The 72089-nt window shown below is 34.5% G+C and overlaps 3 protein-coding genes across 4 annotated transcripts; all 3 read left to right on the plus strand.

The window, feature by feature from the left end:
* The first annotated feature begins 25108 nt into the window (after positions 1 to 25108).
* On the plus strand, positions 25109 to 29895 carry LOC131651881 (uncharacterized). The gene is made up of 6 exons (XM_058921608.1): positions 25109 to 25614; positions 26264 to 27274; positions 27392 to 27592; positions 27681 to 27832; positions 27976 to 28086; positions 29086 to 29895. Exons 1-6 carry the CDS (start codon positions 25462 to 25464, stop codon positions 29144 to 29146), a joined length of 1689 nt encoding a protein of 562 aa, XP_058777591.1. The 5' UTR covers positions 25109 to 25461; the 3' UTR covers positions 29147 to 29895.
* Positions 29896 to 37659: 7764 nt separating this feature from the next.
* Positions 37660 to 43244, plus strand: LOC131651883 (beta-amylase 8). Its single transcript, XM_058921609.1, has 10 exons — positions 37660 to 38152; positions 38658 to 38882; positions 39179 to 39259; positions 39436 to 39639; positions 40107 to 40301; positions 40585 to 40749; positions 40880 to 41140; positions 42266 to 42478; positions 42590 to 42806; positions 43026 to 43244. Exons 1-10 carry the CDS (start codon positions 37787 to 37789, stop codon positions 43046 to 43048), a joined length of 1950 nt encoding a protein of 649 aa, XP_058777592.1. The 5' UTR covers positions 37660 to 37786; the 3' UTR covers positions 43049 to 43244.
* Positions 43245 to 49575: 6331 nt separating this feature from the next.
* On the plus strand, positions 49576 to 55124 carry LOC131651884 (uncharacterized). 2 transcript variants are annotated; one of them, XM_058921610.1, is made up of 13 exons: positions 49576 to 49897; positions 49985 to 50046; positions 50343 to 50420; positions 50531 to 50612; positions 50704 to 50774; positions 51006 to 51107; positions 51847 to 51936; positions 52833 to 52907; positions 53370 to 53402; positions 53609 to 53686; positions 54189 to 54284; positions 54465 to 54562; positions 54809 to 55124. In XM_058921610.1, the coding sequence occupies exons 1-13, from the start codon at positions 49837 to 49839 to the stop codon at positions 54828 to 54830; spliced, it is 948 nt and encodes a 315-aa protein (XP_058777593.1). In that variant the 5' UTR covers positions 49576 to 49836; the 3' UTR covers positions 54831 to 55124. The 2 variants fall into 2 exon arrangements, with proteins under 2 accessions (XP_058777593.1, XP_058777594.1); XM_058921611.1 differs by having other exon boundaries at positions 49582 to 49897; positions 54189 to 54266.
* The last annotated feature ends 16965 nt before the right edge of the window (positions 55125 to 72089 follow it).

Raw genomic sequence — 72089 nt, forward strand, 5'->3', positions numbered from 1 at the left:
GGTTGGAAGGTGTCCTTAGGCAACAAAGATTCCCTAATGATAAAAGTGGTCTTGGATACGCAAAGTCTAACAAACCAAGTACTAGTAAAACTATTTTTGTGAAGGCAAGTGAACAATTCAACAAATTGGATAAAGCACAAAAGGTTCATCATCATCCTAAAAGGTTTCCTAAAAAGAAACCATATGTTCCTAGATATAAAAGTAACTTTGTTCCTACTTGTTTTTATTGTGGTATTGTTGGCCATACACCTAATGCTTGCTATGTTAGAAACTTTAATGTGGCAAGTGGACATTATGTGCGGGTGTGGACCTCCGTTTTTTATCCCGGGCCATACCTCTGTTCTGGAGAGATACGTGAACTGACTCTTTTTTATCGCTTAATGCTTTCGCATTTTGAAAATTCACAGAGTCGCCACCGACCTTTTATTTTATCCAATTAAGGAAAGGTTTATAAAAGAAACAGAAAAAAGACCTTTAAGAAATTCTGGGTAAGGGGGTAGGTTATACAAAGGGAAGGTGTTAGCACCCTTTGTATCCATGGTTATCCATGGGCTCTTAAGTTTTCTTAGCTCACTTGTTTTTCGATCACTTTTCAATTGCTTTAGAATGCTCATATGTGGTTTCAAATACTTTTGTAAATTGAATTTTGTAATGATCCGTGTGTGGATGTATACAAAATGCTTGTTTATCTTTCGAAAGATGTTTTGAAAAGAACGTTAACTTTGTAATAATTCGTGTTTGGATGTATACAAAGTATTGTCTTTTTGGAAAGTTTTGTTTTGAAAAACAACAGTGTATGAGAATTTTGTTTGTTTTGATTTGAGCAAGCAAACTAGGAGGTCTACCCTGAGTTGTAAGGTCTTTATCCTATTTCCTTTAAAAATCTATCCTTTCACCGGATATAAACGCAAGGTTCGATTTTGTACTCAAAATAGTAGAATTTTGACTTTGATTTTGAAAAGAATGAGAAGGGTTTACCTTAAGAGGTGCAAGTGTGATTGTGATTGGATTCAAATATTTTATCTTTGAAGTTAGTGATCTAACGGTTCAATTTTATCTGTGACATACACGCAGTTTATATTTGCTGGAAATTAAAATGCGGAAATGTAAAGTGCGGAAAGTAAATCTACGCTATTACATCGATTGTGCAGGAAATGTAAACTAGCCTATTTACATGAATTTGACATCCTATACATTTATCTAGGAATTTAAATTGCAAGAAAAATAAAAGGCATGTTTTTGGATTTTTTTTTTTATGATTGATTTTAATTATAATTAATGCATGATTAATTAAATTAAAATGAAGGAAAAAGATGAAAATAGATTTAAACCTAGAAATTAAGTTTAAAATATGTACAAAATATTTGTCAATTAATTTTAAAACAAAACTAATTTTTTTTGGAATTTTTGAAATTGATTTGAAATTGATTAAGCTAATTAAAACATAATTATGCAAATAATTATACAAATAATTAAAACTTAGGGAGAAAATTATTCAAAATATGTACAAAATTAGTTTATAATATATAAACAATATTCTATATAAAGAACAATTTTTTTTATGATTTTTTGATTGGTTAGAATAATTAAAAAGCAAATATATAAATATATACTAATTAATTATGCAAAATATTGAAATTTTGAAGAAAAATAAAATATTTTTATTTCAGAAAATAATATATTATTTGAGAAGTCTAAAAATATTTTTTGCGTATTTTTTGGATTTTTAAAAACTATTTTTAATTAATTTAACAAAGAAATTAAAATAAAATAGAAAATAAAAGGATACTGATCAGATGTGGTTGATTGGAGAGTCCATGGTATGGACTGGCATGTCAGGTGCGTAGGATGAGTTGGCAAGTGGATCAGAAGGTGATTAAATTGAGACACATGGCAAAAGCGTGGGCTGCAAAGCACAGGATCAGAAGTTATTTTAAAAAAACACGCGCGCTCTCTGGCCAATAGGGAGGAGCCACGCATCATCTTCTTCATCAGAACCTCCCTTTTACACCTTGCGTTTGCAGGTGGTGTAAAAACTCCCACCTATTACACCTGCAAAAAATAGCGAATACAAGTAAAACGTGATATAAATCTGGCGAGATACCATGGTTGAATTCGTCTGGTCCATACGAATTCAATAGGACATGTTTGAACCTGTAATTTTGCCTAATTTGGAAAGCCCTAATTTTTAGATTATGAACCCTAAAATGGTAACTTCGTATGTAAGCGTCTAAAACTCAATTAAAGTTCCAGAAATGATCTACACACCACACCAAGTTCAAATATATGTCTACATCGTGCTAGATATGCTTGTGTTATGAGATACAAGTCAGTTTTAGTTTGGACAAATCGTGACCTGTGTAGCTCGATTCAGTGAGGTTTAAGACTTGCAATTGATTGGAATAGTTTCAGTGAAGCTCAGAGATGATGTTTGAATGCTTAGTTTGTATTGAAATTGACTGAAATTAAAAATTCGAATTTTGAATTTCTTTCAAAAAGTTCCAAGTGGTTACAAGTGTATTATGAGTAAGGCTTTGTTTCTGAACTTGTCTCCTTCTATTACTGAAGTATGGTAGCCTATATATAAGCCAAGAGCTGCTTGGAAGTGAAGCTAAGAAGCATTCATTAGCTTTGTGGAATCTTGACTTTTTCAACATGAGTAGCTTTGCATTTAAGCCACCATGGCTTGATTTTCCACCCTTCTTCTGTTTGTACTTGGCTTGGGGCAGAGTTGAATGATTCTCTTGATGAGTCATGCTTGGTTTGTAAGCTATTCTTTATCCATCCATTTTTCTTTTTTAATTTAATCTTATATGTGATAAAATTAAACCAAAAATGAATAAAAAATGGAGTGGGCCTTGTCTTGGTCGTGGGAGGCCCATAATAACATGGCAAACATGTTTGAACCATGAAAACTTGGCCCCATTTGGAAAAAATGCATTTTTGAGCAATGTTGGTTTTATGCATTTTCCAAAATTTAGCCAACTTCAACAAGGTGTAAATCCCTCAATTTTTGTCATATGAAGGAGATCTTGCACTTTTTGGAAACCTCAAAGAGTCCTCTAACCAATGCCTTTGGTCTCATGTCAAAATGATTTTTGATGCTCCTTGTGTGTCCTTTTGAAAAAAGTGTCTTTTTGCTGACTTTGAAAATGTTCTATAATGTCTTTGATCATATTTTTCAAATGGTGAATCCAATGACCATGGGATCAATGGCATTTGAAAGATAATTGAATTTACTTCAAAATGAGCTTTGGTTTGAATTTTTTGGATGAAGGATGAGAGAGTTATGACCAGTCAAAGTTGAGTTGACTTTTCAGGCAAAAACCCTAATTTTGAATCTTAGGGTTTTGTTGATTTTTGATCTTTCCTTGATGAATTATGATCATCCAATGATCAAATGATGAATCCTTTGACAAAATATGGATTTTGACAAAAAATTTCATTTTTGACTGTCTGTTGACTTTTTTGGTCAAACGGGTCGTCTGTTGATTGTTTGAGCTGCTGACGGTGCGTCTGAGTGAATTGAAGTTTGAAAATTTGTATGATGGTACTTTTAGATATATGGATGTGTATGAAATCCATTTGAGCTCTCAAAAACTTGTTTCTCCTGTAAAAACAAGAAAACCCTAGTCAGGGACTGTTTATGTAGGAGACAGTTAAGCGTACCTGATTTTTGTGCAGTGTTGAGTCTCTGCTAATCGCGTGATATTCAGAAGACTTCTAGAACAAAAATGTTGGAATTTTGAATTGTGAAAGATTGATTTGATTGATGGTACAAAACACTGAGAATTGTACTGCCAGCAGTTTGGCTGTCAACTGACTGTTCAGGTATTGACGTAGCAGTTAGAGTGAAAAATCAACAGTCAAAGTTAATTTTCTTTTTTGTTGTTTTTGTTTTTGTTTTATGTGAAAAATGAAAGTTTATTTACATGACTTGTTAAAAACATAGACATAATAAATAACTAATATACTGTTACCAGTACAGTCTGAGTTTCCTGATTTTGCGCCTGCAAAAAGATTTTAACTCTGTACCAATTGTGTCAGTACTATTTATCTGTAAATAAATAAATAGCATGTGTGAAGTAATAAACAGTATTTGGCGTTTGCGTAAGAATAAATTCAACTGCAAGCCAAATTACTGTATAAGAAAAATTCTAAAAACTAAGTATTTCATATGTCAGGATATTTGTTGAAATAAAAATCCATGATTATATGAGAATGTTAATTTTCAGATTGGAGTTTTCTTGAAAAAAGATGCGGGCAAATTTTGGGGTATAACAGTTGCCCCTATTCAATCTTCTTAAACCTGAAGAGATTGTCTGAAATCTGAAGGTAGAAGATGATTGAATATTTAGATGCCCCGAAAATTTGCACTTACCTTGATCAGAAGAGATGTTAGAAGTTGCATTGGAATGTCGTCTGCGAAATGTTGTTGGCAGATTGAAACATTACCTGAGATGGGCTTTCAGATGCCACTTTGTGAATGGGTTGATGGTTTGTTCATCAGAATGAATCCATTGATTATATCTTGATGAAGGATTTGAAAGTCTTTGTGTTGACTGTTTCGGAACCGTCCAAGATTACCGCTTTAAGTCTTGGAGGATAATCGTTATGGAACTTGTCCAAAGTTTTTCTGATTTAGCTTTTGGAAGTCGATCATTGGGAACCGTCTGAGGTATCAGCTTTAGATCTTTGATAGCAGATCGTTCTGGAACCGTCTAAGGTATCGCTTTAGATCTTTGATGCTAGATCGTTCTGGAACCGTCTGAGGTATCGCTTTAGATCTTTGATGCTAGATCGTTCTGGAACCGTCTGAGGTATCGCTTTAGATCTGCAATGTTAGATTGTTCTGGAACCGTCTGAGGTATCGCTTTAGATCTGCAATGTTAGATCGTTCTGGAACCGTCTGAGGTATCGCTTTAGATCTGCAATGTTAGATCGTTCTGGAACCGTCTGAGGTATCGCTTTAGATCTGCAATGTTAGATCGTTCTGGAACCGTCTGAGGTATCGCTTTAGATCTTTGATGCTAGATCGTTCTGGAACCGTCTGAGGTATCGCTTTAGATCTGCAATGTTAGATCGTTCTGGAACCGTCTGAGGTATCAACTTTAGATCTTTGATGCTAGATCGTTCTGGAACCGTCTGAGGTATCGCTTTAGATCTTTGACGCTAGATCGTTCTGGAACCGTCTGAGGTATCGCTTTAGATCTGCAATGTTAGATCGTTCTGGAACCGTCTGAGGTATCGCTTTAGATCTGCAATGTTAGATCGTTCTAGAACCGTCTGAGGTATCACTTTAGATCTGCAATGTTAGATCGTTCTGGAACCGTCTGAGGTATCAACTTTAGATCTGCGATGCCTATTTTTGAGTTGGTAAGTGATCAGAATGAATCTTCGGCTTAATTATATCTGAGAGAACCGTTCATGGAATTCAGGTGAACACTGCATGTGATTGAGAACATCTTTGTCGAAGATATTCGTCTGCCTGAAAAATCAAGTTAGTGATATGCAATGTTTATGATGCATGTAATGTGAGCTATTCTCGAGCTAAAGGAGAAATAGGCATGTTATGTTATGTATGAATATGCGTATGAAAATGTGCATGATGCATGATGTATGATGTATGAATATGATGTATGAATGTGATGTATGAATGTGAATATGTGATGTATGAATGTGAGATATATGAATATGAATGTGAATGTGTGATGTATGAATATGAATGTGAATGTGAATGTGTGATGTATGAATGTGAGATGTCAAGCTTCTATTTGGGAAAATAAATTTCCGCCAGTCATCTGGATATGACTATATTGTGATCGTTGATGATCTTTTGTCTTGTTTGAGTACCCTCGGCTGGGGAAATTCTTTGAGAACCACGGTACTCTGTTGAATGACCTTTGACTATCACTTGGGAATGAAAGGTAGCTGAAAGTTCTGATACCCTTTCAAATGGGAATGAGGAAGATGCATAATCCTCCGATGCACTATCTGACCAAGTCCGGGTGCGGGGAGCACACCTTCTGAAGATAGCAATCTGGAACCACCCTGCTGGGGTATAAGACTTCTTTTGAAGAGAAAATCTTTTTGAGGAATTCGCTGAGAAATGTGTTTCTCTTGGGGATTTTCTTCTGATGGAACGATGTCCAGATAATTGGGACATTTCCTGAATGCTATTCCTGTTTTTCCTGGTAAACATCAATCATATTCAAATGCACATGTTCATTCAAAATTATCATTGGGACGCTTACGTATTTAAAACAGAAAAAATGAAAATGGTGATTTTTGAGCCTAAGCTGCATTGATTTTTGAAAAAGAGCCATGATAGGCTGATTAGCACAGGGAGACAACAATCCTAGAAGTAGGAAATTGTCAGAAAGTTTTGGAAAATATTTATAAAGATAAATAGCTATGTGAAAATGATCCAGTCAAGTTTCAATTCTGCTATTGCCAATCTGTCTTCGAGTATCTCATCCCTCACTTGTTGGAAGAAAGTGATTGGACTGGTCGGTGTCTTTGAGGTGTTGAATCTTGACAGTGAGTAGGCAGCTGAACGGAACATAGTTGTATGCTTCATTCCCTAACTTTTTCCTAGGCTGCCTTTTCAGGTTTTCAGCCTACCGGGATAGTATTTGTTTAGTCTCTAATTTTTGCCTGGACCGCCCTTTCGGGTTTTCAATCCACCGAGACGCTCATTTTTTGCCTAAGTTGCCCTTTCAGGTTTTCAACTTAGCGAGCTGTTTTTTTCTTTTTAAGCGAAGTATTTTTTGACTATGTCAGCATTCACAGGGTGTGGGAAATCCTCGCCATCCATGGTGGTAAGCAACATGGCTCCGCCGGAGAATATTTTCTTGATTATGAATGGTCCCTCCTAGGTGGGAGTCCATTTGCCTCTGGGGTCACCTTGTGGTAAGATGATGCGTTTGACAACCAAGCCACCAGTTTGGTATGCTTGACTTTTGACTTTTTTGTTGAAGGCTTTGATCATACGCTTTTGGTATAGCTGACCATGACAAATAGCTGCGAGCCTTTTCTCATCAATCAAGTTTATCTGGTCCAACCGTGTTTGAATCCAATCGTCTTCGTCTAGATTGGCTTCTTTCATAATCCTTAGGGAAGGAATATGAATTTCAATTGGAAGAACTGCCTCCATACCATAGACTAAGGAGAATGGAGTTGCCCCTGTTGAAGTACGCGCAGATGTGCGATAACCATGAAGAGCAAAAGGTAACATCTCATGCCAGTCTTTGTAGGTTACTGTCATTTTTTGTATGATTTTCTTGATGTTCTTGTTGGCAGCTTCCACCGTGCCGTTCATCTTTGGTCGATATGGAGAAGAATTATGATGTTTGATCTTGAACTGTGTGCAAAGTTCAGTAATCATTCTGTTGTTTAGATTTGTGCCATTGTCCGTGATAATCCGTTCAGGGATGCCGTACCGACAAATGAGATTGTCTTTAATGAACCGGGCCACCACATTCTTGGTGACAGAAGCAAATGAAGCTGCTTCTACCCACTTTGTGAAGTAGTCAATAGCGACCAGGATAAAGCGATGTCCGTTGGAGGCAGTAGGTTTGATTTCTCCAATCATATCAATACCCCACATTGCAAAAGGCCAAGGAGCCGTCAGGACACTTAATGGAACTGGAGGTACATGTACTTTGTCAGCGTATATCTGGCATTTGTGACATGTTCGGGAGTGATGATGGCAGTCTGTTTCCATGGTAGACCAGTAATAACCTGCTCTCAGGATCTTTTTAGCCATTGTATGTCCACTGGAATGAGTACCGAAGGTACCATTGTGTATTTCTTCCATGATCTGTTCTGCTTCCTTCTTGTTTACACAACGAAGTAAAGTCGAGTCATGGTTGCGTTTGTATAAGGTTCCATTGCTTAGAAAGAATTTGGCAGCAAACCTCCTTAGAAACTTTCTGTCATTAATGGATGCCCCTTCAGGGTACTCCTGAGCTTCGAGGTATCTTTTTACTTCATGGAACCATGGTTTTTCCTCGGTTCCTTCGGTATCGATCTCATTGCAATAGGATGGTTCATCTTGCCTGTAAATGGTGATCATAGGCGCCTCGTTGTCCCACCTGACTTTGAACATGGATGACATGGTAGCTAAAGCATCAGCTAGTTGATTTTCCTCGCGTGGGATGTGTTCGAAAGTGATTTCTTCGAAGTAAAGAATCAAACTCAGCACATATTCTTTGTAAGGAATTAGATTCGGGTGCTTCGTGTCTCATTCCCCATTGACTTGGTAGATTACCAAGGCCGAGTCTCCGTAGACTTCCAGGAATTTGATTCTTAGATCGATTGCAGCTTTAAGACCCAGAATACATGCTTCGTATTCGGCTATATTGTTAGTGCAATTGAAGCATAACCTGGCAGTGAATGGTGTATGACCTCCTGCGGGGGAAATAATCACAGCTCCGATGCCATTGCCAAGTGCATTAGAAGCTCCGTCAAAAACCATAGTCCACCGGGATCCTGGCTTAGGTCCTTCTTCTGGTCCTGGTTGTTTGTAGTCATTGACTAGCATAATGTCTTCGTCTGGGAAGTCAAAGTTCAATGCTTGATAATCATCCACTGCTTGATGAGCCAGATGATTAGCTACCACACTTCCTTTGATTGCTTTTTGTGAAGTGTATTGAATATCATATTCTGTTAAGATCATTTGCCATCTCGCTATTCTTCCAGAGAGAGCAGGTTTTTCGAACACGTATTTGATGGGATCCATCTTGGAGATTAGGAAAGTGGTGTGATTTAGCATGTACTGTCTTAGCCGGCGAGCTGCCCAAGCTAAGGCACAACAAGTTTTTTCGAGTAGTGAGTATCTTGTTTCACAATCGGTAAACTTTTTGCTAAGATAGTAGATTGCGTGCTCCTTTCGGCCGGATTCGTCATGTTGTCGTAGTACACACCCCATTGAGTCTTCTAACACAGTTAGGTACATTATCAGAGGTCTGCCTTCCACGGGTGGCAACAAGATTGGAGGTTTTTGGAGATATTCTTTGATTTTGTCAAAGGCTAACTGACATTTGTCATTCCACCTTTCCACTTGATCTTTCTTCAACAGTTTGAAGATCGGCACACAAGTAGTAGTCATGTGGGCAATAAATCGGGCGATGTAATTTAGACGTCCCAAGAATCCTCTGACTTGTTTCTCAGTACGAGGTATAGGCATTTCTTGAATGGCTTTAACCTTGGCGGGATCAACCTCAATACCTTTGCTGCTGACGATGAAACCTAAGAGTTTGCCGGATCTTACTCCAAAGGTACACTTATTTGGGTTCAGTCGCAACTTGTATTTCTTGAGTCTGTCAAACAACTTGTGTAAATAACCCAGATGTTCTTCCTCGGTGTTGGATTTTGCAATCATGTTATCGACATACACCTCAATTTCTTGATGAATCATATCATGAAATAGCGCTACCATTGCACGTTGATAGGTTGCTCCTGCATTTTTCAGACCAAAGGGCATTACTTTGTAACAAAAGGTTCCCCAGGGTGTTGTGAAGGTTGTTTTTTCCATGTCTTCGGGTGCCATCTTGATTTGATTGTACCCTGAGAATCCGTCCATAAAGGAGAATACCTTGCATTGTGCGGTATTGTCAACCAGTACATCGATGTGTGGTAAAGGGAAATCATCTTTGGGGCTTGCCCGGTTCAGATCTCTGTAGTCCACGCACATTCTGACTTTCCCGTCTTTTTTAGGTACAGGCACGATGTTAGCTATCCAAGGAGGATAACTTACAACTTTTAGGAATCCGGCATTGAACTGTTTTTCAACCTCGTCTTTGATCTTTTTTGACATATCAGGCCTACTCCTTCGTAATTTCTGTTTGACTGGCATGCTACCTTCTTTGATTGGCAGGCGATGAACTACAATGTCCGTGTCAAGGCCTGGCATATCTTCATAGGACCAGGCGAATATCTCGGCGTAGTCTCGCAGCATTTGAATCAGTCTTTGCTTGATGCTGTGTTCTAAATCAGCCCCTATTTTGACTTCTTTCTTTTCTTCGTTGCTGCCCAAGTTGATGACCTCAATTGGCTCCTCGTGAGGCTGTATGGCCTTGTCTTCTTGTTCTAGCAGCCTTGCAAATTCTCTTGGCACTTCACAATCTTCCTCACTTTCGTCCTCAGTTTGGTAGATCGGACTTTCAAAGTCATGACGGGCAATAGCAGAATCGTTGTTGACTGGATCCAGAGTGTATGTGAATCTGCATGTTAGTTATGTGAGTGTGTGTGAAGAAAAAAACATAGCTATTTGAAAGCGAAGAAAGAAAGAAAAAGGATCATAAAATTTAAATATGCAAGCGTCCCATGATTTTATTGAATGCGCATGATCATCATATGATAAGCCCTTATAGAAGGACCAGTGTGCTAAGGCACACGGCTTTCAAGCTCATGGTTCGATTGTTCAGGAACCATTTTTATCTTTGCACAATATACACAAAGAAAACAGGAAATGGCATTTACTCCTGGTCAAAGGAGATCACATCCTTAGCTTTCCAGTTGTTCAATCCACTGTTGTGAGCAGGGAGTATCCAGCTGTTCCAGTTGCAGTTGTCTTCTTCATCTTCCACAGCATTGATTTCATTAGTGGGAAAATGAGCCGGTGATCCTTCGGGATAAGGGATATACTCTGCTGGATACGAGAGCCCAGGCTGAGATATCTCTGTTGGCTGAGCGAGATGCTCGATAAGGCCGTCCCATGAAGTCGGGATGATGCTTTGAATAGAGACTTGTGCATCCTGATGAGGAGTGTATTCTGACAGAAAGCAACCCTCGTTATTTGGTATTTCCCTGGCTTCTTCGAAAGCGAAATTGTCATCGTAATGTTCATCCCATCCAGTTGGGACAATGTCCTTCATAGCAATTTGTGAGCTTGGAGGAGCGGAATATTTCACCATATAGTCATATCTGCCGTTGGGTTCTCCTAGCGTGTCCCATACTTCTTTGGGTGTATTTTGATATTGCTCAGTGACGGGACTTGTGAAACTTTTGTCATTTTCAATTTGATCACCCCATCCAGTCGGGGTAATGTCTTCCATAGCAATATAAGAATTCTGAGGTGCGGCATACTGATAGTTATACCCGCCATTTGGTTCTCCCACAGCATCCCACATTCCAATGGAAATGGGTGGCATCTCATCTGGATATGGCTGAATGATATGGTTCAAGAACACTCCTTCATCTTCAATAGCGTTTACTTCTTGGCTGACGAAGTGTGACATTAATCCTCCAGAACGAGGACCTTGATCATTCTTTTGATTTTCACTATCATAGCCCAGGCCTAGCTTGTCAGACTTGTAGGGTATATCGGGAAGCTGTCCCCATACTGTGCAATCACCCTGTTCAATCATGGCTTTGGCATCTTTGAGAGAAGCCATAGTTGTAGTTGGAGTAGCAGGAATATGCTTGGTGGTAGAGACATCTGGGGAGACCACCTCAAATAATTGGCATGGAGTTTCGATGAATTCGTCCTCCAACTCAACATATTTGGAATTGCTTAGGTGACTAACCACATATTCCTCTTCGCCATAGACTGTGACAATCTTTCCTTTTACTGGATATTTTAACTTCTGATGCAGGGTAGAAGTTACAGCGTTTGCCCCGTGTATCCAAGGACGTCCAAGTAAACAGGAGTATGCTGGGTGAATTTCCATTACGTAAAAGATAGAATCAAAGATCTGAGAACCCACTCTGATTGGGAGATTCACTTTTCCGTATACCGTTCTGGTTGACCCGTCAAAGGCTCTTACCACAACATCACTTGGTTGTAACACAATTCCTTCGAAGTCAAGCTTTTCTAGTACTGTTTTCGGTAACACGTTCAAAGAAGAACCGTTATCTACTAGCACATGAGATAGAGTGGTGCCATTACATTCAATGGAGATATGTAGGGCTTTGTTGTGATTTTTTCCAACAGGGGTTAGATCCACATCAGAGAAACCGAGACCATTGCTCACGGTTAGATTGGCAACACAATTCTCAAATTGGTCTACTGAGACCTCTTGAGGCACATGCGCAACTTTAAGGAACTTCATTAGAGCTTTGGCATGGGCTTCTGAATATTTTAGCAGGGATAGCATTGAGATTTTTGAAGCGGTGTGCCCCAGTTGCTCAACAATATTGTAATCACTTTTGCAGATGATTTTCAATATTTCCTCCATTTCTTGCTTTGATGGATCCTCAGCAGTGATCTCCATCGGGGTTTGAACTTGTTCAACTTGTAGCTCTTTGCCTCGAGCGCTGACATTTTGATTAGGAACTGGGACTCGGACTGGACCAGCAGCAACATTTGGAGAAATTTCTGGTGAAAAGATTCTTCCACTTCTCGTGATCTTGTTGGTACCCACAATATTACCCACAGTTGGAGTAGTTAACTTTGCGGTTTCTTCAGTCGAGGTACTCTGCTTAACTCCATGAACGTAAACATTAGCGTCGTATCCCCATGGGACAGCTTTGTCTGAGGAGTATGGAAATGGAGTTGGACTAGCAATGACTACTGATGCCACTTTGAGTGTAGCAGAAATTTTAAATGGAGCCTTGGCAGAGATTTTGAATGGTAAGCTGGAGATCACTGAGGCATCCTCTATTCTCATCCCGTTTGCAAAGACTTCGCACAGCACGTCCATAGAAGGGAGTCTCTCAAACATAATGATACGGCGATCCATCCACTTTTGAATTCCCATCCTCAGATTTTCACAACCATTGGGCAGGCAGGAGCAGTAAAAGCAGTCGGGGTCACATCCTGGGAAGTAACCAGCTCGGATTAGCTTTCCTTTGACTTCGCAGAGTGGAGTTGATAATTCGTTCACATCATAGATGTAAACAGTGTCCAGGATAACGTTAACAGTTTTGTCATGCTTTGGCATAGGTGCAGTAATGACATTTGGAGTTTCTGGAGGATCGAACTCAATTTCACCAGCATCTATCATATCTTGTATTTTATTTTTCAGGGCCCAGCAGTGATCTGCGTCATGTCCTGGACAGTTTGAGTGATAGGCACATGTTGCATCAGGGCGATAATTTGGAGAGGAAGTGTTGACGTTCTTTGGAGGACCTCTTAAGGTGATCAGATCTGCTTTTAGCAAGTGCTGCAATGCCTGAGAGATTGGCATGTTGATTCTGGTGAAATTTCTTCTTGGTGCATCTGGTCGATGCGTATATTTTGGTTGTTGATCTTTTTGAGGTGCAGATGTGGAGATCAGAACTGCCCCTACAGATTGATGCTGCTCGCTTTTGCGACTTTTCTGAATTTGTGTTGCATTGACCTCATTTCTCCCGCTGATGGGCCTTTTTGTAGTACCAGAGGAGGAACCTATTTGAATTTTTCCATTTTGAATGCCACTTTCGACACGTTCTCCGGTCAGTATCAGGTCAGTGAAACCTGATGATGAGCTTCCCAGCAAATGGCTATAGAAAGGGCCAGCTAAAGTGCCCATGAACATGTCGACTAGTTCGCGATCAGATAAGGGTGGTTGAACCCTTCCAGCCATATCTCTCCACTTTTGTGCATATCCTTTGAAACTTTCTTTTGGTCCCATAGACATGCCTCTTAGTTGAGTACGGGTTGGTGCAAGATCAGCATTGTATTGGTACTGTTTGTAAAAAGCAGCAGCTAATTCTTCCCAAGTATGAACCTTGGTATTTTCCAGCTGGTAGTACCACTCGAGTTGTGTACCCGACAGACTTTCTTGGAAGAAGTGAATCCACAATTTGTTATCTGTTGTATGAGGTTGTATCTTCCTCACATAGGATCTCAGATGTAGCTTCGGGCAAGAAACTCCATCATATTTTGCAAAGACAGGAACTTTGAATTTTGGAGGGATAACAACATCCGAGATGAGCCCCAGATCATTGAAATCTAAGCCAGGTATTTTTTGTATCTCCATAGCTTTCATACGGTCTTCCAGCTGTTGGTATTTTTCATCATCCGGTTCGTCCCTAGAATGATCATCTTCTTCGTTTGAAGAGAGAGAGGGTTTAGCAGATCCCTGGTTGCTTTGATTGTCTTCTTGTTCATCATCACCGACTGTTTCAGGGATCGGTGGCTTTTTGAACTTTTTGACTGGGATTTTGATCTTCCTTTTCAGGTGACTCAAGCCTCCAGATCCTTTGGGCTTCTTTTTCTTCTTGATTATCAGGGCTTTCAGTTCTTGTTGCCCCTTTGCCAGTTCCAGAATTGCCACATGAACTTGGGCATTCTGTGCTTCGAGATTCTTGATGCTTGTCTCGGATTCCATCTCTTCTGACTGAAATAAACAGCGAGGAGATGAGAAATCCGTCATGAGAACCTGTTATGCAATGTGTATGACTGGATGCCATGTGTATGCAATGTATGAAATGTATATGCAATGTATATGAATGCAATGTATGAAATGTATATGCAATGCATGAAGTGAAATGTGTGTGCAATGTTTTCAAGGATCTTAGAGTTTAGATTTGTTAAAGAAGAAACAAACGTTAGTTAATCAATTTATTTCTTTTTTTTTCTTTTTTTCTTTGCCTCATTTGGGCTTACAAGACAGAAATAAAATAAATGATCCTTCAGGTCTCCCGTGGACGCTTTCTCTTTGCCCCCAGGAATGTGTTGATCTGCTGTTCTTCTTGGAGCTGTCCGGTGAGCTCCAATATCCTTCTCTCATAGTCCTGACAGTGTGCTTTGAAGGTGTCTCTTTCCTCTTTGAGTTGAACCCAAGATTTTTGCAACTCTTCTAGGTCAGTTGGCATGTCCGGGTGTAGAATAACTTGAGGTTCATATCCTTCGACCTCTGGTTCAATAGTCACAGGTAGAACAGCGGGATATGGCATAAGGAGTTTCTGAGCATGAGTGCGGACCCATCTGAGGTAAGGTTCCATAGGAATAGAATTCCATTGCCCCAAAGTTTTGCTTTCTATTCTATAGACACTGTCCCATGCATGTATGAACCTTTGTCGGTGTCTATGAGAATCATTCTCGTAATCAAACACAATGCCATGGATAATCATGTCATGAGGACCGTTGCTCCTTGCATATCCGAATTGGCGTAGAGCTAAAGAGGGATTGTAAGTGATGCCTCCTTTGATGCCAAGGAGTGGCACATTAGGGTACTCTCCACAATGATCAATGATGGTAATGTCTCTTTGAAAGAAGTTGTTCCACCGGATATCTGAATGAGACAAAGACATAATCCTGCGAGACCATTGCATTCTTTGTTCATTTCTCAACACTGATCGGGGAAGATGAAATGTAAACCACCTAGCCAGTAGTGGTATACAGCACATGAGAGTTCCTCGTTTATTCATGGTACGAGTGTGTAGAGAATGTAGAATGTCTCCCAGCAATGTTGGTACCGGGTTACGGATTAGAAAAAGGTTGATGATGTGTACACTTATGAACTGGTCGGGATTTGGGAATAAAACCAACCCATAGATCAAAAGGGCCATAACCTCCTCAAAAGCTGGATAACTTTTGTTTTCTAGCAGTAGTCGAGCCTTTTCCAATAAGAACTTGGTAAGCAAACCCTTAACTCCACTCTTTGTTTCCCAATTGGACTCGATTTCTGATTTTCGCAGATGTAAAGCAGCAGCAATGACTTCAGGCTTCGGAATCCTTTATAAACCAGTGAAAGGTAATTGATTTCGAACAGGCAATCCCATTAGTTTAGAGAATTCTTCCAAAGTGGGTACCAACTGGTAATCAGGAAAGGTAAAGCAATGATGTTCGGGGTCAAAGAACTGGAACAGGACCCGTATCATGTCTTCTTCAAATTTTGAGGTAACCAAATGGAGTAGGTGACCATGCCTTTCGGTGAATTGAACATTCCTGGGGAATTCTGACGCTAAGTCTTTTAGTTCAGATGGTACTGTTGAGATGTTGATTCGGATGTAATCTTTGGTGGCGGGAGCCATTACCTGCAAAAACAAAGGTAAACTCTTTGATCCTTGAAGTGTTTGGTTCAAAAATGATATGCTTATGATGCAAACATGTGGCACACAAAGACAAATCAAACAATAGCCTTAGGTTTAAAGGCTTGCATGGAGCTGATAGGTGGTACCCCCCCCCCCCCCACTGAAGTTGAGTTGGTTAAAACCTGTCCTAGAATAGTATTCGGGTTCTATGATCCTTGGAAGTAACATCTCAATGCGGCGCTCGAGCGGCCGATCAAAATATTCCTCGAGGATAACTAACTTCGATCAATTTCAAAGCTAGCCACTTAATAGGCCACAAGTCAAGTTCAACTAAAAAGGTTCTAAGACAAATTAGTGTTTAATGACATTTCGGAAGCCTAATATACTCCTTGATCGTTTTCAAGGGACATCAGTATAAACCAAAGTATCGCACTAACGATGACTACCAGATCAACCGTATCGGTACATGCCGTACAGTTTCCTTGGTCTATTGTCATATACTTAAGGTATCTCGAGATTCGGGTTAGAATCTTTCACACAAGCAAAATACCCAAACAAACCTTTGAAAAATAGAGCAATCAAGTCAAACAATTGAAAACATCGACCTATTCTCTTAAGGTAACCCCTTTTGAAAACATTTTGTTTTTTGAAAGTATCTCCCCAGCAGAGTCGCCAGTTCTGTGGACCTCCGTTTTTTATCCCGGGCCATACCTCTGTTCTGGAGAGATACGTGAACTGACTCTTTTTTATCGCTTAATGCTTTCGCATTTTGAAAATTCACAGAGTCGCCACCGACCTTTTATTTTATCCAATTAAGGAAAGGTTTATAAAAGAAACAGCAAAAAGACCTTTAAGAAATTCTGGGTAAGGGGGTAGATTATACAAAGGGAAGGTGTTAGCACCCTTTGTATCCATGGTTATCCATGGGCTCTTAAGTTTGCTTAGCTCACTTGTTTTTCGATCACTTTTCAATTGCTTTAGAATGCTCATATGTGGTTTCAAATACTTTTGTAAATTGAATTTTGTAATGATCCGTGTGTGGATGTATACAAAATGCTTGTTTATCTTTCGAAAGATGTTTTGAAAAGAACGTTAACTTTGTAATAATTCGTGTTTGGATGTATACAAAGTATTGTCTTTTTGGAAAGTTTTGTTTTGAAAAACAACAGTGTATGAGAATTTTGTTTGTTTTGATTTGAGCAAGCAAACTAGGAGGTCTACCCTGAGTTGTAAGGTCTTTATCCTATTTCCTTTAAAAATCTATCCTTTCACCGGATATAAACGCAAGGTTCGATTTTGTACTCAAAATAGTAGAATTTTGACTTTGATTTTGAAAAGAATGAGAAGGGTTTACCTTAAGAGGTGCAAGTGTGATTGTGATTGGATTCAGATATTTTATCTTTGAAGTTAGTGATCTAACGGTTCAATTTTATCTTTGACATACACGCAGTTTATATTTGCTGGAAATTAAAATGCGGAAATGTAAAGTGCGGAAAGTAAATCTACGCTATTACATCGATTGTGCAGGAAATGTAAACTAGCCTATTTACATGAATTTGACATCCTATACATTTATCTAGGAATTTAAATTGCAAGAAAAATAAAAGGCATGTTTTTGGATTTTTTTTTTTATGATTGATTTTAATTATAATTAATGCATGATTAATTAAATTAAAATGAAGGAAAAAGATGAAAATAGATTTAAACCTAGAAATTAAGTTTAAAATATGTACAAAATATTTGTCAATTAATTTTAAAACAAAACTATTTTTTTTTGGAATTTTTGAAATTGATTTGAAATTGATTAAGCTAATTAAAACATAATTATGCAAATAATTATACAAATAATTAAAACTTAGGGAGAAAATTATTCAAAATATGTACAAAATTAGTTTATAATATATAAACAATATTTTATATAAAGAACAATTTTTTTTATGATTTTTTGATTGGTTAGAATAATTAAAAATCAAATATATAAATATATACTAATTAATTATGCAAAATATTGAAATTTTGAAGAAAAATAAAATATTTTTATTTCAGAAAATAATATATTATTTTAGAAGTCTAAAAATATTTTTTGCGTATTTTTTGGATTTTTAAAAACTATTTTTAATTAATTTAACAAAGAAATTAAAATAAAATAGAAAATAAAAGGATACTGATCAGATGTGGTTGATTGGAGAGTCCATGGTATGGACTGGCGTGTCAGGTGCGTAGGATGAGTTGGCAAGTGGATCAGAAGGTGATTAAATTGAGACACATGGCAAAAGCGTGGGCTGCAAAGCACAGGATCAGAAGTTATTTTAAAAAAACACGCGCGCTCTCTGGCCAATAGGGAGGAGCCATGCATCATCTTCTTCATCAGAACCTCCCTTTTATACCTTGCGTTTGCAGGTGGTGTAAAAACTCCCACCTATTACACCTGCAAAAAATAGCGAATACAAGTAAAACGTGATATAAATCTGGCGAGATACCATGGTTGAATTCGTCTGGTCCATACGAATTCAATAGGACATGTTTGAACCTGTAATTTTGCCTAATTTGGAAAGCCCTAATTTTTAGATTATGAACCCTAAAATGGTAACTTCGTATGTAAGCGTCTAAAACTCAATTAAAGTTCCAGAAATGATCTACACACCACACCAAGTTCAAATATATGTCTACATCGTGCTAGATATGCTTGTGTTATGAGATACAAGTCAGTTTTAGTTTGGACAAATCGTGACCTGTGTAGCTCGATTCAGTGAGGTTTAAGACTTGCAATTGATTGGAATAGTTTCAGTGAAGCTCAGAGATGATGTTTGAATGCTTAGTTTGTATTGAAATTGACTGAAATTAAAAATTCGAATTTTGAATTTCTTTCAAAAAGTTCCAAGTGGTTACAAGTGTATTATGAGTAAGGCTTTGTTTCTGAACTTGTCTCCTTCTATTACTGAAGTATGGTAGCCTATATATAAGCCAAGAGCTGCTTGGAAGTGAAGCTAAGAAGCATTCATTAGCTTTGTGGAATCTTGACTTTTTCAACATGAGTAGCTTTGCATTTAAGCCACCATGGCTTGATTTTCCACCCTTCTTCTGTTTGTACTTGGCTTGGGGCAGAGTTGAATGATTCTCTTGATGAGTCATGCTTGGTTTGTAAGCTATTCTTTATCCATCCATTTTTCTTTTTTAATTTAATCTTATATGTGATAAAATTAAACCAAAAATGAATAAAAAATGGAGTGGGCCTTGTCTTGGTCGTGGGAGGCCCATAATAACATGGCAAACATGTTTGAACCATGAAACTTGGCCCCATTTGGAAAAAATGCATTTTTGAGCAATGTTGGTTTTATGCATTTTCCAAAATTTAGCCAACTTCAACAAGGTGTAAATCCCTCAATTTTTGTCATATGAAGGAGATATTGCACTTTTTGGAAACCTCAAAGAGTCCTCTAACCAATGCCTTTGGTCTCATGTCAAAATGATTTTTGATGCTCCTTGTGTGTCCTTTTGAAAAAAGTGTCTTTTTGCTGACTTTGAAAATGACTTGTAATGTCTTTGATCATATTTTTCAAATGGTGAATCCAACGACCATGGGATCAATGGAATTTGAAAGATAATTGAATTTCCTTCAAAATGAGCTTTGGTTTGAATTTTTTGGATGAAGGATGAGAGAGTTATGACCAGTCAAAGTTGAGTTGACTTTTCAGGCAAAAACCCTAATTTTGAATCTTAGGGTTTTGTTGATTTTTGATCTTTCCTTGATGAATTATGATCATCCAATGATCAAATGATGAATCCTTTGACAAAATATGGATTTTGACAAAAAATTTCATTTTTGACTGTCTGTTGACTATTTTGGTCAAACGGGTCGTCTGTTGACTGTTTGAGCTGCTGACGGTGCGTCTGAGTGAATTGAAGTTTGAAAATTTGTATGATGGTACTTTGAGATATATGGATGTGTATGAAATCCATTTGAGCTCTCAAAAACTTGTTTCTCCTGTAAAAACAAGAAAACCCTAGTCAGGGACTGTTTATGTAGGAGACAGTTAAGCGTACCTGATTTTTGTGCAGTGTTGAGTCTCTGCTAATCGCGTGATATTCAGAAGACTTCTAGAACAAAAATGTTGGAATTTTGAATTGTGAAAGATTGATTTGATTGATGGTACAAAACACTGAGAATTGTACTGCCAGCAGTTTGGCTGTCAACTGACTGTTCAGGTATTGACGTAGCAGTTAGAGTGAAAAATCAACAGTCAAAGTTAATTTTCTTTTTTGTTGTTTTTGTTTTTGTTTTATGTGAAAAATGAAAGTTTATTTACATGACTTGTTAAAAACATAGACATAATAAATAACTAATATATTGTTACCAGTACAGTCTGAGTTTCCTGATTCTGCGCCTGCAAAAAGATTTTAACTCTGTACCAATTGTGTCAGTACTATTTATCTGTAAATAAATAAATAGCATGTGTGAAGTAATAAATAGTATTTGGCGTTTGCGTAAGAATAAATTCAACTGCAAGCCAAATTACTGTATAAGAAAAATTCTAAAAACTAAGTATTTCATATGTCAAGATATTTGTTGAAATAAAAATCCATGATTATATGAGAATCTTAATTTTCAGATTGGAGTTTTCTTGAAAAAAGATGCGGGCAAATTTTGGGGTATAACAGTGGGTTAAGAAGGGAACTAACTATGATGGACCCAAAGCACATTGGGTACCAAATCAAACTTGATTTGTTTTGTAGGTTTGCTTCTGGACCACTTTAAATCTATGATGTTTTGATAAGTGGTGGTTCTAAGCAGTTGATGGGAGACATAAACTAACTTTCAAATCTAGTTATAAAGTCCAAGGGTGATTTCACATATGGAGAATACCTTAAAGGAAGAATTCTTGGCATTGACAAAGTTGGAGCACTAATTTTCATATCAATTGAAGATGTACTTTATGTTGAAAGACTAAAGCAAAATCTTCTAAGAAAAAGTCAACTTTGTGACAAAAGCTTCAAAATAATATCCACCAAAGATGAATGTTTGATGAAGTCACTCATGAGGTAAAACTCATAGGTAAAGAATTAATTGTGTTCATATTTTATTTTCAATAATTTATCTTTTTCCCATCCTTTTTGATAGTGACAAAGGGGGAGAAGATATTTGTGCGTATGTGTATGCTTGCTTGTCTCTAACATTTGCAGCCACAAAGAAGTAAAATTCTCTATAAATCAAGGGAAAGTTTTGATCAAGGGGGAGTTATCAAATTTAGGGGGAGCATTCACATAAGAACATTACACTTCATATTTCAAAGGTTGTCATCATCAAAAAGGGGGAGAATGTGAAGGCAAGCCTCTACAACACTATGTTTTGATGAAGACAACTATCATGAGTATACATCAATAAAGGATGAGCAAAAAGATCAAATTAGCTATGGATCAAGATTGCAACCTTCATGAAGATTAGCGTTGATTGATTGATCTTCATGTCATAATGGTACAAGCTAAATCCTTTTACATTGATATTTCTTAGTGCTCAAAAATCATATAAACTTTCATAAATATGCATGTCCAAACTTATATATGCATGGCATAAGTTTCCATATACCAAAAACATGCATTTTTACTCCTTATGCTGAGGTAACCGGTTACCCTGGTTTCAGTAACCGGTTACTGAAACTTTTCTCACTGTTTTTTGTATGGGTAACCGATTACCCTAGTTTCAGTAATCGGTTACTGAGTTGAAAAATTCAAAAATATGAACGTTGGGAGTGGGTAACCGATTACCCTGCTTTTGGTAACCGATTACCTGCTGAAACATTGCCTTGTTTCACTTTGCTTTATGTTCAAACGTGAATATCTTTTCAAACCTTAAACATTGCATTGTTTGATCATTTTATACTCTTTCTAAAGGGTGTAAATACCTATATAAATACCATAAACTTCAGATTTAAATCTCACCTCTTTCATTACAATTTACCACCTTTTTGATCATATATTTTCATACAAGTGTTTCATACTTGAACCTTCATTGAAACTTTTTCTACACATTGTTAGAAAAGTTTCTCATTCATACATAAACACTTGAGCACTATTATATCATTGTAAATTGTCTTGCTTGAAAGAGAAGATCAATCCTATAGATTGATATATGTTCATCAACTTTATCACTCAAATATTTTCCAGATTTATTTTGTAAATTCTTGTTGTCCAGGATTGTTGGAAACAAGTTAGTAGAAAGGAAAGGATTGTTTTCTTGTTCTACTTGGTTGGTTGTTCTTGTTGTCCAGGACTGTTGGAAGCAAGAAAATTCATTAAGGGAGGATTGTTCTCTTAATGTACTTAGTGAAAATCCAAGATGATTGTTCTTGGTGGTTTTGTTAGAAGATTGTAGGAGGAGTCTTGGTATAGGCTTGTACAAAGATCTAACAATAGTAAAATCTCTTTCATGTTGAAAGGGGACTGGAGTACTCTCGGATTGTGAGGGGAACCAGTATATATCATTGTGTTCTTTACTTTTCCGCATTTTACCGCTTTCATCACTATTATCAAGAAAAGAAAAGAACCATTCAAAAACCTTCAAACACCAAACTAGAAAAATAAGTACAAGTATTCTAAAACCAGATAAATCTTTGAAAAACCTAATTCACCCCCCTCTTAGGCGCACTCTTAAATTTACATAAAGTGTATTTTGGCAATGTGGAGACAAGAGAGCAACAGGTAATCCAAGATACGACTAAAAAGCTGACTATTAATGTGATGCTAGTTGATAAGATAATGATTAGAATTAAGCATTGGAGCTCTAGACTTATGAGTTTTGCTGGCAGAATTCAATTGATAAAGAGTGTGTTGTTTGCTATTATGAACTATTGGATGCAATGCATCCTGAATCCCCAAGAAGGATATTAAATCTGTTGAAGTAGTTTACAGAACTTTTTATGGTCTGGATTCAAAAAAACTTCTAGGAAATCCCTTATAGCTTGGCAAAGAGTTTGTACTCCTAGAAAGCAAGGAGGGCTAGACATAATTTCTCGCGACGATTGGAACATAGCCAATTTGATGAAGCTACTCTGGAACTTAAATGGTAAGGCAGACAATCTTTGGATCAAATGGATTCACTATTACACTATTATTATACTAAAGGTATGAAATTCTGACTGTGCATGTGAGGAGCTCTTGCTCTTGGGTCCTGGAGGATATTTTGAAACAGAGGGAGACCACAAATCAAAGCTTAACATTGAGCACTCTGATGCTGCTGGAAAAGTTTAATACTTGTTTGTTGTACCAAGACATCAAAGAGCGGCATCAAGTAGTTATATGGAGAAAGATTTTGTATGAGAACAGTGCAATGCCTAGGGCGCTTTTCACTCTTTGAATGGCTTGTCATGATAGGCTAGCCACCAAAGAAAGGCTCCATAGGTTTGGGTTTATTAACAACAATTTTTGCATTTTTTTTAAGCAACTTGAGACATTATAACACTTGCTCTTTAGTTGCTATGTAGTGGAAAAGATATGGCAATATGTGCTAAATTGGCTTTTAAGTTAAGCATACCCCTAGAGGATGGAATGACGAATTATCTTAGATAATTGAGCATAGTAAGGGCAAAGGTTCGAAGACTGCAATCCTCAAGTGTGCCTTCGCTGAGACGATCTATGAAGTGTGGCACCTTAGAAATGCTTGTTGCTTTGGAAAAAATGATAGCAATAAGAACATTGGTCCAAAAATTATTGATAATGTTGTTTATAGATATTGGTTAAAATCAAATTTTAGGTATCACTTAAGTAGTTTTATGATGCCATAAGTTTTGTGTCCTTGTTGTTTTGAAATTAATAAAATTTATTTCTTTAAAAAAACAATTAAGAACATAAAAATAGTTGTTTAATTAATTTAATAGAGGATTAAAATGTGTTATGGTAAAAATTAAAATTTTTATATTAAAAGTAGATTAAAGAAACGTCTTCATAATTATACAGTAGAAACTCTTTAAATTAATAATGTCGGGACCGGAGAAATTTATTAATTTAGAGAGTTATTAATTTATCGATAAATTAATAATTATTAATTTAAAGAGTTTTTAAGTAATTATACTATACATACCAAACAAAAAGGCAAAGTAGTCTATGTCTCTTAGTATTACGTTGCAACAAACCTTGGGACTCAACGTAAATTAGTAACTACTGTGTTCATATGCTATTGGATGCAATAAGAAAAGTTAGAGATGAGCTCCAAATAGATTTGAACTTTAAAGTAAAACAGACAACTATTGAATTATATTTCAATAGAGTGTAATTTATTTTTTTTCAGTTTCTATGAATTATTAATTTATGATTTTCTTGGGACCGAAAATTATAAAGGGATCTCCCGAAAAATTATTATCTTATTATTTTATCGAGTTTTTCAATTTTTTACATTGGCCCAAGTCGGGACCGGACAAATTTATTATTTTAGAGAGTTTATTAATTTACCGAGTATTAATTTAAAGAGTTTCTCCTGTATTTAGTGGGTGGATTCAAAGACATATAATGCAAATTGAATTTTGTTTAAAAAAAAAACAGAAAAGAATAACATTATAATTTTAAAAAGTTATATATTTTTAAAATAGTGTAACTTACATGTATATGATTTACAATTTTTTATATATTCTCTTCACCATTAGTCAAAAAGAAAATACTAACTTTTCCATTAAACACTATCCTTTACCCTTTATTATAAAGAGTTTTTTTTAATAGGCATTTTATAAAGAGTTAATGAAAAGAACATTAAAAAGTCATAATCCTCCACTAACTAATGTAAAAAAAACCTAAACAACAAATATATTTATTTAAGTATAAAATAAAATAAAAATTAATTTGTTAGAGAAGTCTAATTGCATTGATGTGAGTTTGAATGATGTACTATAAATATATTTTTTTACAAAAATTATATAAAAATAAATTTAGTTAATATACATTTATAATGTAAAAATATTATACATTTTCAATCTCTTATTAAAAACATTTTTTTATATTCTCTTCACCATTAGTCAAAAAGAAAACATTATCTTATCCATGAAACACTATTCTTTAATTTCAATCTCTATCTTAAAACATTTTCAAACTCATATTTACCTCCTTTTTTATCATTTTCCCATTTCTCTCTTACAATCACAAAAAATCAAAATTTTCCCATTTCTCTCTTCTTTCCATACTCTCCACAGTCCACATATATTTAATTTCCTTTCCTTTTCCCCCTTTTCATTTCTCATCCTCTCTCACACCTTTCAAAACAACCAACCTTACTTGTCACATTTACCTACGACTTCCTTTGTCTCTCTTACCCTCTCTCACACGCTCCTCTTCTCTTTTACTACAATCCAAGAACCTCTCCTTATTTTACTTCCACCCTTCTCATAAGTAACTTAGACACACACAAAAAATGCACCAATACACATCACAAAAATGCTACTTTACTTTCTCACCTCTACAGATCTGAAACTCCTTGGATCTTCGAAAGAACTCGTTTTGATTTCTGGGTTTTGATATTTGGCCTATTGGGTCATTGAAAAACCATTCTTTTAAGGATTTTTTTGAAGAAGAAAAATGGGGTCTAGTAGTAGTAAAGGTGCTTCTTCTTGTAGTTCATCTTCTTCTTCTTGTAGTTTACGGAAGAATCGATCCAAGAGGCTTAGAGGTTTTCCTTCTTATTGTCTTGGAACAACTTCTGGATCTCGTGACAGTGATAATGATGAACGGGTAAAGTTTGTTTTCTTATTTGAAAATTTTACCAATGCCACTTCTCTTTGTTATTTATTTTTTATGTTTGAAAATATTGTTTTTTTTTTCTTTCTGGTTATTGGATTTTGGATTGTAAGATGGAGATTCCACTAGGATCATACATACTGCTAAGGATTTTGAAACTTTTTATTTTCTGTCTCTTTTAACTGTTAGATTAGTTAGATTTTAAAGAACAAGATTTTCATGCTTGGATTTGAAGTTGCTTTTAAATGTTTTTTATTTGATTTAAAACATGATATTCAATGTCACTACATTGGAGTTTCTTATTAGGATTTTATTGAATTAACTTCTGTTTTGTGTATCTATGTAAAAACTATGATGTGGAAACTGAAAGTTGTTGGTTTTGTTTTTGGTCATCCTTTTACATTTACCACTTTTGTGGTTGTTTCTTGTCTTGCAATTTACTTCTGAAAGACTACCAAGAAATGGTTTCTTAATAGAGTAACTAATGTGTTCATTTCTTGTTAAGATTCGCAAGTTTTGGAAATTGTGATGTACTATAACTTGTTTGGCACTGTGTCACTTTCGAAGTTTTGGTTATTGGTTATTGGTCTAAGTTTTGTGGTGTTAACAATTATCTAACTTTGGTTTGAAACTTGTGCTTTAGGTTTGTGATCAGAGTAAAGTAAATGGAAGTGATGTTACATATACCAGCAGCAATGAAATTGACTCAGATGAATCGAAATCGGAGTCTTTTAGAAAAGTTAAACCGGATGAAATACCTTGTATGCCTTCTAACATTGATCTTGATGAGTGGAGTCGCACTGAATCCAGAACCGCGAGCATCTCGGCTCACGGTTCTTCAACTCAGTCTACAAATTCTGCGAGTCGGTTCCTTTCTCGGTTTAGCCTCATTCCGGGTAATATAAGCTTCAGACTCAGCAGAACCACGAGCTTAGGGTCATCTCGACCTTGTCCTGATTCTTCGGCAAGTCTTTCTATGTTTAACAATGATGAAGACGAGCTTAGTCTGCATAATAGAAATGAAACTCAACAATATAGTGGCAGCGACTTGCTTAACGGGTCTTTTGTAAATCCAGTCCCTATACAGCATCACGGAGATGCTTCTAATAATTCAAGTTCGAATGTCCCGATATTCGGTTTGGGTAGCAACTTATCGAGCAGTCCTACGTTGTCTCCTCTCGAAGATACGGTTAGAGATGGATATGACCCACGAGAGATGTCTGGTATGAACATGTTTTCTCCGAGAGTTAATACCGAGGCAGGAAATGTTACGGATAGACGGAATGGAGCTCGTGAACCTGTTGACCGCAATGTTCGTTTCAGCCGAACTTTAAGCGTTGGGAGGCTTCGTGACAGAGTGCACCGCCGATCAGGATTGGCTGACTTCACCTTTTGCCCTCTGCAACAAGAGAGAGATGCTAGCGAGGATAGTGGAAGACAAGTAGGGGAGAGGGGTGCAGGAGTGTCACCATCTGATCGAAACGCTTTAAATTCTCTTACTGCATCCGGTTATCCTCTGCCTAATAGGTCTAGCTCTCCATTCAGAACCCAAGACCACGAGGTTGAGGCTTCACGGTCAAGAGAAACTAGGTATCAGGATCTACTAGAACATAGGTCCAATTTCCTCGAACGGAGAAGAAGAATACGATCTCAGGTTTGTGATATTTTCTGAACTTTTAATAACAGCTAATGGTTTAATAATATGTAACGACTTTCTCCTTGCCATGGATTTATTATTCAAAGTTAATGATCCCGATTTCAAATGGCTTAGGTTCGTGCTCTTCAGAGGTTGGGTAGCCGGTTTGAAAATCTTTCTGGACATGACAGATCATGTATCTTGTCTGGTCAACATAGAAACGGTCGTTGTACATGCAGAATAAATAGTCGCGATAACAATTCAAATTCAAACGATGATACAAATGCTAGAGCTAGCATATCAAGAATAGTGATGTTAGCTGAAGCCTTATTCGAGGTAACTTTAATAGTACATACACTCTTATTTTCTATTTTTAAGGCCATTCATTATATGTTTACAAGTTGAATACTTTGTACATCATTAGGTTCTGGATGAAATTCACCAGCAATCAGTGGTTTTATCTTCCCGCCCTTCTGTATCTTCTATCGGATCTGTTCCCGCGCCTGCTGAAGTTGTCGAATCCTTACCTGTTAAACTATACACAAAGCCACACAAACATCAAGAAGAACCTGTACAGTAAGTATTCCGACATTTTTTTTAGAAATTTTGAAAATGCTAAAGTATTGTGTTCATTGTTTGCGAACTTGTATTTTTCCTAGCTCGTTTTCCATGTTCTCTATCACAATTGTTCACTATATGGCAATCCTTTAATTTGACAGATGCTATATATGTCTTGTGGAGTATGAAGATGGTGACAGCATGCGAGTACTTCCTTGCCATCATGAATTTCATACGACATGTATAGACAAGTGGCTGAAGGAGATTCACAGGTATGTCAGATCTGGGATTATGGTTCTTCTTCTGGTTAATATCAACAATTCATGTTATAAAAGTTTCTGCTTATTGCATATTGTCCTGCCAATGGAGTGTCGTATATGCATGTGATGGGTTGAAAAATGATATCAAACGATGAAGCATAGAAACCTCTAGAGTAGACTTGCCGCGGTGTTGACACTTGTATGACACCCGTATGACACGTATTAGAAAAGTATTCTCATAGACCGGCCACAATTCTAGTATCCTCATCAATGTAGTCAACCACGAGATTTTAAGTAGGATTTATCGGCTTGTAAAAAAGATCGTAAAACTCGGATCGTTAGCATAGCACGTAAGATCCTACTGAAGAGAAAAATTGTAATTTCGTATATATTTATACATATACACTAAAACATGAAAATTGTATAATTCAGACCCAAAAAATAGGCTCAACATGTTTTTCATTTACACTCTTGCTTAAAAATGCTTGATCTTGACCACATCGTTGACGAAAACGATCTTTCTCTGATCATGGCACTCTTAGGCATCCTTGACACGTTAATCTTACGATCTAATACGTTACAATCTTACTATCTAGCACTTGATCTTGACTACACTAATCCTCCCTCATAGACCAACCATACCGAAAGTAAAATGACCCTTAGCGTTACTTTAATAAATAATTCCCTAACCCCGAATTTTTATTTTTAAAAAATGATAGAATTTTACAAAAACTATAGGCTCCTCCATCATAAATCTGATATAGAAGCTTTATGGCAATAACTCTTGGCAATTCATTTCATATGAAAAGCTTTTTAAGTGGTCCCTCCCTCCTGTAATAAATGTTGAAATTTCTTTTTCATCTTTAAATGCTCTGATTTTTCCATGCTACTAGCCTTTTATCTGTGTTATTAATAATTATGTTAGTAACTTTACATTACATGTAGTTGAGATTTGTATTGGAAATGTGTAACTTTAACTTTTTTTTGTATATTTTTATGATTGTTCCGCAGGGTATGTCCACTATGTCGAGGAGATATTTGTATATCAGATTCACTCCCAACAGAAAACTAAACTTGCAAATTGTTTATCAGCTGCATATACACTTGTGTAACTCTATGAGTATATATCAGAAGCATCTCAACTCAACCTTGTATTATCATTGTTGTCAATGATTATTTGATACAATTTTCTCAATAATAAATATCAAACATTGGTTGAAATATAATTCAAACGAGTTCTGGCTCTCTCTTTTTCTATCTATCTATCTATCCTCTTCACACAGTCAGAGGATTCGTGACCGTCACTTCTCAATCTGACGGTTACGAATCTTTTGACTGCACGCAATCCACGTTGTCACTTACATGTTGCACTAAAAAAGTTACCATGATGAGTATGAGACATTCTTTTGGTTTGTCCAGATTTGTGAAACTTATATGATTCCGCTGAAGGTGGGGGGAAATTGATGGCTTTAAACAAAGCATCTTTGACTGAAGTGTTTCCCTTTAAACTGGACAAAAGTGGTTGAAAAAAAGGAACGGTTATGCACGCTTGTAACATTCTTTTCACTTTTCAGAGGAAAAAAAGGTAAAGGGAAAGAAACATGAGAAGTGTAGTTTGAGAATATAAGGAAGCTGTCTAGTTTATTGGAAGAGTCGTAATTTCTTAGTGTCTCCTTAAAAGAACAAGTTTGTACAACCTGCTATGCTTTTTTGTTGTCTGGTTAAAGTTGATCTCAAACACAAATTTTTGAATCAACTAGTGTTGATGTGAATGATAAAGTATCCATTTTTGAACACAACACAAATGCATATGAACAGAACACAAATGTAAGACGATGTACTAACAACATTTTATCAAATATTGGGAGTTCAAAATTATTTGGTCAAAATGGTTGATCTTGTTAGGCCAAAATTTAGAATCCCTATCACTGTATATTTGAAAACTGTTTGGAATTTCAATGATGATTTTTTTTATTGTTAATGTAATGCCTAACTTAAGTAAATTTTTTGAAATATGTGTGGTTCAATACTCAACTTTTTTTTGTTGCCTTATTTTTGTCAAATCGGTCGTCTAATTCTAAAAGACAATGTAGCCGTTGGTAGTGTCTTGAAAAAAAAATTTTAAATATATTAGATGAGACAATATTATTTAGTGTCTAATATGGACTTTAATTTTTTAAATTTTAATAACTATTTGATCTTTTAAAAAAAATAATTACACCCTTAACTTTAAATCTTGAGGGTCTATTAATTATAATGGTATACCATCAACACCTAATAGTTTACCTATCTTCATCTTCTTTCCTCCTATTCATCTTCATCTCAAATCTGAAAAAATCAAAATTAAAACCCAAAAAAGAAAACATATTTTCAAAAGTTGTTCTTTGAGGTGTCTACCATACCATAAAACGACACCTACAAACAAAAGTCACATAAATATTTTACTTATTTTAATTTCATAATATTAATAATAAATAAATAAATAAGCATAATATATACAAGAGCAACTTCGTTTTTCTTGTAATAAACAAGTTTCAAATCCAAAACATTAACACCACCAAGGACAATATTGTTTTTTCTCATCTTTAGGCTCCATTTGGTTCAACATAAGGGAGAGAGGGGAGATAATTTAATAGAGGGGAGGAGAATAGAGGGAAAAGAATGAGAGAAAATTTAACTAAATATATATTTAGTTCAAAGAAGAAGGGAAGAATTTTTAACAACACGTATCTTTGATTCACAAGGGGAGAAAAGAGATTTTAAAATTAAATTACCTTTTTATACTTATAAATATTGTTATTTTACTTGGTAAAAATAGTTCTAAATAAAAATATTGTATTGAGTTAATTTTACCAAATAAAAATGTGTTCATTCATAAATCATACTATAACTAGGGATGACAAGGAGACCCGAACCCGATTCAACGGGTGAAAACCCGAGTTGACTGAGTTTGGGTTCGAGTGTCACCCGATATTTTAGGTGCGAGTTTGGGTAGTGTGAAACTCGCACCTGAAATCACATCCGCTTTTTTATATATATATATATATATATATATATATATATATATATATATATATATATATATATATATATATATATATATATATATATATATATATATATATATATATATATATATATATATATGAGGAGGGTTATATTTACTGCAGGAGTAAGTTATTATAACTTACTCCAAATCTAGACCATTGATTATTCTCAATCTAATGGTTTAAAATAATAAGTAATAGTTTTCTCTCTCCACATTTAATTACTTATTATTTTTAACCACTAGAATGAAAAGAATCAATGGTCTAGATTTGGAGTAAAATATAACCCTCCTCTCATATATATATATATATATATATATATATATATATATATATATATATATATATATATATATATATATATATATATATTACTTATTATTTTTAACCACTAGAGTGAAAAGAATCAATGGTCTAGATTTGGAGTAAGTTATAATAACTTCTGGAGTAAATATAACCCTCCTCATATATATATATATATATATATATATATATATATATATATATATATATATATATATATATATATGTGTGTATTTTATTGTGGAAAATTGTAGGAAAAATGTTTTTTTATGTATTTTGCTGTGGGTTCGGGTTTGGGTGAAAAAACCCGAACCCAACAGGTGTGGGCGTGGATGTTAATAAGTAAGTTATTATAACTTACTCCAAATCTAGACCATTGATTCTTTTCAATCTAGTGGTTAAAAATAATAAGTAATATATATATATATATATATATATATATATATATATATATATATATATATATATATATATATATATATATATATATATATATATTTTATTGTGGAAAGTTGTAGGAAAAATGTTTTTTTATGTATTTTGCTGCGGGTTCGGGTTTGGGTGAAAAAACCCGAACCCAACAGGTGTGGGCGTGGATGTTAATTTGCCACCCGGATAACATTTGAGTTTGGGTTCGGGTGCGGGTGCCGATTTCGGGTGCGGGTTTGGATAGTGTGAAACCCGCACCCAATCCGATCTGTTGTCATCCCTAACTCACAATTTTCTCTTTTCAGATATTCAGACATTACAGTAAACAACAACACATATTAGTTAATCTATAGATCTTCGACGCAAATCAAACTATTATATGATCTTGATGATTCATCTAATGCAATAAAATCATTTCTATAATTAAAAATAGATAAAATAATATTAAAATATTAAAAAAAATTAGACAAATAATATTAGATTTAAAACTTTTATTTATAACATATAGATACTATATTTGCATATTGTTGTTATTATTAATATTATGATGAAAAAACTTTATTGCTAATATATATTTTAAATAAAAACTTAATATAAGTATGTTACTATTAAAAAAATTGTTATTATTCTATATTAAAATTAAATATGATATAAGTTATAATAAGAATATATATTGTACAATTTTAAAAATTCAATAACAACAATCTCGGAATTAAAAATTTAGTCTTTAATAATTTAATAAGAATAATTTTGAAATTAAAAAAATAATGGAAAATAAATGAGCGATAACAAAATTCTAATCAATGAATCTTCCCTCCCCTTCAAATCCTTTCAATTTGGAGGGAGCAAAAAATGAGTATACGAGAGACTTTGCTCCCCTCCCCCCTCTTTATAAAAAATGAAAAATGAACCAAACAAATATATTTATAAATATTCTCTTAAACTATATTAAAACTTGAATTGTAACTTGTACTAATTAAGTTTGAAGATCAATCTCCCAAAGCTTAATCTTCATGAAGTTGAAATCTTGATTCATAACCATTTTGTTCTTTTGCTCATCCTTTCTGGATACTTGTTTCAATGGAAGTTTGTGTGCTAAGACACTTGTTTGAAAATGAGAGAGTAATTGATTTGAATTGCAATGAAAGAGGTGAAGAATTTCATTCTGATATATGCAATATTTATATCAGTGTTACATATTTTCAGAAGAGTGCAAAATGGTTAATTTATGCAATGCTTGAAGGTGTAAAAGAAAAGAACATTTGAATATGAATTTTAATGAAAAGTGCTACTAGTTCAGTGGTAATCTGTTACACTGGACCAAAAAGGAGAAAAATTTATGAAATTGATTTACAACAAGTTGCGAGAAGGTTTTATGATGGTAATGCATATGTATGAAAATGTTAAGTAATTTTTTGAGCACTTAAACTATATTAAGGCTTGAATTGTAACTTGTACTATATTAAGGCTTGATTCATAACCATTTTGTTCTTTTGCTCATCCTTTCTGGATACACAAATATATTAGTTAACTTCACATAATTAATAAACCCTAAAGATCTAAATGTGTAAAATTCGTTTAAAAAAATCTAATGGTTAAAATTAAAATAAATAAATAAAGTCTATGAGAAAAACTGTCGTTCGACTATCTCGCGTTCTATGTTTCATGATTTGGGGTGCGGAAAGGTAAATGCGGGAAAAGTAAATAAAAGCAGATAAACATTCTCAATAGTCTAAGAGAAAGAGTTATGGAATTGTATTTCGTTCTACACGTCTAATACTTAAATCCGAAGATCTATCGCTCGACACTCACAATACGCATCAACATCACTGGGCATCAATCGAGACGCCACATCGGTGCCCATGTCTGCAACACCGACGAAAGCTTAACCACACTATTCACATCAGCGATTTCTCCACCGACACAAACAACACGGAGGCATTAAACTCGATACCCACTATGATTGTTAGCCCTAAATCCATGTCTGCAATCCAGAAACTAACAATTATCATTCCTAATCAAGATCTATGATGCCCATGTCTGCAACACCACAAATCCAGAGCATTTAAGCAAAAAGATCAAGAACAACAACAATGATGATTTGTAAAGAAAATATATAAACGATCCCAAGATCCACAAATATACATACAATAAGAGTAAAAATATACATACAACACCCACCATTGGAATGAAACAAAGGGAAGAGAGAAGATGAACCGGAAAGATCTCATCGGTACAATGGAATCGAGACAAATCCATGATCAATCCACATGGTGTAGCATCCAATGGTGTTTCCTCAAGCTCTAAACTACCAAAAATGGATCAGAGCTCAACTTGTCAAGAAGAGATGATAAAAAACCTAAAAAATCTGATTTTACAACATATATACAAAATCTGAAGTCGCAGACCGCGCTAAGCACGCCTACCGCGCTAAGCGGGCTGTTTTTTATTGGTCTTAAACCGCCAGACCGCGCTTAGCGCCAAAAACCCGCGCTAAGCGCCAAACTTTCTGCCAAACTTGTCAAAAATGCTCCCAGACCGCGCTAAGCGCGGTCAAGCCCGCTTAGCCCGCTCAACCGAAAAATGAAATCTTATTTTGGCCATATCTTGAGAACCGTAACTCCGATTTGCGCCCGGTTTGAAGCGTTGGAAAGCTTATTCCATGATCTATCTAAAAATGAATAAATATCAATGAAACTGATGATTTTTCTCATATTTGTTTTGAGCGTTATCCGCCGATGAATTAGTAAAATCGCGTGCTCGCCGCCGTGTCTTCAACACTTTATTCCTCAAAGCATCGAACACGCATAAATACCTACAAAAAGACAACAAAACTATCAAATGGTATATATTTACACGAAAACGTAACAAAACACAAACGATACAAATATACACAAAAACGGGGAATTATTCAAACGGTATTAACAAAAAGTATCGATAAGTGCCACTATTTACAAACACAAAATAACTACATTTTGGCACTTAACAGTAATGAAGCATGATGTTAAGCCAGATGAAGTGAAACATGATGTAAAAACGGATGAAGTGAAGGATGATGTTAAATTGGTTCTTGTCGAGATAGATGTTGGTCAACGTTTCATAAATGAACAACTATGGACTACTCGTCAACATATGCTTCAATGGGACCACATGGTAGCCAAGAATTTGGGGTTTGACATTGTAATTGGAAGGTCCGACAGTGGTTTTAACCAAAGGCAAACATTTGTAACCATGAGATACGAGAGAAAATTTTCCTACATTGTATGCATTACTTAGTCGATATGACATTACAAAAAATGTGAGGAGTCGGCTTAAACCCGCGATAGGAACCAAATAAGTCAAGGGTGAAGACAGAAAAATGGTTAAATCAGGTGTGGTGGTGGAAAAGATAATGGATGCATGGACGGGTATATTAAATTTATCCACGAAGACTTGTATGTTACCTGTGTAATGCATTTTAGGAGTGTGTGTTCCAAATATCCAATTTTCCTTAAATAGGTTGAGAGTACTATTCTTGACCAAGTTAAGGATAAAATTGTTTGTGCTTGGACCGATCAGGTTAGACACCTCACCAACACAACAACCAACAGATTCGAGTTTGCACATTCGACATTAAGGGTAATTTCTGTAGAGAGTTGGACATCATGAACCAAATGTTCAAAAACCAACATACTAAAAGGCAAACTATTATTGGTCGGAGCATTGTCGTGCAAGAACATTGATTTAAAGACAATATTCTCTATTCACAGATGGTTGGGTGCGTTCCTCGGGCGGAATTGAATTTCATCTTTCATGGAACGAATCAAGCAGAACAGATAGGTACAGATAAGGCCAAGTGTGGATGTACAATTAAGAAGACTTACGGTATACAAGTGCTTATCTCATTGCAAGAAAAATGAAGATTAATTCTTCGATACATATGAATGAAGTGTATAGTCATTGGAAAAAGACTCTGGTTTGATATTGATTGTGTGATGAATGATGGTAAAACAAGTATAACTATTCAGACTGAGAGATGAAATGTCACTTTTTATGCACAAACACGTTGAGCGAATTGTGAATTTTAAGGATGATGGTAATTGCGGTGTTCGGGCCGTATCATGCTTGCTCGATAAAGGAGAGGAGAATCACCATTTTGTCCGCATAGCCCTTTTGAAAGAGTGGCGATGTATAAGGAATTCTACTCAAAGTTATACAGGACAAAAAACATTTTGATTCAATTCAAGATGCACTTATTTCTTGTGTTAGTGGTCCTGCATCGTTTGCAAAATGGATGTGCTTCCCTCATATGGGTCACCTTATAACAAGTACATATGACAGAATATATATTGATCTGATAAGATATGGATTCTTGGAGACATTTTTTCCACTTCAGAGTGGTCCACCTAAAGACCATTCCAGACGCATCATGTGCATAAGGTGGCTTTCAAAGTCACTACATTTTGTTGAGGTTTATTTGAAATCTGGGTGTCCAATACCAGCTACATCATTGGAGTGGATGACACATTCAATAAATGAAGTAGAAAATTGGCCGGATCAATTTCTGGAAAGAATGCAAGAGTTCACCAAATTGAGCAAGCTTAAAAGAGAATCAAATTAGAAAAAGTCGAAGGCGGAACCAATTGTAGATTTATGTAGTATTGGATCTTTGGATGCATTTTAGATTGTAATTGATAACTTTTTTTAATGTATTATCGTCAACGATGTAATCTTGATACAATTTAATATATAAGTAATATATAACCTCAACAATGATGGTGTACTTCTTGATTAAATTGTCTAGTTTGCTGATTGTTTACATTGTATGTGCTAGTATACTAAGATTTTGGTATAATTCTAGTGCTGGTATGTTTCGGATATACATATCCGATTAACTTCACGTAATTAAAAAAAACCAATTAGGGGAATTTTTAGAAATTCATCTCCTAAGTCACCTTTTTTGTTAAAAAAGTTGTGGTTTATTCGAAGATACGTAGCTCAAAAGTAATCTGATGACATGATAAGGTTTCTAAGGTCCAAAGTTACCAAATACTTGTGTAAATAGGGTGCCTCTCAACCCATATTTTTCTACACAACATACAAAAACCAGAGAATGAGTTCATATCCCCACCTTGCTTTTGTGTATTTCAATGGCGAAAAGCCGCCACTTTCATTTAGAGTTATCGAGGAAACATCCCTCGCAAATCTGATATCCAAACTGAACACTCTCATGCGTTTTCCAAAAAATTGCATAGTTGTCAAGCTCGAGTCTCTGTCACCCTTGTTTGACAGTGAAGGGAAGATACATTTCACCAACTTTGAATTAAAGACATATGGAGATTTAAAGGTTATGTGAGTGTTTTTCTCCGTTATGAATCAAAGAGTCTGATTGAAGTGGATGCGAAAATTCAAAGATCTGTCGAGGATATAATCATTATGTTGTAACCTCCTGGTTAACAATATGTAATGTTTAATTTATTTTAATTACTATATATGTAATGTTGAATGTTTTAATTTAATGTCAAGTTAGTGTTGATGTTTGTTTCGTTTTCAATGTTACTTTCTTGTTTCTGGTTGATTTGTAATACCTGATACTTTCATAGATACATCTCAAAAATATACCTTCGCAAATGCATCTCCGAATTAACCTTATATTATAATTACAAAATTATGAGTTCAAAGATGCATCTCCGAATTTAAGGAAGCATTTTAAACTTTTGGTCAGGAGCCTGAAAAAAGGTTAAAGGGTATAAAGAGAAATTTCTAAATCGGGGGAGCAAATAACAATTCTTTCTCAAGCATTAAGGCCCAAGAAGCCCGCAATTCATTTAAAAAAGGAAAAAAGACAGAAAGAACACCGAGTTGAACTGAGTTTTGACAACTGAACGAGTTTGAATGTGTTAGAGCGAAAGCTACTAGAATGGTGTAGTAAAACCGTGAACGAATGAACGAAGATGAACAACACTAACGAAGATGTTTCCGCACAAGATCTCGAACTTCAAAGCGATCACAGCTCCGATTACTTAGCTCAGCCTCAACCCCGCCGTCTGCGCGGCTTCGCTGCCACGGCGGCGGGGACCAATTCCACCGGAAAGGGGAAAAAGGAGAGAGAGAAAGAAAAGGAACGCACGAAGCTCCGGGAGCGACACCGGCGAGCCATCACCAGCCGAATGTTGGCTGGTCTACGTCAGTATGGTAATTTCCCTCTTCCGGCGCGTGCTGACATGAACGACGTACTCGCTGCTCTCGCGCGTGAAGCTGGTTGGATTGTTAAGGCCGATGGAACTACATACCGCCAGAGCATACCTCCTTCTCAAATGGTTTCATTCGTGCTTTTTTAGATTCAATGATTGAATTTGAATTAGCTTCACTAATGATTCTCTTTGCTTGTTAGCACCACATTTCTGGTGTTCGACACGAACACGACACTGACACTGGTAATAACTTGAAAAAATGAATAAATTGAAGGTAATCCTCACATAGACACGGACACACATTTTTACAGAGGTGTCAATGCTACCGGGGAATTAACCAATTGTGATAATGATATTGAAATTAGTTGTAGCTTAGAATTATTTTTTGGTCTTATTCAGGATTGTGATTAGTTAGTATGTAAGTAAAGTCCGATAGAATATTACTACTACTACTACCCAAGCTATTCGAATTTAACTAGAATGCTTTAATCACTTGTGCTCAAATGCTTCTTGATTTAGTTGGTGCTAAGATTGATCATAAGAAAATAAATAGATCAATATATTGAAATGTTGGGTTGGAACAATTTTGGATTTGTTAGTGTTTATGTCTGATTAAGGTATTAATATGCAGGGATCATTTGCGGCAAGGTCAGTTGATAGTCAACTATCTGGTGGTTCCTTGAGAACTTGTTCAGTTAAGGAAACGCTAGAGAATCAGCCACCAGTACTTCGAATTGATGAATGCTTGTCTCCTGCATCTATTGATTCTGTTGTAATTGCAGAAAGAGACCCAAAGAACGGAACATATGCAAGTGTAAGCCCCATCAATTCAGTTGACTGCTTGGAGGCTGATCAGGTGATTTTTGGTGACTAATTTGATCGTTTTGTATCATATTTGGTGCAGTTTTATTCGCAAAAGCACAGATTTATAGCTGTTGTCTTCACTGTTTTTTTATATACTACTGTTTGAAGATTGTAAACTAGACATTTTTAAACTAGACTTTTTCTGACAAGCCAGACTTGCCTACCAATTTGCATAAAGCTTATTTTGTTGTTTATTGTTTTTGACCCAGGTGGCGGGTTTAAATTTATGACAGGGTTGTGGAGCAGTTATTTAACAGGACCATCTAATTTTGTAATTTATTGATGCAGCTTATGCAAGATATTCATTCCGGGGTGCATGAAAGTGACTTCAATTGTACACCTTATGTCCCTGTTTATATAAAACTTCCAGTAAGTGTCTTCTACTAATTGTTTGCTTAATGTGTAGCTAGCATCCAACCTATGATATATGTTGTAGACAAAAACTTATATAATTACAGGTTTCACTTAGTGTGTCCTTTTGAATCTTTAACTCTGTTTGCCTTGTATTTGATCTTAGGGTTTCTAAAATTACCCGTCTATTGCAGGCTGGTATTATCAATAAATTTTGCCAGTTGATGGATCCCGAAGGCATTAGGCAAGAGCTAATCCATATTAAGTCCTTAAATGTCGATGGTGTTGTTGTGGATTGTTGGTGGGGCATTGTTGAAGGCTGGAGCCCTCAGAAATATGTGTGGTCTGGTTATAGGGAGCTTTTTAACATTATTAGAGAATTCAAGCTGAATTTGCAGGTATAGATTTTTATTGCTCCTGTCATGTTATACATGTCCTTCAAAATGGAAAATTTATCTAAAATGATTATGACTTTGACTTGTCTGATGCATTAATAAAACCAACCAAATAATTTATTTTCTATTACAAGGGTGTGTTTTGCGGTTAGGATTTCTGTTAAAACTAGAAGCCCTCCTTATAAAATGCTTAAAACTATTACAATATGATGACATTGATGAGATGAAGTAAGGAGAAGCATAACTTAGTGAATGGATAATGGCTGTTGTATTATTTCTGAATTTTTTTTTTCACCATGATAAATAAAATTCATTCTCTAGCTTGGGTGGTATGTGAAAATGAAGCATTTCATTGTTTTAAAGTATGTCAGAAGCTTCTCTAGTTGGGTGTGTATCCTGATCGTAGGATTTGGAAAGCATCTCTAATGTTGTTTGAGAACCGATCTTGATTCTTATTTCAAACTCTGAAGGTTGTTATGGCATTTTATGAATGTGGAGGGAATGATTCTAGTGATGCATTGATTTCCCTTCCACAATGGGTTTTGGATATTGGAAAAGACAACCAGGACATATTTTTCACAGATCGTGAAGGACGGAGAAATACTGAATGCTTATCTTGGGGGATCGACAAAGAGCGGGTTCTCAAAGGAAGAACTGGAATTGAGGTATAAATATCTAATAAATTTATCCCTCTCCTTGATTCAATTATTAGGTGTCCACTACTCTCAAATGCCTGTTATTTATTATGTTTACATACCAATTTCCAGTGTATATGCATTTCACCAAAATGGAAGAAAAAAAGTTTATTTCTTGTGTGTGATTTTTCGCGGTTATAGGAGGTTCTGCATTTCATAGATTGTACACTCTATGAGTGTTTGCCAATTATAAATTATGTGGTCTGTTTTTATTGTGTGTTTGTTACTGATTAGTCTTCTGCAATATATGCAGGTTTATTTTGATATGATGAGAAGCTTTCGGACAGAGTTTGATGACCTGTTTACAGAAGGTTTAATTTATGCTGTAGAAGTTGGACTTGGAGCATCTGGGGAGCTGAAATACCCTTCTTTTTCAGAAAGGATGGGGTGGAGGTATCCTGGTATTGGTGAGTTTCAGGTACCTCATTTTTTGGCCCCATTTCAAAACAGTTGCATTACTATGTATCATAAATAACGTATGTCATGTGCTATCATATTTTAAATGCTAATAAAGAAATTTGGTTTTCTATCTAATCCTTTATGAACAGTGCTACGATAAATACCTGCAACATAGTCTGCGCACAGCAGCCAAACTACGTGGTCACTCTTTCTGGGCAAGAGGACCTGATAATGCTGGGCACTACAACTCTATGCCACACGAGACTGGATTTTTTTGTGAACGAGGTGATTATGACAACTATTATGGACGCTTCTTCTTACATTGGTACTCCCAGACTTTAATAGACCATGCGGATAATGTTTTGTCTCTTGCAAGCCTTGCTTTTGAGGAAACAAAAATTATTGTCAAGGTAGTTTTTCTGTTTTTCATGTTGTAGTTTCATTTTGTAGTTGGTGGCTAAATTTGGATGACACCAATCGCTACCCGTGCATTTATAATTGATAGATGGTAGCTAGAGTCAGTTTGGTATCCCCTTAAAAACTGAAACACAAGCACTTTACACTTTAAATCTAAGAGAAGATTTATTCATGGAAGAAATGCTTATGGTGTATAATTTATTGTTCCTTGAAAATTATAGAGGAGGTCATAAATAAATATTTTGGTTTTAAAAAAAGGATAGTGGTAAGTAGCAAAAGAGAACCGGAGTGATATCTTGTGAGCTGTGAAAAAGTCAGCTAGGAGGTGATTTTCCATCATATCTAGGAAACATTCTCAGGAGCAATAGCCGATCTTAAAAGCCAACAACAAATGAATTAATGCCATAGTCATATGATATGATTGCATTTTCATGCAACAAAACCCCAAAGAGTCGTGATTATAGTTGAGAGTTGCAAGAGGTTAGAATCTTGTTGGTAAGGATTGCGACGGGAAACCGGAAGAAAACAAAGGAAGTGAACCGAAAGAAATAATAATAAACTTGAAAAAGGAAACATAACCTTAGTCTCAGTCACATCAAATGGGATAAAATTCAATCTCCTAAAGAATTGGAACTTTACTCTATAAATTTTGATGTCTTATTTATTTGTATGGCAAACATTAAAATTTTAGAATATCTTATCTTTGATTCACAGCTTAAACTTGTGACGGAGGTTCTTCTTGGTTATTTCATTAAACTAAATTCTGTCAATTCCTTTTAATATGTTAACATGGTGATCCTTTATCTGGAATTGTAGTCAATGATAATTTATTTTGGATTCTTGTTTTTATTCATTTGAAATGATTCTGTTAGAATTTCCTTTTGGGTTTATGAGATGAGAAATTGGGATTTAACTATCCAATGCAAAAAGGAAAAAAAATCAAGTTTAATCATCAACTCTTTTCTGATTAGTTGTTTAGCATGTTAGTACCTTGACATTTAATGTTAGGAAGCATGTTTCACTGCACCTCTTAAGAAAAACATATCCTGCCGTTCAAAATTAAAGCATGTCAACTGAAGTTGTATTCTCCTCTCTAAATTAATGAATAAATGCCGCAGGTTCCTGCTGTACATTGGTGGTACAAGACTCCTAGTCATGCAGCAGAATTGACAGCAGGATATCACAACCCTACAAATCAGGATGGCTACTCTCCGGTGTTTGAGGTTCTGAAAAAATACGCTGTCACCATGAAATTTGTGTGCTTAGGATTTAATCTTTCCGACCAGAAGGCTAATGACTCATTGGTAGATCCAGAGGGATTGAGTTGGCAGGTAATTTTAGTTTCCTACACCTTTAACCGCCTATGTAATTCTTCTACTGATTAGTTTTACCACTTTAATCCAGATTTGAAGTGACTTGTATAATGATGGGTGATTGCACAGGTATTAAACTCCGCTTGGGAACGAGGGTTGGTCACTGCTGGAGAGAACACACTCTTTTGCTATGATAGAGAAAGGTACCAGAGATTGGTTGACATGGCAAAGCCCAGAAATGATCCTGATCAGCGGCATTTTTCGTTCTTTGTTCATCAGCAACCCTCTCTACTTCAGGGGAATGTTTGCTTGCCGGAATTGGATTTCTTCATCAAATGCATGCATGGTAAGAATCCTTAGAATTCACTTTGATTTATCATCTATGTATGTTGGAAATATTCTATTAGGCGATGTTTGATTGTTTCCACAAAGCATGGTATTTTCCCAGAGATTTTTTGCACCACCTTTTTTTAGCACCACCAAAGCTGTTATCAAGTTTTGTATTGTTTCTCTTTTTAGCAAATATTTTCCATTTGATTTTTATTTTAGCTTGTTATTCTTGCAGGGGAGATGACAGGGGATCTATAATGGCTGCAGATCTTACTTTTTAACTAGGTCGTTTTGTTGGGTGTGATTACCCTGTTGTGGCAGCGTAGGGACATGATTGAAAATTGCTTATCTTATTGCACTGCAATGTCTTCTGTAACAATGTTGGCTATATAAGCTTTGTGTAAAGCCGTAATATATTTTTCTTATAAAAAAAGCCATAATCTAAGTTTTTTTTATCAATTTTAATAAAAGAAAACAACAGAAAACTAAGCTATTGGGAAATAAGTTTCATAGAGTCTAGTAAAGATGTGAACGAGGACAAGCTGACCTTCTTTCGAATAACACATTAAATATAATTCACCTTAGGTTCATTAAGATAAATAGAAGGCAGACACTCAAATAAATTTTGGAGTTATTTGGGAATTAAACTTACAAATCAAATTTTTGAAACAATGGTTAAGGTCTTTAGAAATGGCTTGAATCTTGGCATTATATAAGAAGTGAAATCATAATTTTTTTTCAAAATTTGTGATCCAACCTACTATAAAAGTATAGGGGTTGCTCTTTCCACCCTTATGTGTTCTTCCTTACCATCATGAAAAGTCACGTTTGTACTTAGAGTTAGAAGATGCATCTTCGGATACATTTTTTAAAGCTATTTTTTGGAAAAAATTAAAGAGTCATCCCTATTATGTCAAAATTTAATCTGAAGATGCATTTGAAAGACATCATCCTGCTAAGGGAGATGATGCTTCAGGATGTCAAACAAGGGCGGTATCACAAGGGTGTGCATGACTTAGAGGCAAGGCTTCACTAACAAACAAAAGCTTATAATGAGAGCCAGTGATTGTTGGAGTCCCTCCAGTAAGACAAGAAGAAGTGGGAAAAGAAACTAGAAAACACTCAAGTTAAAGCCAAAGAGGTTTTCGACAAGAAGGTATTTCTACACAAGTCCATGGATGTCGTCCCCCTCTGCTAGAAAGGTTTGGAGAATGAGGTTTCAAACTTAATTGAGGAATTAGTGTCAATTATCGGGGTGTCCTTTGAGCGGGTTAAGGAGCAGGTCCTCTGCCTGTACCATAATATGGATTTGAACCTTCTATATCATTTCAAGGTTGTGACGGATGGGGCGATGGTGGACGCGAATGCGACGACCTTCCCTCACCCTGAGTCCCTTCTCTCACATGAGGAGAGTGAGCTCATAGAGAGGGGTGACCCCGAGAGCCTGTAGTTGGAGCCTGCTATTGCAAAGGAGGAAATTTCCGATGAATGATGCCTCGTTTCTTTTTATTATTGTTTGTATTCCTTTTAGAACCCTTCAGGGGCTTTTGTATTTGTATGTAACATCACCCCCCTCGGGAGGCGTCTTTATGTTAACTTATTTAATGTTTAACTATTTTTATCACTCTTTCTTTAAATGTAAAAAGGTCATGAGTTCTCACTTGGGTGGCAATGATTTATCTTTTAGGGGATCCATCAGACATGTTTTTCCCTATGGGCGGAAAAAATCCACCCTCGGGGGATTCGACAAACACAATTGCCACTACGTGCAGGTGCAGCAATGATTCATCCTTGGGGGATCCACAAGTATAATTGCCACTATGGGCGCCAAGGATCCACCCTTGAGGGATCCAACAAATTTAATATCCACTATGGGTGGCAAAGGTCCACCCTTGGGGGATCCAACAAACGTAATTGCCACTACGGGCGACAAGGATCCACCCTTGGGGGAACCAACAAACATGATTGTCGTTATGGGCGATAAGGATCCACCCTTGGGGGATTCAGCAAACATGATTGCCACTATGGGCGGCAAGAATCCACCCTTGGGGATCCAACAAACATAATTGACATTATGGGAGGCAAGGATCCACCCTTGGGGGATCCAAAAAACATAATTTTCAATATGGGGGGCAAGGATCCACCCTTGGGGGATCCAAAAAACATAATTGTTTTGTTCCTCATGGAACTAGATTTCTTGCAGAGAATATGACATGACGTAATAACATGGATAATAAAACGAGGTGCCTCAATCAAAACCCACGCGCCCTAGGATGTGTAGAGGGGAAAAAGTACATCTCAGCCAAATAACTTGTCCTTACAAACGACAGAGCTTAACTACTCCCCTAGAAAAATATAAACTAAATAAAACAATTGAAAACAAATTAACCATATGAGTAACGGAAAATAGAACGAAGGCGCAACAATTTATGAGGAGGAAGGATCTTTTCTAGCTCTCAGACCTCATCACCCTGCAAGGAGGAATGGGGAACTTCCATGATCTCATCTACTTTCTGCACATCACTTCATGCCGATTTCTTGATCTCCTCGAACCACTCTCACTCGCCCATTAAGGAGCTATTATTTCATACATAGATACAAGATAGACAAAGTGGCTCCCAGTCGCTTAAAGGTTGGTTGCCCAATAATCATATTATATGAAGAGGGGGCGTCAATAACTAGATACTTAAACTTTATTTCTTTGGCGTGCTCTTGTTCTCCGAACATGATTTTAAGGGTGAGATAGACTTTTACCTATGCTTGTTCTCCCGAGAATCGCACCAGCAATCCCTAGAAGGGCTTCAAATCCTCAAGATCAAGATGCAATCTCTCAAAGGAGACCCAATATAGTATGTCGGCAGAGCTTCCCAGGTCGACGGACCCTCTTAATCTCCTACTCTTCACACTTGAAAATGATGACCATGTGATTATCATTGTGGGGGTGGACACCGAACATATCCTCTTTAGAGAAGACGACCACGACTTCATATGCCTTTTGGCTTGTAACATCGGGGAAACTGTTTATCTTTAGGACTTGACGGGCATACCTATTGCGGTATGAGATGATCTCGTCGCCCCCGGATATGGTATTGAGAGCATGGCGTATCGCTTGTTCACATTCGTCCTGAGATGCTCCCTAGATATTACTCGACCATGGGCTTCTAAGATCTTCTCGTTCTCGGAGATTGTGCAGTTCTGCATGGTTTCAGGGACCACCTTTTACGTACTTCTCGAGGGGGTTCTTCTGTATAAACTTTTCTATTTCCTTCTCCAACTTGTAACACTCATCAGTGTAATATCCTTTAACCATATGAAATTTGCACCACCTCTCTAGATCTAATCTCATTATCTTGAATATGGGTGCATGTGGCATTAGGATGTTATGCAAGTGGAGTACCTCGCGTCATATCTATTCTCGAAAGGTGTTCAAAGGCGTGAGTTTCTCTATTGTCCTCTTTGTCCTTTCAAATAGAGACTTGTCTTTCACGGGCGAGGGGTAGCTGCTCTTATTTTAGGGAAGAGAGCTATTGGCGTCGGTGACACACCCCTTGGCGTCGCGAGCCTTCTTTTGAGCGTTTCTTTCCTTGCCTTTAATGTAGTATTGTGCCCTAACGACTACATCGGCCAGTGTGAGTGTCGACTTTTGGGCGAGTGACTCATTAAAGTGTCCTACTTTAACTCCCTTCTGGAACACACCCACAAACATCTCTTGGTATAGAGGGACAACCTTGATTGGGGCCTCGTTGAAGCGGGCGAGGTAGTTCCTCAACGACTCTGATGAATCCTAACGGATGTTGAACAAGCCGATTGTGGACACCTTCCTATGGTGGCAGGTGGCGAACTACTGTACCAACTTCCTCACTAACTTCTGATAGTTGTTAATGGAAGTTCAAGGGAGACTCGTGTACAATCGGAAGGCAGCCTCCCTTAGAGTACTTGATAAAAATTTGTACTTTGGGTAGTCTGATGCCCCTATGATGGCCATTTAAGTGTTAATAAAGGCAACGTGTTTGTGAGGGTCGCTGCGTCCATCGAACTTAGTCAAGGACGGAAGTTTGAAACCTTCAGGAATAATCCCCTTCTATTTCGTCTAAGAGAGGTTGGGATCTAGCAAGTATGCCTCTTCTAGGGATTGACCTCCTGTTGTCGTTGTCTGATATTATGGACGTCATCTTTCAATGTCCGATTGTGGTGTCATAATTCGTCCATGGCGGCTCGCATCTCCGCTATGACTTTGAGGTCATCAGTATCGTTGGTATCCAAAAGAGTAAGGGATGTAGCTCTTCTGTTCACCATGTCTGATAATGGTTAGAAGTGGGAGTTAAGGGCATTATTGTAAATAAGTGGTTTAGAAAACAAAACATAATATATTCATTATTTGTTGACGTGTCATCATGATTCATTAACACTTAACAGGATTATTTTATTTATCATGCAAAAGTTCTTCCATATATTACAATAGATTTGAACTTTTATTTTATATATTGCATGTATTATTAAGATATAAAAATATGATAAAGTAATAATATTAAGTTAATGACAATAATAACAATTAAAAATTTAAATTAATTTTTAAATATTATTCAACTGCACAATTATATATATATATATATATATATATATATATATATATATATATATATATATATATATATATATATATATATATATATATATATATATATATATATATATATATATAAATTTATTTTAATAATTATTAATCCAATCATATGAATATAAAAAATATTTTAACTTAACATATAATTTATTAAAATATAAAAATATATAAACTCTATTTTAATAAGCAAGGCCTAGGTATTATTAATTAATTAATTCAAAAATAATATTCAAGCTTAGTCATAATTTTAGTTTTTTATTTTATTTTAGTGGATTCACGAAATTCATTCTTATATTACAAATTCAAATAGTTTTTGTTTCTCTTAAGTTTTTATACTTAAAATTAATATATATTGGACATAAAAAGAAGGGTGAATTATGAAAGTTTGAAAATTATTGATTTAAAACAATCAATTTTAAAATTAAAGTTGGAAAATATTTTATAACTAAATATGTAGCGGAAATTCAATGTAAAGAAGTTAAGTGGAAAATTAAAACATAAGGAAAAAAGAAATGACACTGAATAATTATAGAGATTCAGTCTAATAAAATGATCAAGATGAAGTTTTGAATTGGCTATCCTCCAAACTGAATCAATAGATTGATCACGAACCGAACTAAGATTTTTATTGGACTGATATCGAATCTACCGAGTTCTTACACTGTGCTGAATTAAAAAATCTAAAAAAAATTTACATCAAGCTAATCTCGAACTAATAGAGCTTTTAATTAGATTGAGCCTAAAAAATTACACGGAAAAAAGTTTTTATTAACTATATTAAAAGTTTGCAACACATTTTTAAAAAATAGAATTATCAAATAAATTTATTTTCACATTTAAAAAAAAAGTTTTTAAAAACTAGGTAACCAAATGAATATTCTTATTTTTTCAATTCTAAAACGATTTTGAAAAGTCATGTTAACAAACAAATATTTTAATTGCATTCGTCTTAAAAACACTTTTTTGAAACAATTTTATAAAACATATTATTGATATATAGCCAATTCAAAAGTTTGAAGTGATCCAATAAACTCCTCTACTGTTATGTTGCAATGTCTTAAGCTTCTTGAATAGTTGTGACCTTCATGTCAAACTTCTTAGGTAATGACCTGAGGATTTTTCTAACAAGCTTCTCCTCTAACATCTTCTTTCTCAAGGCACTACTGAATGAATTGACAATATTAAGAATATTCATGTGAAAATCATGAAAACACTCATCATCATTCTTTTATGAGATTCTCAAATTTGGTGGTGAGAAGTTGAAGTCTTGACATTTTTACTTTTGATGTGCCTTCATGAATGGTTCTGAGAATTTCTCATGTATCTTTGCCCACAGTACACATATTTATTAACGTGAATATATTTATGTCAACCCCATTGAACAAGGCATTAAGTGCTTTGGAGTTTCCAATAGCAAGTTCATCTTCTTCTTTGGACCAATCCTCTTTTGAATTTTCAACTGTGTTCCCATCTTTGTCCTTCGCCACAGGATGTTCCCAATCTTTGATAAACTGCTTTCCAAGTTTTGCTATCCATTAATTTTAGAAAAGCCACCACAGGCGCCTTCTAGTAATCATAGTTGGTGTAGCGGTCGACAAAATTTCATGAAATCGCCACTATTATTTATTTGTCCTAAGGACAAAAAAATAACAGGAAAACCCTAAAGATACGGATAAGATGGTCGTTGTAACTAAGTTAAGGGTTCATGAGTTGTTTACAAATCATGATTGCACTAATTTAATTGAAGAATAACAAATATTTACAAATTTATTAATCTAATTAATTTAGGAAAAAAACTACCCTAATAAACATATTTCTGTATTTTTTTATTAGCTAATCCTATTGATTAATTAACCAAAATTAACTAAATAAAATAAAAACAAAGGGGAATGCTAAGTTAGAATTATAAGGTGGAAATAGAAATGGTAGAAAACAAGGCCCAACCCCGAACCATAAAAAAAACCATAATCACTAATCACATAATTAAATAGATAGTAATAATAAAAAAATTTAATGACCACATGGGGCAGCCGCCCTTTCACTCTAATTTTTCTTTGAAAATTTTCCAGGGACCAGTATCAATTTAGCACTTGGCGTTGGCGGATGAGATAAAGATAAATTAAAAAGTAATACTACAATACTTCATGTTAATTCTGAAATATCTACCGTAGAAAATACGTAAAAGAGAGTCTTGCAGTAAAAAATCCAGATCCATAATACTGACCCTCATACAAACCCGTTTCAAACCCAACCCGTTCTCTCCCAAACTTTTGCTTTCACAAACCAAACTCATCGCTCTTTCCTTCTTGATCCTGCAAATTCGAATTGTTCAATCACTCCATAGTTCTTGCTCTGAAGGCGAACAAGGAAGCTTCATATCTCTATCATAACCTACACAGAGCGCTGAAATCGCTCCTCTTCCGCCATGGCCATGGCTATGCAAAGTGGAATCGGGATCTCCAAGATCCTATTCATCGCCGGAGCTGGTACTTCCTTCTCTCCCTCTCTCTCTACACTCAAATTCGCACATCTTTTATGACACGCTTTCTCTTATTTCACTTTGCTCCTTCCAGGTTACACCGGTACAATCCTAATCAAAAACGGAAAACTATCGGATATCATTGGTGAACTCCAGGTATATATATGTGTGTTTATGTATGTTAAAATTTTACTCGAGTTGTAGATTTTGTATGGACGAGTGATAATTTGTGCGATGCGGTGATCGTTAGGGTTTCAGAATATTCGTTTTCAATTTTCATCTAATTATTGATTGATATGATTATAAGTTCCTATAATAACTTGTTTTGTGGTGTGGTTTAGTTTCAACTTGTTATTTAGTTTGAGAAGCTGGACTGTTGCATTTTTTAGTATCTAGGTCTTGGAAGAATGGAAGTTGTTTCTGTTTTAATACTGTTATTTTTTTGGTCATAGTCACTGGTGAAAGGATTGGAGAAGTATGGTGATCAGAATGATGAGGACGGGGATATGACTGATGCCATTGCTGCTCAGGTAACAAACTGTTGATAATGTCTCAATGTTTCTTTTTTCTTTTAAAATGATCTTAAAAGAGGCGGCTTTGAAATTTCTTCTCACGAAACTATTGTTTGATATTGCCTTAGGTGCGTCGTTTGGCCAATGAAGTTCGGCAGATAGCGTCAAACAGGTCAATCACAGTGCTGAATAATGGGGGTTCAGGACAAAGTATGTTTTATTTTTCTGCCTAATGTGGCTGCTGCTTAAGATGCTTTGTTTTTCTATTTGTTTTTTATATGTCCTTTTCCGTTTTCTGCAGGTAATTTATCATCTCTTGTGGTTCCAGCAGCTGTTGTCGGTGCTGCAGGCTATGGCTATATGCGGTTCAAGGTATGGAACTTGGATCCTTGCTGTTTTTGTAATCGTTTCATTAGTTTGTGGTTGACAGTTTATTTCTCCGTTACAACTTACCAGTACTTGTTGTTTTTAAAGGGTCGCAAACTGTTATTCACTTGATTGATTACACTGAATTTTTACAAGTGATTTTATTTTATCCAGTTGATATTTCTAAAAGAATTGTTATTCGTGATACTGATTTCAACGTTCTTCTCTCAATATCAGGGCCTTTCATTCTCCGATCTTATGTACGTGACTAAACGTAATATGGAAGCTGCTGTTGCCGATTTGACAAAAAAGCTGCAGCATGCCTCCGATGTCATTGCTGTAGGTGTCCATTTTCTGCATTGGATTTTTCTTCAATGTTTTAAACTTTTAGTCATGCACACATGCATGTGTGCAAAAGTGTTTGGTCACAATTTCACTGCACCATCATCTCTTCTATTTGGAGGGAATGAAATTCCTTCAACCTAGTAGTCAGAGTGGAGTGTATTAAAACATTTGCCAGATTTTGTTAGGCAATCAATGACCTGGCTTGGGCAATCAAATAACCAGTAGGCAGTAATTTCTAAACCATTACCCCAATCATTTGTTCCAAGATTTGAAGTTGCATATCTCATTTAACTGGAAAGAAAAAAGGAAAACAAAAATCTTACATGCCCTAGGGATTTTGGATAATTAATAGGAAATGGTCTTTGCTGTCATGCATTGTTTTGCCGACAGACTGTAGTAAGCCTCCTCCCAAGCTGAATCTGTTTGTAACAATGAATCAACCTTAAGTGAATTCTTATAAAGGCTAATCTGCCACCAATCTTCTACCCTTAGAGTAAGGTAAACCTTGCATTAGAAGAGACTGCAAGCCATTTGTTGTCCTTAATATGGGGATGTAGCAGTTTTACTCACATTTACCACAATGACCCACAGTTTATCTGGAGATGTTTTTCCCATCATCATCATTATGCACTCGATTCAAAGATTTAACATAGAAGTTGATGCTTAAATGTATTAATAACCAGTTGTTATCTTTTTTTAAATTTTAACCGCTTCTCAATGTTTTTAATGACAGGATGCCAAGAAGCACTTGACCCAGAGAATTCAAAATTTGGATGACAAAATGCGCAAACAAAATGAGAAGACACGGTTAATTCAGGATGGAGTATGTTTTTTGATGCTTACACTTGTAGCTATATAAATATACATGCAACCAAACAGATTTTTAGATACACACATGACAGAAATGCACTTATGTACATGTTTTTTTTGTTATCTATGTAAGACATATATGTGGACCAGCACTCACTATTTTCTTGCAGACAACTGGATCAGGTTTCCCTTAGAAGTTACTGATTTTGAAAATTATAGTCTTGATGGATATCTATTAGTGAATATGATGCACAGTAAGGAAGAAGATTAGCCCTCATTGAACAGTAGTTATTCGTCTCGATTCATTACAGAATGGCTTAATAGTGTAGTTGGTAGTAAACACTTGATAATTGTTGCATATTGATTAATAATGGAATATTGGGTTCTCTAATAGTAAGACATGTTTCATCCTTCTCTCCCATCTTGCTCTGTTTGCTATAGGTTTTGGTTTCAGCCACATTGTCTGTCTTTAAGATTCCTCACCATTTACTTTTTCAACCAGATAACTCAACTGTTTTTTTCTTAATACCTTCAAATCCTTAAAATCATCAAGCATTCATTTTTTGAACTCTATATCCTATAATTTTAGACTATCACTTGGAAGGCTTCAACTTAATTACTTTTATAACATTGCTGAAAATTTTGTTGCATTACTCATTGAGGATGATACAGTTTAGAAATATTGAAGTTTAGAATTTTTATTGATGCCTATAATTTTACAAGTTAGTTAGGTATGCTATTGAGCTCTTTCAAATGAACTGTGTTCCAGCTCTTTTTTTCTGAAACTGTGTTCCAGTCCTGGATAACAGAATTCAAAGTGTAGTTTTTCAATGTTACATTACAATTTATAAACATGATGATGGTAATGAAGGAAATCTGTGAATAACATTGCAATACTCTTGTATGCAGGTGTCTGATGTTCGAAAGACTGTTACTAATATACATGATGACATGTGCGACATGAAACTCAAAGTGGCACAATTGGTATGTTTGAGTTCATGCTTAGGCTTATTAATTGTTCACGTAGATTTCTTCTAGTTTAGAGCTGTGAAGAAAGATATTTTGGAGTTTGGCATGACTTTTAATTATCATTTGAATTGGTCTCTTCTAGTTTAGAGCTATTCAGTAGTTTTATAGAATGTAAACAGCAAAGAGAGGCCTTAAGATAAAGGATAACTGAAAGAGAAAACTAAGGTTTTCTTAAAATCTGAATTATGATCTCGGCTTAGCAACAGTAGTGCTGATATATTTATTTATAAAGTACACACTATAAAACTACTTATGTGGAAACTTCTAGGAACAATAACTGTCTGTGATCAGATACTGATCAGGCTACACTAAGTGTATACTCTTAACAAGTAGGTTGCAAAGTAAATATGAATATTAGATATACAATATGCTATCTTCTTTAATTGAATCATTCTTATGTTGTATGCACCTTTGCAGGATGGAAGGTTGAATAAAGTGGGTGAGAATCAGGTAAACTTTTTTTTCATGTTTCTATAAATTTGGAAAGTAGTTTGTAATTGGCTTTACCTTTTTCGTTTACTTGGAAGGTCTTTATATAATTTATTTTAAATCTAGATAAATTTGGAAGATCTTTACAAGTTTAATTTAAAGCTTGGTTAGAAAATGGTTAATCTGTGATGCCCAACGATAATACTGATTTAATAATGTGGTTGCAGGAGCTTGCAAATATGGGATTGGACTATATTATTGGGTTTATACAGGCAAATACCCGGAGAATTCCTGACTCTTTACCGGTGGGTATTCTGTTTCTTACTTTTCCTTAGTGGTAATTAATTATGTTTGCTTATATTTTCTGTTGCCCTATACTAATCTGTTATTGCTGAATGTGGCAGTTATGTATAGTTTGGACTGGACTATCATTTGTTTTCTATTTTATCTATTAATGACGGGCAAGAAACCTAGATGACATTGAAGAACTTGTTCCTTTTTTATTTAAAAAAATATTCTCTAGTTACAGGTTTAATTACATAAAACATTTTGTTTTTACTTTGAACTCTGTTTTCAAATTTTTGTATGGAAAACTGTGAAATTTAAAAACCACACAGATTCAGGAAGCAAAGTGAAAATGAAGTGGCATTTTTGTTATTAAAACTAAACAAGAAATGTAAACAAAAAACAAAAAGGGATGCCAAACAGGACCTGATATCTAGAACTGACATTTTAAATTACATTGTCTAACACCGTTCTAGATTTGTCTAGTGACTTATTTATTGATGTTATCTATTGTATTTCCAGGCAACTATTTCGCAGGAACAACCAAAACTTCCTTGGAGGTCTCCTGGTATGATAACTCATCCAGGAATCACATATCCGGTAACTCCAAATTTGATGGTGTTCTTCTATCTTGTACTTTGTTCACTGTTTTCATTTCCTAGTGGGTAACAAGTTAGCCTGTGATTTGATAATATGGGGCTTAAGATGCTGTTTACCTCCATACGCATTAGTACAATGCTTCCAAAACATGAAGTTTACTACATATAGCATGCTTAATGACACCGTTTTCACTTGCAGGGTCTTAAAGACATTGCAGAATCACTGTCTAGTTTAGACAGATCAGCTTCAGATGCTATTGTGCAAGGTGGTTTGGATCAGCGAAAGCCGTTGTTGAGGTTTGAATTAGCTCAGTTTTGGTTCTTAGAATATTTTCCATCACGTGGAAGAATGCATAACATGCTTTCATTCTAACTTGCACGCCTATGAAATCTAGGGTTCCTTATTTTTTATACTCTATGGAGGGTTCCTGATAGGATTACAATTTATCCTTCATGCCATAGTAATAATTAATAATAATTGTAACAAAGTAATAATAAAGGTAAATTGCATTATTTTGATTCATTCGTGCTTCTATTTTACAGGTGTACTTCGACCAAGTGTTGATGGCAAGGTCTTAATATGACAACTACCAAGCTTTTAAGAGTTTCTTCTCTTAATTTGCACTTATTCAGCTGTAACTTTTTGTTTGCACAAATCATAATATACCTGTTTTGTTTTTTGGATACAATCATAATATACCTGTCAATGATTGTTATAGGAGCTGCTGTGATTTTTATTTTATCATTTAATTTATACATTGTAACAGTTGAACTAAAAGCTTGTTGATATTAAAGCTAGTGAATTAGGATTTTACGTTGTAAATAGAATTGAGTCATCCAGGAGTTTGGTTTGGTGCTATTGGCTATTCCGGTTGTTTTTCCAACCACTTTCTACCCTCAGATATATATATGAGGCGCATGAGATGGCTTATGAACAAAACATATCTTTTTTTTTTTAGCACAAGTTAACTTTTGTAGCTTAGTGAGTTTTGAAACCTAGTTTGCATGCTTTCATCTATATTTTTTGGGTACAGAATTTTTTTTAGTGATTTTAAACGGAGTTTGTTTATTGCACCCTATGTGGTGTTCCCGCACTTGGGTGAAAAATCAATAATGTTCCTGAAATCTGAAAGTGCATTTTTGGACGCATCTTATATATACTTATCATTAAAACCAAATCAAGTAGAAGATACCTACACAATCTTCTGTTTTTACACAATCTTCTGTTTTTAATGATGATGACAAATGCTTTGTACTTGTGTTTTTGCTCAGGATTGAAGAGCTCCCCCATAATTGTATGCTTTTCACTCAATTGATAAGTATTAAGTATGGTAGTTTTATCAACTCTGTAAACCTACAATTTTAATTGTACCACAAAACACAATACATACCAACTTTTTCTCCCCCTTTTGACATCAAAGAAAAGTGACAACATATACTGGGGCATACACATGCATAAAAGCGATACACATACAAATGATGAACCAAATCATACATTACAATACTAATGTAAGTCAAAATCATAAAGTAAAAACATTCTAGGAAAAAAGTACTTAACACATACAAATGAAAATATTTATAATTTTAAAAGAAATGGAAAGAAAATTAATAGTAAAAAGAAACATAGTAAAAAGTACTTAACACATACAAATGAAAATATTTATAATTTTAAAAGAAATGGAAAGAAAACTAATAGTAAAAGCTCTAATCTATGAACGTAGGCTTTCTTTTGTTCATTCTATTATACACTCATTTTTCTTAGAATACTCGTGTCAATCAGGTTCTCAAATTTAGACATTTCTACCCTTATTTCATTTCTTAGATTTACATTATAGAAAGCATGAAGTCTGTTTATTTCTCTAGTATAAGGTAACCTGATTGTCTTGCATTTGGATATGAACATTCCGGTTTTCATAATATAAGCCCAATTTAAGACAATGCTATGCTTGATGGCATACAAAATTTGGAGCTCGAACTCAGTAATTTAATAATGATCCGAGGCTTTAGGAAAAGTGACATATACCATAAAATAATGAAGTAACCTATCATCCAAAAACATGTTTTCAACAGATATAATAGTTCTATTCTTAGAGTGTCATACTTCCAATTTCTGTTTCTTAGTATGAATTTCTTCTTCAAATAACCGACACATAGACAAACAAGCAATCTTTTGATTAAACCCTTCTCATTCAACTTTTGAGCCAGGGTTAAGTAAAACACATTCACTAGGAAGATCAAGAAAGGAGCCTATTTGTGTAGTAGATAGGTTTATAGCGACTTCTTTAATCCAAGAAACTAAATTATTTCCATATTTTTGCATATGGCAATAAAGATTAGGTCAGGATAAATTTCACTAGAAAATTTCATAAACTCTTTTAATCCATATGATTTAAGCACTATAGTAAATGAGAATTTAGAAAATTTATCGTATTTTGGAGTTATTAGATGTCTGTCATGGAATTTTAATCTGAACTTGTCCATCTTCTTCGAAGTATTCAACAACCTACTTATGTAGTGGATATGTTTATAGCAACTTCTTTAACCAAATAAACTAAATTATTTCCATATTTTTGCATATTGTGGTAAATAGCTTTGATTAGGTCAAGATAAACTTCACTAGAAAATTCCATAAACTCTTTTAATCCATATGATCTAAGCACTATAGTAAATGAGAATTTGACTATGATTTTTTAACAAAGTTTCTACACTCATAATCAATTACTAGTAAGATGATATTGATTACCACTCACACGCTTTTTGAGAAACTTCCCAAAAGGTCATCTACCCAAGTACTACTCCAAGTCAAGTACACTTAACTATGGAGTTCTTATTTGTTAGGTTATCGAAAAATATGCATCTCGTTTGTATTGGTAGTATTAATCAATCCTTATAAGCTTTCTATTAACCATGCAATCCCTTCTCTACACAACCTCAGGATCCCACTCATTCCGATGTGAATTCGGTGACCCCTCTTCGACCTCAGGTGTTACATGTGACCACTCTCCTCACTCTTTGGCCTCAAATATTACAATTATCATCTATGATCCTTAATTCTCTTCTTATTTTATAAAATGGTTCTTTGGCCAAAGGTTTTATGAAAATCTCTTCCAATTGATCATGTGTTTTATTGAATGTAATTTCAACATCCCATTTTAGTACATGATCCCTAAAAAATGATGTCTTATGTCTATGTATTTTGTTCATGAATGCATGACTGATTTTTTTTTTTAATTGATGACACTTATGCTATCATATCTTAGAGAATTGCACCCCAAATTTCAACAAATCCTTGCTTTTTGCAAGACCATGAAACTAATGAAATTTCTAAGATATGACATGTTCCACTTGTAATTTTTCTACGAGTCTTACATTCTGCATAGTCAAAATCTGAATAACCAACTAAGTCACATAGACTTCCTTTAGGGTACCATAATCCTATATTCGAGGTTCCTTTAAGATATTTCATGATTCTTTTTACATAAGAGATATGGGATTCTTTAGGACACGATTTCTATCTAGCACAAAAACAGATACTAAAAACGATATCAGGTTTACTAGCAGTTAAATAAAGTAAAGAGTCAGTCATACCTCAATACTTTATTATGTCAATTGGTGTTACTGATTCGTCTTGATTAAGATATGTGCTTGAACTCGTAGGAGAGACAATTACTTTGTAATTATCCAAGTAAAATCTTTTCAAAAGTTCTTTACAATATTTTGATTGATTTATGAATATGTCATTCTTTGTTTGCTCAATTTGTAACCCAAGGAAGTAGTTCAATTCCTTATCAGGGACAAATCTCAAATTCTTCTTGCATCATGCTTGAGAATTCTTCACATATGGATTCATTTGTGGATCCAAAGATTTTGTTATCAACATAGATTTGTACCAATATCGTATGATCATCAATCTTCTTGATAAATAGTGTTGTGTCCACCTTTCCTTTTTCAAAGCCTCATTCACAAAGGAAGTTACTTAGTCTATCATACTATATCCTTGGTGCTTGCTTCAGACTATAATGAGATTTTTTTAATTTGTTCACATGAGAGGGGTTCTTGAAATGTTTAAAGTCTGGAAATAGACTTACATAAAGTATATATCCATTTAAGAACGGGATTTTGACATCCATCTGGTATAATTAAAAATTCAAAGAACATGCATATGCCAACCATAATCTAATAGCCTCTAATCATTCAATAGGGGAAAAAGTTTCATTAAAGTCTATTCCTTCTTCTTGATTGTAGCCTTGTACTACTAATCTAGTCTTACTTCTAATACTGATGTCATTTTTGTTTGGTGTATTTAAAATACCCATTGGATGATCCATATGAGTCCTCCATTTTTTAGATAGATCATTATGCATTTGCTATTATTGTGCTACTTTATTTTCATGTTGCACCTTATCGTGTTCCTTGTGTTCATAATTGTTGTTGATATCATTTGGGGCATCATCTTCATCAATATAAACAACTTTATCCTCCTTGGAGAGGTTAGTTTCAACAAAAGACGCATGAATAGATTCTTCAATATAAAAGGTTCTTTTATTGAAAATTCTTTAAGCTTTACTAGAGAGAGAATAACCATGGAAAATGTCTTCATCCGATTTAGAATCAAATTTTTCAAGATTATCTTTACTATTATTTAAAACCAAACATTTACATATGAAGATATTATTAGAACAAGATTTGTTCTGATCAATATTCTTAGTTTTGATGATAACAAGGATATGAATTTTGTATGAGATAATGTGGTACTCTAATACTATGCAATTTCCGTTTCAGGAATTATAAAAAGAGTATGTACAAATTCAGCGCAAGAAGCACTGACTCAGAAGGTTCAGCATGCAACATCAGATCATGGTCTGGCAAGACATCAGAAGATGGTCAAAGCAGAATCAGAACATGGGTCTATGGAAGCATCAGAAGAACTTGAGTTCAGAAGCAGAAGCACTGAAGTTCTCATGGTATCACGCTCAGAAGCACTTCAAGGTCAGAAGACAAGAAGATGCTCTGCACCAAGCTGCTTGGCTCTGATGATATTCAAACGTTGTATACACAAACATGAGATCAGAAGCAAGTACAAGATGGCAGGTGCACTCACCATCAATCTTCACTAACATCGTGGATATACTTGACTAGCTTCAACTTAAATAGGGGCATCTGTTGCACCCCAATTTTTGACCTCTAAGATCCCATCATTTTCTAAGTGTTATGATCATTATTGTTATACCCCAAAATTTGCCTGCGTTTTTTTTAAAAAGAGAAGTCAACAGACTTCTGTCTAAAAATTTGGAGTTTTATAAAATCTTGGATTTTTATTTCATAAATATCCTGATTTTATAAATACTCAATTTTTAGAATTTTTTATACAGTATTTTGGTTTGCTGTTAAATTTATTCTTACATAAACGCCAAATACTGTTTATCACTTCATACACTGTTTATTTGAGATTTATTTTCAGATAAATAATGCTGACGCAGTTGGTACAAAATTAAAATTTGCAGGCGCGGAGTCCGGGTTTCAGATTATACTGGTAACAATAAAATTATTATTGGTTTTATTTCCTACTAATTTTTATTTTTTATACTATATTATTTTTTCAAAATCTCTTTCTTTCTTTTCAAATATCTTCCTTTCTTTTCAAATCTCTTTCTTTCAAATCAAATTCTAGCTTTATTCTATACCCCTTTTCTTTTCAAAAACCTACCATACTTTTTTTCAAATTCTACTACTATTCAAACGGTACCACTCCATTCCCAACGTCTCAATCTCTCTCTTTTCACTCTATAAATACTCCTCATTTTTTCCATAAATTCTCACATCAAATTTCACTCATCTCCCAAATTTCTCAAACTTCTATCTCATAATTATTTTCTCTTCTTCCCCGGCAAAAATGGCAAAGTGGATGGATACACTTTTTCTTATAGTCATCACTATTTTTACGGTGATCATGTCCTTCTTCTGTCTGCATAGTCCTGAAAAATGCGGACTTGCGATGGTTACACTTCCGATCATCTATTTTCTGTTGTTCATAGCATGGATTATTAATCGTCATATGTAAAGTTTGTCGTATTTTCTGTTTTTTAGAATGTACCGTTCTTTATGTTTACCGTACTGTTCGCTACGTTTTGTTTAGGTAATATATGTACTGTCAGTATTAAGTATTACACTATCTATTATACCGTCATTTAACTAGTAAGATAATATTATGTGTGTTTATTGCTAGTTAAATATTTATTTTTCTATGCATTAAATCCCTTTCAATCTTATTATTGACGATAATTTTGTTCGCGTACAGTGTATTTTAGTTATTTATTATATTTGTGTTTTTCTAACAAATCATGTAAATAATTTCTCACCATTAACACAACAAAAAAACAAAAAGAAAAAAATTGACTTTAACTGTTAATTTTCACTTTAACTGTTACGTTAATACCCGGACAGCTAGTTACCAGTCAAACCCGCTATCAGCGCAATTCTCCGCGTTTGTACCATCAGTCAAATCAATTTTTCACACTTCAAATTTCCAAGATTTTGTTCAAGAAGTCTTCTGATAATCACGTGATCAACAGAGACTCAACACTGCACAAAAATCAGGTACGCCTAACTGTCTCCTACACAAACAGTCCCTAACTAGGGTTTTTTGTTTTTTTTTTCAGGAGAACGATTTTTTGAGACCTCAAATGGATTTCATGGATCTCCATATATCTCAAAGTACCACCAGGCAAATTTTCAAACTTCGATTCGCTCGGACGCACAGTCAACAGCTCAAACAGTCAACAGACGACCAATTTGACCAAAAAGTCAACAGACAGTCAAAAATGCAATTTTTTGTCAACATCCATATTTTGTCAAAATATTCATCATGTGATCAATGGTTGATCATAATTCATCAAGAAAAGTTCAGAAATCAACAAAACTCAAAATTGCAAAATTAGAGTTTTTTTACCTAAAAGTCAACTGAACTTTGACCGACCATAACTCTCTCATAATTTATCATAAAAATTCCAACCAAAGCTCATTCTCAAGGAAATTCAATTCTCTACAACTTTGATGTTGGGACCAAGGTCAAGAAATGCTTCCGCCTAAGAGATATAAGCCAAAACATTACAGGTCATTTTCAAAGTCAACAAAAAGCAGTTTTTTGTCAAAGCCCATATCATCAAGTTAACTTCTCCAAATGCAAAAACACTTCCAAAGTGGCTTGTAGAGGACATCTTGGGATTTCTAAAAAGTACAAGAACACTTTCATAGGATCAAAATGGAGGGATATATGCCTTGATGAAGTTGACCTTTTTTGGGAAAATGCATAAAACAAGTAATGACCAAAACTTGATTCTTTTTCAAAAAGGCCAATTCTTTTGTGATTCAATCTTGATTCCCATATGTGTAAAGGGCATACACGACCTATCCATGATTCATGACACTTTTATTTCATTTTAATTAAATTTTATTCATTTAAAGTTTAATTAAAGTGAGATAATTCAAAGATATTATCCAAGATGCTCATGTGGTGCAAGCAATGACCATTCAAGATGCTTAAATATATTATTTCAAGATTGAAGAGAATAATACTTGAGTGTTTTAACCATGGTTAAGAAATGCACTCATTGAAAATATTCCATTATCATATTTTTTCCACAAAATCAATCATGAAAATTCCAACTTGCAAGGGTTCAAGATCAAATCATTTGCCTATAAATAGAGCTTCATTTTCTTCATTCAAGAGGAGAAAAAAAGGGGGGAGGAACACAAAGAACAACAACAATCACCACAAAGTCATAGTTTAAGTTTATATTTTTCAAAAGTTTCAAGAAACTTGTAAAAATCAAGGCTCATTCAAATAGCCACTTTCAATCAATTTCAATCACTCTATTCCACTCTTGGGACATCATAGAGTAAGTACAATGTAATTTTTAATATGTAGTAGTGTTAGGAGTTCATGAATTAAAAACTCCATATTTATGCATATTTTCAATTTCTCAAAAAAAATGTTTTAACTTTAGTTTTAAGTTGATAAAATGTTTATTTAATTTTTAACATAAAAATATTTTATTTATTTTCATAATTAATTTATTTTTTCTTAATTAATTAGTAATTATATAAATATTGCTTTTTAATTATTTTCAACCAATCAAAAAACTCCAAAAATATTTTCCTTTTAGATTTAGGTTTATATTTTTATAATCTAATTTTTGACATAAAAAGAATATTTTTCTTGTTAAGTTTAATTATTTGTATAATTATTTGTTTAATTAGCTTGTTAATTAACTTAAAATCAATTCCAAAAAAATCACAAAAAAAAAATGAATTAAGTTTAATTTGTTTTATATTTATTTTTGTATATTATTTGATATTATTTCTTATCTTTTTCTTTGTCCCGAATTGGAATAAAGGATCAAATATGGCAGAGATTGTATGCAGTTGATTTAAGACTTTTGGAAATTTATCGTGTAGTCGCTATGATTCTATCAAGCTTCTGATAAATTTTCATTAACTTTAAATCCGAGATCATCATTCACTCACCATCGATCTTCACTAACATCGTGGATATACTTGACTAGCTTCAAGATGATTCGCGTGCTAACATACTAACAATTGACTTTAATTTCCGCATTTTATTATATTGTTCTTTATATTTCTTGCTTTATACTTTATTTTATCATTAATCATATTTATGTTTATGTTATTTTCTCTTTGTCCATTTGGACATATTATTTATGTTTCTGTCATTTTTTCTTTGTCCATTTGGACATATTATTTATGTTTCTGTCATTTTTTCTTTGTCCATCTGGACATATTATTTATATTTCTGCTATTTTTTCTTTGTCCATTTGGACATATTATTTATATTTCTGCCATTTTTCCTTTGTCTATTTGGACATATTATTTATATTTCTGCTATTTTTCCTTTGTCTATTTGGACATATTATTTATATTTCTGCTATTTTTCCTTTGTCCATTTGGACATATTATTTATATTTCTGCTATTCTTTCTTTGTCCATTTGGACATATTATTTATGTTTCCGCTATTTTTTCTTTGTCCATTTGGACATATTATTTATGTTTCCGCTATTTTTTCTTTGTCCATTTGGACATATTATTTATGCTTCTGCTATTTTTTCTTTGTCCATTTGGACGCATTGTTTATGTTTCCGTCATCTTCCTTTTGTCCACTTGGACCATATTTTTACCTTTGAGCTAAAACACTAATAATCAAGATAAAACTTTAAAAAAAAAAGCACTTTGCACACTTGCACCTCTATGGTTTTCCCTCTTATTACTATTTTTTAATCATACCATCATTTAAGAAAAGTATTAAATGCATAGGAAAGATCTTATAAATTGAGAGTAGATAACTCCTAATTGCTTGCTCAAATACTTTCATTTTCAAACAACGTATTTTCAAAACTTCTCATCTATTTTCAAAACTTTCATCTGGTATTTGAAGGGCATTATTCCCGGTGAAACTCTTCAGAAACCTATGTGACTTATTGTCCATCTTCACTTCTTCTATTTTCAAATCAATAAAGCATTTTAAAAGTGAGCTAAGCAATTAAGAGCCCATGGATAACCATGGATACAAAGAGTGCTTAAAACCTTCCCTTTGTATAACCAACCCCCCGAACTCAAAATCTGTCAAAAGGTCTTTTTCTGTTCTTTTATGCCTTTCCTAAATGTTGGATAAAATAAAAGTCGGTGGCGACTCTTGCAAAAAAAAAAAAAAAAAAGAGAGCAAGGAGTCAGTTCGCGAAAAAACCGAGTTTACAGCAGGCTACGCTGACTGACAAAAGGAACGTTAGAAGCTATTAAAGGCAACGTCAGTAGACACAGCGTAAACAAGGCTCGAGGTAGTTGACAAAAGAGTGAAACATTAAATGCAATGCTGTACGAAATACGCAAAGCATTAAATGCTCCCAACGGTCATCTTCTCAAGTGTCTATATATATGAAGTTCTGATGAGAAGCAAGGTAACCGATTATGAGAATATTTGCTGAAACGCTGTTCATTTTAAAAGCTCTCAAACTTCATCTTCATCAAATCTCACTACATTGCTGTTGTAATATATTAGTGAGGTTAAGCTTAAACTTTAAGAGAAATATCACTGTTGTGATTATAGCTTTTAAGAAGCATTGTAATACTCTTAGAATTTGATTACATTAAGTTGTAAGTAACTAGAGTGATCAAGTGTGATCAGGATACTCTAGGAAGTCTTAGCTTGTGTCTAAGTAGTTGTAACTAGAGTGATCACGTGGTGGTTAGGATACTCTAGAAAGTCTTAGCTTGTGTCTAAGCAGTTGTTCATAGAGTGATCAGGTTGTGACCAGGATACTCTAGAAGACTTAGTCGCGGGCTAAGTGGAAAACCATTGTAATCTGTTGAGATTAGTGGATTAAATCCTCAGGTGAGGTAAATCACTCCAAGGGGGTGGACTTGAGTAGTTTAGTTAACAACGAACCAGGATAAAAATAACTGTGCAATTTGTTTTTATCGTTCAAGTTTTTAGACTACACTTATTCAACCCCCCCCCCCCTTTCTAAGTGTTTTTCTATCCTTCAGATATGAAGATGAGCAATATTAGAATTTTTACCTTTATATAATTCATAAAAAGTTTTCTTAAGAATATGTCTTACGAAGACACGGTTACTTGCATAGCAAGTCGTACTTACCGCATCCACTTAGAAGTACTTTGGTAAGTTTGATTCATTTAGCATTATTCTTACTAGTTTTTCCAAAGATCTATTATTTCTTTCAGCAACTGCATTTTTGTTTTTGTGTTCTTGGTGCATAAAAATTGTGTGATATTCCATATTCATTGCAAAATCCTTCAAATGACGCATTTTAGAATTTTTCACCATGGTCACTTCGAATTGAAGCAATTTTCAAAGATTTCTCATTTTACACTATTTTTCATACTTTTTAAAGTATTTAAAATCATCATATCTATGTGCTAAAAACAAAGTCCAAGTGAATCTATAATAATCATCAATAAATAACAATGCATAAAGATTTCCATCAAAAATTTTAGTTCTTGATAGACCAAATAAGTTCATATGTAATAATTGAAATGGCCAAGAAGTTGAGACAATATTTTTAGGATTGAAATTTGTTTGCTTACCCTTTTAACATGCATCACATAAGTTGTCTTTAACATACTGATTCTTAGGCAACCCAACAACAAAATCATGTTTCACTAGTTTATTCAAATGATCCATAAGAATATGTGAAATTCTTCTATGCCAAATCCACTCATCACTGTTATTGACCATACGAAATTTTTGTTTTAAATACAAGTCCTTAAGATGTATCATGAAAATATTGTTAAATTTTTTTTCCAATAAATTTAATTTCATGAGTTATCCCATCTTTTATGATGCATGAATCCTTATTAAAGTTAATTTTAGTACCTTTATCACAAAGTTGTTTTATACTAAATATATTATGCTTTAAACCTTAAATATATAAAACATCATCAATAATGGAAAAGGGAGGCACACCTACTTATCAAATTCTAAGTATTTTTTTGGTTATTGTTATCTTCATAGGTATCAAATCCTTTAAAATTTAGAATCAGTAATGAAAGTTTTGATTTTTCTCCCGTCATATGTTTAGAATATTCCCTATCTAGATACTACATGTTGGTTGTGGATTTAAAACATTCCTTTTTTTTATCATCAGAGTGATGTGATGCCATTGATGAGATATGTGCTTGTTCTTCATTATCGAAATCTGAAGATGAACTTACTTTGTCATCTTTCTGTGCAATGTATGCTTTCTTTTACCTTGTATCATTCTTACCCTTAAAGTTAATATTATTTTGGAGAGATGGACAATCCTCCTTTATGTGCCCTTATTTTCCCCATTTAAAACAAATGAAAATTTGATTTGATGATGGTGTTTCTTTCATCTTCACAAATTTATTGCCTTGACCAAATTTTACCATCTTGTCTTTCTTTAGAGATTTTCCAAATTTATTTACTATAAGAGTTATGTTATCATCTTCTTTTGAATTCTCTTCTTGTTGAATTATTTATGTTGACTATCAAGGAGATACCATTATGTCTCTTTTTTGTCTCTTCATGTTGTTCTAATCAACCAGGTTCCAATTCATGCTCTTGCAACTTTCTAAAAGGAGTTTTTGATATCATCTTTGATAAACTTTTCTTTTCGGTAATGGTCATCACCTTTGGTTGTCATACTCTTGTCAAAGATATTAAAAACTTTAATTTCAATTCATTATTTGTAAAAGTTTTTTCAAAAATAACACGATGGTTTCTCAAATGGATGAACCTCTTTTGTATGTCTAGAATCATTTCTTTTGGAAACATTCTAAATATTTTGTATTCTAGAGAAGAGGTGTTTAATGTAGATCTTTTTATTTCCTCCATAAATTCATGTGTTATTTCTAATGTATTCCATATAACGGTTTTGCAATTTGAAACTCTAAAGAATTCATCCATTCCTAATATCAATGCTTGAATGTCTTTAATCTTTTTATCATATAAAATTTTATTTTTATCATCTTCAATTCAATTATTCTTAGGCTTAGGTTGTTCCACATCTTCAACATTATAAGTGGGAATGAAAGGCCCTTCTTCAACAAAATTTCATACTTCTACACCATGAGATTAAGAAACATTTGAATTTGAATTTTCTAAAAATCGTAACATTCACTTGTAAAACAAGGTGGACTATTTATTCTAGAGCCATCTCTTAAGAACGATTTAGTGAAACCCATGTTTCTTGGATCTAGGAGCAATTTGTCTAACTCTTGATCTGATACTAATTCTAAGTTTTAGATGCAACCTAAGAAGGAGGTGAATTAAATTTGCTGAATTTTTCTCGTTTTTGCGGTAAGTTTATTAACTTGTTAAAAAAGTCGGAAGCGATAATGGTTATGTTACGTATATGAAGATAAAATGAAGAATTCTGAAGTGCAAAAAATAAATAAGACACAAAGATTTATACTAGTTCCCCTTACCAACTTAAGGGCACGTCTAATCCCATTAAGGATTTTCTACTATTATTTAGGTCCTTGTACAAGTCTAATACCATTACAACCTTCTAAAACAATCATCAAGAAAGAACACCACTTTCTTAATCTTATACTTTTCACCATACTCTAGTGAATAAGTACAACATACACTTTGAAGAATTTTTGTTATTCACTTGAATTTTCAAATTAACACTTGTAATATTGAAATTATCTTTCTTGAATTGCAATTCAAACTTTATATACCTCGAGTGCTCAAAATTTTTATTCAAACTTTTAAGATATGAGAAAGATGCAAACTTCAAAAAATTTGAAATATAAATGAACACTTTAAACAAATGTTTGAATTGTATGAAAATTGAAATTGGAAGAGGTAATTTCATTTTATGGTGTAGAATGTAACATCTGGAAAAAGAATTATTTGCTTAATTTAGACATTCGTGATGTTTACTGAAATTTTTGCGTTTTAGGGCGATTTAGTCGGTATTAGTTCGGGATAGCAGATCGACATTTAATAGATAATTTTAGTATTAGAAATATTAATGAGTTAATATTTAGCGTTTTGAGAATTTTTCGAGTAATTAAGATTAGACCGGAAATATGAAACATTGAGTAATAAGTCGATATATTAAAATAATCGGATTTTATTTTAATAGAATTTAAGTGGAAGTATTATTTTTGTATTAAGTGTAGAAATGATATTGGGTTTAAATAATGGTATCGCGAAGTATTAAGGGGTGTATTTTAATAGACTTATTGGTGTGGTTAAAGACTAAGATAATGTCATTTTTTTGAAATAGAAGTAGTGGAGAACTAGAGCTATCAACAAAAACATAAAAAGGAAAAGAAAACTAGGGTTTGTAGAGAGGAGAAGAGGAGACCAAGTGCCATTTTTCTCAAAACTTCCATTGATTTCCATTAGAGTTACACTCAATCCAAGGTAAGGGGGTATTCTTACTACTTAAATGGAAATGTGATGGATTGTACGTGAGTGTAGGGTATAGATTGTCACTGGATTGTGTTAATGTTATTTTATGTTACTAACTGAAATTAAAATTGGAAATATTAAGAAGTGACGGACGGCAAGCAGTGTTGGTGGACGGCAATACCCCATTTTAGCCATGTTACTTCCGTTTTCATACTATTTACTGTGTGTTGTTTTCTATTCATTTTGTTTTCTATTCCATACTATGTGCCATGTATCATTTCCATGTTTTTTTTTTTCATATACTATTAGTTAATATATATATATATATATATATATATATATATATATATATATATATATATATATATATATATATATATATATATATATATATATATATATATATATATATATATATATATATATATATATATATATATAATAGTATAAAATGGAAATGGAGTACCCCACATAAGCTCATATATTTTTGTTTTCATGCTGCTTTCCAGTATGTTATGTTATTTTGATTTTCTTTTTATTATGTGTGTTGGCAATTGATAGAGTTTGGGGTTTTACTCCAATGGTACCACGTGCATATGCACAATTGAGTCGCATTTGAGTCGTTGTCAGTTATTGTTGGTAAGAGTTGTTGTTTATGCATTAAGATGCTTATGTATTGATATCATGACTATTCGTTGATGATGTTATTTGTGTTGTTTTATGTTGATGTTGTGTAAAGCGGTGATTCATTTATATTCTTTACCTAATATATAATTTATCATGATCCTATTAATATAGTTTGATATCTCACCTTTTCTGTTTGAATGTTGCCTTCACGTGGGTAACGTGCAGGTATATCAGATGAGTAGTTTTCCCCACTTATAATCGAGTTTTGGGTGTCATTGCTCTGATACGTAGCACTCAGGGGGGAAATGAACACTTGCTTTATGTTGTTATTTGCTTATTGAACCTTATGATGTATCTAAGGAGTTTGATTGTATTGTTTCCATTTTATGATTCAAAGATGCTATGTCTATTTGGTGAATCATTGTGAATCCGCTGCATGTTTATTCAAAAGTTGAAATTATATGATGAAGTATATGTTTATCAGTCATGTTCATTCCAATCCTGAAAGTGTTATGTATTAGTTTAAAAAGCATGACAGGTGTATGTTTATGTTGAATGTGTGACATCCTAATTGTGTTGAGAATTTTTATATTCTGATATTTTCCGCATAAATGCTTGAGGTAGAATTGGGGTGTTACATACAAGGTCGTCTCAATTAATTAGGAGACCCGGCTCTAATATTAAAAAAGATCCCTATATAAAATAAGTGTTTTTTTTTTAAGTATTTAAATTGTAAATCATATAAAATATAGTCATTCTTATTAATAACATAAATACAATTTAATAACATAAATAAGGGACATATTTTAACCAAAAACTTCACAATGAAATTCATTAATTTTTATTTTAAACTTTTCATATTTTAAAATTAATTTTTCTAATCTTTTTAATTATATGAGACGGGTAATGAGACATAAAGGACTATTAATAAAAAATAAGAGTTTGAATTTTCTCAATATTCTATCCTATTTAACGTATTAAATTTGAATTAAATAGACAACTTAACAGTTAATTTAAGAGATAATTAAGAATTAAAAAATGGAATTACAAATTAATAAATTACCTACAAAAAGAAAGAAGAAATTAACTATTAATATTTTTTAGAGCATTAACAATAAAAAAAGAAAGACTTTTTTGAATTTATAAGAGAACAAGACATATAAATTAACAATTCAATTTTATTTACTTGATTTGAAGAATGTTAAATATACTCTATTATTATTTTTATTCTATTTAATTGTACTTAAATTTATTGGGTGTTTTAAACATCTTTACGAAATTACTTAAGTTGAGCAATTCTTTTTTCTTTATAGTAATCAATTACATTAGGCTACTTATAAAAGGAATTGAGGCCCTCATTTAATAAAGACCCAGTGCAGCAGCACAGACTGCACAACCTCTCCACTGGCCCTGATGATGTGCATATCCTTATATACACACCCTTAGAAACCTCTATGAGTGGACTTTCGGAAGTGAGTTTTTGTATTTTTCTAGAATTTGATTTTTCAGGAATACAAAAGTGCACTTCCGTATTATGTTTTTCTGCATTGTTTGGTTTGATTTTGAATGTATTTCATATGGGTTAAAATTTTCTAGGTTGTCTGGTTTAATTATAGGTAACATAGCTAACAATCGATAATGATTGAGGCACGATAGAGCATCCGAGCATGCATCTGCTCGCAGGGAAAGAGTATCACCCTGGCAACCACCGGTTAATGGCACTTCATTTGATATGGAAGCATTAACTTCTAGGGTTCAGGTGTCTCTAACTTCCTCTACTGCTGCCTCTGAAGCTCCATCTGCTCGGATTAATGCATATACTGCCGATGCTGCCATTCCTGAGAAATTTGGAGGAGGCCCTTTTGACACTTCCCTACTACCTTTATATGCAAACCATGCTGACGGGCACATGTGAGACAAATAGGTAAAATTTATCTCTATTTATTCTTTGAAAGATGTGTTATAATACTCAAACTTTTGACGATGATGTATTTTTTACAATACCATAATGCTTTAAAATGCATTTACCATGGTAGGAAGATTGCAAGGCAACAACCAGAGGAGCAATAGTTTCATAATGCCATGTAGTTGTTTGAGTTGCGAGATTTATTCTTGAATGGTTTTACTATTATTAACCATGGTATACTGTCATCTTTCGTTGAGAGATGACACTCAGAGACTTCATTTTTCATCTTTTGCATGGTGAGATGTCATTCACATAGGTTGATGTGACATCCCTACTATATCTTCCGACCAGGTATTACTGCATTTACCAGAAATATGGTAAACACCAGGGGAAGATTATTAGATCACTCCAGGATGACTAGACTTAATGCACTTTATATGATGGCGACCTATTTGGGAACTGACCCATTGGATGCCCTAAAGTAGCTGGAAGACATCAGAAGGTTTTCACAATGTATTTGCATTCTTGGAGAAGTTATATATAGACCACCTAGATGCGGCAGTGGAGGCCGATGGTGATGATACACATGTTATGCATCATAGAGCATGTGAATTGAGGTCATACCTCACACACTTATTGGGACATCCATATTTATAAACAAGAGTGCTTACTTGCGTCGATGTGGTTTACTTTAGATACTACATTGACTTAGAGCGGATTCATGAGTACAGTTGGGAGGCCGCTTGTTTGGTTTACCTGTACTTAAATTTAGCTTAAGGTTATCTTCGGAAGTCCAGACAGATCAAAGCTATTTGCACCTATACCATACAATTTTCACAACACTTGTGCTATGCCATTACAAATAATTCATCTGTACCATTTTCAGGCATGGATCTTCCATCACTTTCCATGCATCGCCAATTGGTCATATATTGATGAATACATTAAGGATCAACCACGTGCTTATGCATTCGTCACACTTAGAGGGAATCAAGTGACATGGCCATTCAAAGTGTTTCTTGACCACACTACAACAAATGATATAAATTGCACACGGTATGTCGAACATCGTCAGACGCGACCCTTGGATGACATAACCTTATACTTTGGATGATTGACTTATGGGTCACACTTGATGTATCCACATTTTCCTAAGCGAGTCATGCGCCAGTTCAGGTGTCTACAAGTTGTTCCAAGACACACCTCAATGTTTGCTCCTCCCACCATGGTTAGTAGAGATGTAGATGCGATGTATAATGATTTATATAATCATCTGGTACCAGATGAAGCACAAAGTGTGAGCTCTCCTCACCTAGAGTAACTCATCAGAAGATATTATAGGAGGAACAAACTATGGCAGATCATGCC

This window comes from Vicia villosa, linkage group LG2 (assembly GCF_029867415.1).
Source record: "Vicia villosa cultivar HV-30 ecotype Madison, WI linkage group LG2, Vvil1.0, whole genome shotgun sequence".
Taxonomy (NCBI): domain Eukaryota; kingdom Viridiplantae; phylum Streptophyta; class Magnoliopsida; order Fabales; family Fabaceae; genus Vicia; species Vicia villosa.

Excerpts from the sequence above, each read along its gene's own strand:
- LOC131651881 (XM_058921608.1), top strand. The coding sequence starts at position 25,462 with ATGGGGTCTAGTAGTAGTAAAGGTGCTTCTTCTTGTAGTTCATCTTCT. Across the intron at positions 27,275-27,391 it reads GAAGAAGAATACGATCTCAG|GTTCGTGCTCTTCAGAGGTT; the intron begins GTTTGTGATATT and ends CAAATGGCTTAG. Across the intron at positions 27,593-27,680 it reads TAGCTGAAGCCTTATTCGAG|GTTCTGGATGAAATTCACCA; the intron begins GTAACTTTAATA and ends GTACATCATTAG.
- LOC131651883 (XM_058921609.1), top strand. The coding sequence starts at position 37,787 with ATGAACAACACTAACGAAGATGTTTCCGCACAAGATCTCGAACTTCAA. Across the intron at positions 40,302-40,584 it reads AAGGAAGAACTGGAATTGAG|GTTTATTTTGATATGATGAG; the intron begins GTATAAATATCT and ends CAATATATGCAG. Across the intron at positions 40,750-40,879 it reads CTGGTATTGGTGAGTTTCAG|TGCTACGATAAATACCTGCA; the intron begins GTACCTCATTTT and ends CTTTATGAACAG.
- LOC131651884 (XM_058921610.1), top strand. The coding sequence starts at position 49,837 with ATGGCCATGGCTATGCAAAGTGGAATCGGGATCTCCAAGATCCTATTC. Across the intron at positions 50,775-51,005 it reads ATGGCTATATGCGGTTCAAG|GGCCTTTCATTCTCCGATCT; the intron begins GTATGGAACTTG and ends TCTCAATATCAG. Across the intron at positions 52,908-53,369 it reads AACTCAAAGTGGCACAATTG|GATGGAAGGTTGAATAAAGT; the intron begins GTATGTTTGAGT and ends GCACCTTTGCAG.